Consider the following 72,089-nt stretch of genomic DNA (forward strand, 5'->3'; position numbering starts at 1 on the left):
CGTGGTGTGGAGCCATGGTGAAGGACAGCTCGATGACTTCCTAAGACACTTGAACAGCCTTCATGCCAACATAACATTTACCATGGAAGTAGAAAAGGACAAGAAACTGCCATTTCTAGATGTGCTGGTCACAAGGGACGGCGAAAACCTGGGACACAGCGTGTATCGAAAACCGACACATACGGATCGATACCTGCACAAACTGTCAAACCACCACCCGAGCCAGAAAAGAGGCATGATTAGTACGCTCGTAACGAGAGCAGGATGAATATGTGAGTTGCAACACCTCAGACGAGAAATGCAACACCTGGAAACTGTTCTGAGGAGCAATGGGTACTCCACAAATTATATTAGAAGTGTAACAGAGCCAAACACTCGGCGAAGTAAGGAACCAGAAAAGGAAATGTCGAGTACGGCCTTTCTGCCATACATTCCCAGAGTGACGGACAGAATCAGCCGTATATTGCGCAAACGTGGCGTAAAGACGATTTTCAAACCAACAGGGAAGATCAAAGAGTGTCTTAGATCGGCGTAGGAGAAAAGAGACCCACTTTCAATGTTGGGAATATACCGTATACCATTCACATGCAGAAAAGTTTATGTCGGAATGACTGGACGATCAATTAACACCAGGATCAAAGAACATAAGCGACATTGCAGGTTGGGGCAGGTGGAGAAATCGGCCGTGGCAGAGCACGCACTGAATGAGACCAACCACGTAATAAAATTCGCCGACACGGAAGTTCTGGCTGTAGAGAAGCACTATCACACGCACTTGTTCAGAGAAGCTGTAGAAATACAAAAACACGCGAACAGTTTCAACAAGAAAGAGGAAAGCCTTAAGGTAAACAGATCCTTGCTTCCCGTACTGCAGCGAACGACCGTCGCAGGTAGCAAGAGGAGAACTGCACCGGAAATGACCGCGGAGAAGCCCTCGGATGTTAGCGCACCAGGTACATATAGTCTGCGGTCGCGAGCTCGGCTCCAGTTCACCACCGGCAATGGAGGGTGAAGCTTTGACAATGCCAGCCACTCGTGCTGGCGAAACGTCAAAAAAATCATTAGATGAACGTCGGCCGAAGAACCCGAGACAGAAGCCAATAGGCAGTTTGTCAACAAGTGGCCACGAAAGCCTTAACAATTTTGCATTAAGCAAGTGTCCAATATTAACAATCAGTTAATAAGGAAATATTCTTTAACCAGTGGTGAACTAACCAGAAATGAATGAATTAGATTAAATATTCGACAGCAAATAGCACATAACCAAAAGCATTTATTTCCAATACAACAGAGCTGTCTGATAGCTAATTCCAAAGAACAGTGCAATTAGAGCTCTGGTATTAGGAGAAACATTTTTAGTTACATGGCTTGTGTTAAGTTTCTTGACTTCAATAAGTTCTAGACAATTAGTCATATTCAATAAATACTTGAATTCTTTGAATAAGAGTTATTGTCTGGAACTTATTCTAATTTCAAAGAGTCACCTCAGTTCTAATTCCACATAACTCAATAAATTATTTTGTTAGAATTATTTATCCCAAATAGTTGTGACTGATCAGTGAAATAGTTCATTAAACACTGATAGGTAAGCTCATAGCATTAAGCAGACGTGACTGATCAATTAAGCAATCAGATTTAACAGCATTAAGCAACAGGTGTTTATTAACTATCAGCTAAAAAGCAAATAATGGCCGCCATAACTGACCAGTGAAAGAAACAATCAGATTAAATATTTAAAAGCAATATAACACAGCACTAAACAAGTGATTACCACAGCTCAACAGCTAACTTACTTATGGGTACAAAGCGTGATTTACTGAGAGCCAATTGGCAGTATTAGTATATGAATGAGCCAGGATACGAATAACTGACCATAAAAAAACAATTAGATTAAATACTTAAACTTAAATAACATAGCATTAAATAAGTAACCTTTACTTTCCAGCGCCAGCTTACTAACAATACCAGGCACAACGTTACTGAAAAAACGCCCAAGAACAGTTGTCGATATGAGTCTATGAATAAACAAATATTTCTTAAAAATATTTCTTAACTGACAAGTACAAGAAACAGTTAAATCCAATCTTTACAAGGAAAAGAACATAGTATTAACCAAGCAGTACTCATTCACGGCACGCCAAACTTTCAGTCAGTTAACACACAGTGAAAGGCTCCGTTATACGCCCCCATTTTCCAATTGCCATTGCCTCCCCACAATGTACTAGGTAATTTCGGGAGCTGGACGGATACAGATGGCACAGACAGAAAAATGCAGTTAGATTCAACGTAATTTATGTCGCCCATCTGCCACAAGGTCACCTTAATGAAATACACTCTATACACAATTGCATTTAACATAGAAACCATGAGTCACATTACTGTCTTTCAAAATTTCAATACTAATTTAAGCATTGGAAAACAGAGCACACACTGGGATTCCCAATTCCCTATTCTACATAGCCCAAAGCAGACTTATGTCTTAAACACAGAACAGTGTTACACAAGTAGGAGAAAGTCAAAGAACTCCTTTATAAGGTTCGGGAATGCTCATTATAGTTCCACAGACAAGGCATAGTCTAAGCCAGATCCCAGCCTCTATCACAACTCAGCACTGAACCCGGTACCAAAGACATGATTCCTGTGCCAATAGACTTCCTTGGTCTGCTGTACATGCATCCATGGACAGTGGCCCCCCTCCTCTCACTGTCCTCCACTACCGGCATGTACACAACACTGATTCCCAAAGCTGGCTATTCACAGTTTGCCCTTGGTTCTCTACAGCCACCTCTCTCCATCCATCAGATTCTCGCTTCAGACTTTATAATCAATGCCATGGCTTGTGACTTCTGACCTGCAGCCAGACATCAATATCTTTGCCTGTCTCAATATACACCAGGCAAAACTGAAGGGCACGGGGATGGAAAGAGTGAGGGGAACAGGATAATGGACCAAGATGGAGGAGGAGGGAGAGATACATGATGCAGGTGGAAGGCATAGAGGGGTTGTTGGCAGGTGGAAATGGAAGGGTGGGGGGGGGGGGGGGGGGTGCGGAGATGGGAAGAGCAAGTGGGAGGACAATATGGTCATAGTGAGTGGGGGAGGAAGATATGGTCAGAGAGAAGGTGTAGAGGGAATGGATAAAAGGATTGTGAGGAGGAGGTGAAGAGATGGAGGGAGTGGAGTAGAAGATGAATAATAAGAGGTAGGAGGATGAGGTGGACAGAAAGAGGGAGGAACAGATGGACATAGAGTGGAGAGGAGGAAGTGTGCTCAACAAATGTGTCAAACACTATCACGGGCAAAGCCACAAGTAAAAGGCTAGTGTGTGTGTGGGGGGGGGGGGTGTATACAGGTCGCATCAAAAAATGTATACACAATTTGAACTGTCATAGACAGTTTATTTCCCGTTCTACAAGGTTAAATGTCTGTGAAAAAGTAATGTTATGTTTCTTCAACAGGTGGCACCAGTGGTAAGGAAGTAACTGCAACATGGCGGACGTGCGTTTGAGCTTTGAAGCGCGGAAGCAGATAATTAAGTGGTACTGGAAGTTTGAGAATGTAGCTGCGGTTCGAAGACAGTGGAGAAGTGAGTATGGTACAGAACCACCTTCATGGTTAACAATTACACATCTATGAGACAAATTCGAAATTCATGGAACAGTGTGTGATGTGCATAAAAGTCGATCAGGGTGACCTCGTACAGCTACAAGTGATGATTCCACAACTGCTGTCTTGGAACTGTTTCATAGGTCGCCTCAAAAATCTTCAAGGCAAGCGGCACGTGAGAGTAATGTAAAAAAGTGCTAGTAGTGTGCTACGCATTCTGAAGAAACCCAAGTTTCGTGTGTACATTCCAAGGCTGTGTAGTGGTTAATAAAAAAAATGGGAGAAGAGAGACCGTGAAAAAGGGAAAGAATGAAAGAAATGCAGATCGGACTTTGTATTACGGAAAAGCTATCGGACTTCGTTATTCGGAAAAGCTATTGTTGGGGTGGTCCTTGTGGCGTTTTTGAGCAAAAGTTAAACCAATTTTCACTACAAAAGTTATTGAAAAGAAACAGAGAATAACAGAATGTAACTGACAGGGGGAAATGGCGTAGCTTAGAGTTCATTCTTCACCAGGTTAACATGTCTTCTTTCGGGCGGCGTCCACGTCTTCAAAAATCTCTTTCATTTCAGCGTGAAAAAATCTGCTCCGAAATCTTGTAATAGTCCAGGGATCACTAATTTATACCAATTAAAATCATCTTGATACTGTATGCAATTTAATTCACTTTGCTACTTCCATCCACCGAATTTCTTAATAACTTCCACAATGTCTACATTACAATCAGATCAAGATTAGCCATTAAGTTTTTACGTCAGCATCCGATCACGCCTGCCTTAAGCTACCGCTATCAAGAGACAATTGAAACGGAAAAAAAACAAAAAAAGTTAACAATTTTAGTAGTTTCTCTGCCGTCGAGCGCTCATACCGCTGCGACGAGACATTTTTTATCTGAGGGAACGAGTGTAGCGCGGCGAAATTCAAAGCCCCGCTACAGCGCCCCCTCGACTGTCACGCTAAAACACTTAGCGTGGCATGCTAGCAAACAATAGAATAGATATACCTAAATGTCTATTATACATATTTTCCCAGGAAACGCCACGTGCATACTTAGAGGATTATCTTTGCCAATACTTGGTTTCTAAATCTATATACTACATACACTTGTTACAGTTTTGACCCTTTTTAGACAATTAATATATATATGTTTACACAGTGTGTGTTTGAGCCAGCTGCTCACCAGCGCAGTTAATGTTGTGCGCTCCCAGTTTTGGTTTCCCAATTTACCTCTGGCAGCACGTAGTCTTTGCGCATGCGCAGTAGCATCACTGAATTTCGCGTGCGGCAGTTTCAAAATAGCTGTGTTATGACAGTCTTCAACAGTATTCGCTCTCACATACTGTCCATTACAAGTTGTTATTCCAGCATAAATGGCGTGTTAAGTTCGGTGACACCATAAGATTGAGCGTGTGCGTGATCTGAAGCAACGTCCATGTCTTCTGTTACGACACAACACTCCAGGTCCTTGTGCGTTTTCATGACTATTGTTCCCGGGGCATATATGGTCGATGTAGTTTTTAGCCTCCACATCGCCGACGACAGGTGCTGAGTTTATTGTCTCCAAGCATCTGAAGGCCGGCCAGGAACAACGGCGTCGATGTTCGCAAAGGTAGGTGTTTCACCACATTGTTTACACTGCCAACAAACGTTCATTTGCAGTGTGGAAATCCTCATTATCGTCGAAGTAAATTGCAGTTTATATCGATTTACAAACAGTTATTTGGTTCATGCAACATAAGTTTCACAAACAACACAAAATTCGTCGTTTATAATGTTCACAGTTTGCAACACTTTTTGCCACATTTACATTTTAACAGTTCACTTTGTCCAAGCATTTTTACATCGTTAATTATGAAAGCTTACATTTCGTGGTCACGTTTCAAAATATGTTGACTATATGCAAAGTTTTAACACATATACAAATACATATAAATTTACAAGAATATACACGTGAAATATTTACACTAAAAAAAATTATACCAAGTCCCATTGGCTTTCTTTTATTGGGGTTTATGGTCATTTTGATTTTCTTTATTAAGGTTTTGACGTGCCAAGGGATATAAGACTTAATGTTTAAAGCACGGGCTTTCCTTCATTTATTATTTCTCTCTTTTTTTTTTTTTATTCCATATCTTGGCTAGTGGTTGACCAGGCTTGTAATGCCATACTCAGTTTTCTTAATGTATTTTTATTCATACCTGAAAGTTTACTGTCACACAATATATTCTTACATTCCATAAACAAACAATACCCAGCTGCAGGAGGTGGTAGGATAATGGAGAAAGAAAGAAAGATAGAATGGAAGAAACTATTCACTACCTAAAAACTACCTAATCCTACAGCTAATACATTAAAAAGAGTACACAATACGTTATAATGTTTGCATCACCTTCAAGGGGTGTGTGAAAGGGGGTGCTTACAATTTGCCAAATCATGGGTAAATGTAAGTGTCCTTACGTCAAGTCTGTGTAGTGTAACCTCATGACAGATTCTCTGTTTGTGTTCTGACTGTTCATATGACTAAGTGTATGATACCTTAACAAATCCTTGCATGAGTAAATCACATATCTGCTCAGTACATCCTCAATATCTCCACTTCTTGTGGATACCGTCTATACAAATGGAAAATGTATCTCAGAGATTGTCTCTCTCATAATGTGTATTATATGATAACATATCAAATTTCCTCTCAAGAGTTCAACCATGAACTTTCTTCTACTTTAATGAAGGTTAAACATTATGTATGTTGTGTGTTTATACATCATGTCTATCTATAAATCATAAATAAAGAACATATTATTATAATTGACAGTAAAATGTCTCTTTCTCACTGTCCGTTGCTCGACGTCGGTTGCACGGGTGGTCACTGCTCCTTTGCACTTACCTTGCATTACCTGAAAAGTCAAATGTTGTCTTTAACGTAGGTGTAATTTTGTCATCTGTTCGCTTAAGTGGAGGTGTTGTACGAGTCGCAAAACAGCCTTAATAACTCTCCTATCTTTTGCTTCCTCAGGGTTTTCTGTCATACGTAATTATAATAAAGGCTAATATGGCACTAAATTTCACTTTCGTATTTTTTTTTTTTTTTAACAAATGCATTCACATGAGGGCTGTGTAAAAACTATATTTCAACTTAAGTTCCTTAAAATATCATTCTCCTGTCTGAACACGAACTATAAATGTTTTCTTCCACACAATGGCGTAACAAAACTTAACGAAAGGTTACTAAGTTACACTTCTGAAATAAATTAAAGCTAATGTGTTTCCTAGTTACATTCTTATTACACTTCTTTCCACAGCTGTAATCATCGTTATGTTCACTCTGCTTTTCTTGCATTCATTCCTTTTCAAGGGCACTGAAAATAAATTCACATTTAACGTCTTGTACTCACGTGTTGTAACTCATCACAAATGTTTTCTTTCAAACTGAAATTCTTATGTAATCTTAAAGATGTAAACTGTTTACTCACTTCTCCATGTAGCACAATATTACCAAAACATTCTCTCTCATTCCTTACTCACATATTCATCATTATATATATATATATATATATATATATATATATATATATATATATATATATATCCTTATACATTAAACATATTCCTCATCAAACATTAATATATCACATACGTGGGGCCATTTGGCACTTCCATTCTCATAAAACTCCAATAATATTTTCCTCAAATAATCTCTTGTCTCCAACTACTTCACAGTAACTTACCTTCTTATATTAACTTAAATATTAACTCATTCATACTGATCATTCATTCTTACATCCTCATTCATTCTGCTACATACCTATGTCATTACTGATGTCAATAGCTATTATTTCCTCTCATTATAGTGCCTTGAAATAACTAACTAGTTGTTGATTCACCTTATAATTTACAATTAACAACCAATGTAACCTGCATAGACCTCATTCCTATATGAATATCTTTTCTCATTCAGCAAGTGTACTCACCTGGGTTTACATTCTCTTCATAATTATGTGTACAAGTGTAACTGCAGTATATAATTTCCATAAATTAATGTTTATGTTCTTAGGCTATATAACTTAATGTTCGTGTATTCAATACAAATATTTATGATCTCGTTTTCACAGCAACTTGCTCATGTTCAACTTAGTTATCATTATATTATGTTGTTTTAGTGCACAAAGGGTTTCAAATGTCTGTGGGGATGCAGCCCCCTCGGCTTGTGAGATAACGGGTATTCTAGGGAGTAACAACCTGGGTGAGGTATGCTTGCTATTCTGAAAGGACCTGAATATAATAGCTGCCATTTTCTGTTCAGTTGTGGACTTGGGATGTGAACGCAACAGAATAAGGTCATCAACCTGATAGGTTTGTTAATTCCTGTTCTGCTGTCATTTTGTCGTCGTACCTGAGGAAACAAATCGTCTCAGCCGTTGCGCTCTCACAACACCTCACGACCGAAGCACGAGCGCTTAGCTCGGTCGTCGACTGTTTTCCGTCGTCTGCTGTGTTTGGCCGGGTTCATTGACCAGCTCTACTATGTTTACATTCCGGCCGGTTGGCGCCCACGCGTCATCTGATGGCGCGCCGCAATTGTTATTGCTACTTCGTGGCGGGGAGTGCATAACTGTACTGGGGAACGGCGGCGGATTCCGTGGAGGGTTATGATTTGTCATGCGTGAATTTTGTGTGTTCCACATATTCTGTCGGTGATTGTTGGGATTGGTATTGTTTTGGTGGTAATTATGTCTGTTATATGTCATGTTCCTGTCAAAGTAGCCCGCGTTGTACCGGTTTTTCTCACGTCTCCTATTGTTGTTGTTGTTGTACTGTAATTTTATAGAACAAATTTTTAAGTATTTCGATAAAGAATACCTAAAACCATAATGGGATATGTATGTTATGAAATGAAAGGTCTATGAGTTAGATATTCTTTAACTGTTGTTTGCAGTTTCTTCCAACAAATGATCGTTACTGGGTATCTTCCTACCACAATGCTGCAGTAGTAGGAAGAGTCTGTGAAACGATCGCCTGTCAAAACGGCAGATTTCCGACGAGGCAGCGAAAAGACCTCTGAAGTCCTAAGAAAAATAAGTATATGCTATAGGGGAAGTATTGTAATAAACAACATGTGGAAGAAGCTATTAAACGTAAATTTAAAAGCGGAATGTTTGGATTGAAAGTGGGTAAGATAAAGTTACAATTCTTCTAGTCTACATGTGATCATGTACATTGAAGAAGAACGGAGAGCTACGGTGTTATTCCAGACAGCTGTTCCATCAGAACGTCAATTTTAACATCAGCCAACTCCAATTCATACGGTTTGACTGCATGTCTTTTAGATGCTTTCTGATTTTACGCAGTATCCGTCCTACTACCACATTGTAATCCTCATGTAGGAGAATTGGTTTGCAGCCTTACCATTGTCGCTCACAGAGATGAATTTGACATTTCAGAAGCGCTCTTCAGTTGACTCGTCATCCTACCAAGAATTTGAAGCCTGTTAGACACTTTAGAGCAGAACAAGCACACATGACGAATCACAGTCATGCATAACTTGAATTACATGTATTGAACAGATTGGAATTAAAGTATGTACAGATGAACCACACATGGTGTGTGTGGCAAGGAGGGAGACTAAGATGAACACGAAATATCTACATATAGGCAGGAAGATGTAGAAGGACGATGGCTAAAGTGTAAGTGAATAGTTGTCAATGCAAAGAGTGTGTGGAATGCAGTTGCTCAAAAAATTAAAGTATTCACAGGTGAAGCATGCAAGATGCCTGTGAGAGGGAGGCCATCAAGTAACTATACTTTAACTAAGACAAAACGTCTTTATGCATGTATGAGTCATTATTACTCCTGTCTTAGAGATTCTTATGTGAGATGTTATTCGTTCTGATGCCTGTCTAAAGTTTGCGACCATAGTGTGTGGAACTTAACTGCTGCAAGAATGTCAGGCGTTGGAAATTGTTTTCCTAGCTTGGAATATTAATGATGCTGCATTCCAGACTACTAGTGTAGGACGTCTACGCGTCTTAGAGGGCGCCTAGGGAAGAAGCAGGTTTTGGAATAAGAGCGTTGTAGGGAATAGTAAGTGACAGAGAAAAATTTTACAACTGACTGACTAGGGAACAAACACTGAGACATACCGATCCATAGAGTGGTACTTCCTAGCGAAGTTGTATGACGCAGCTGTCTGCTGTACTGGGCCGGGGTGGTGGCTATTAATAGTCCAACATCTGTGCGGCAGACATATTAGTGCCGTAGGCCTATTGTGATGAGACTATGCTCTGCTTGCAAGGAGTGCCCTGCTGTGGAGAGCTGTATCAGACTCCTATATAGGGGGGATGATTAGAGTTCTGTGTGCCTTAAGGCCAGTGCAGCTAACGATTGTTGATGGCGTTCCATCATCATCAGCAGCATGCTCGCACCCAGAAAACTGTTCCATAAGAAATCTGCAGCAGATGTTGGTTGTCCTAGGTACATTGCGAAACACTTATAGTTCTGTTGAGGTTCTGCTAGCTCTATGTACACGTTTCTCTAGCCGTTTGCTTGACAGTTTTTGCGTGTAGGAGAGAGACATTGTGGTAACTTAGTATTCTGTTCTATGAGTGTTCTCAACGTTACTGCAACAGACTGTAAGTTCAGAAGCGAAACTCTGCAGTCCTGTACGTGTGTATTTCTGTCAAGGAGTTCGCCTACAACTTTTGCAGAATGATAGTCATGGCACTGGAATGTGTTTACAGTGCTCATTTTGTTCGTTTTATGTTGCAGAAATATCTGACGTTTGAAGTTTTTTTTTTTTTTTAAGTGTCATGTAGAAGAAGGGAACAGTCCACCATCAGGAGGATGAATGTGTATCTCTAGATTTTCTCGACTTGCTCATTGGGAGAGAGAAAAGGAAGAGTAGAGTGGTTTGTCAAGTAGGTGTTGGAATATGAAGTTTGCATGCCTGACTTCTGGCAGGTGTTGAATATATGGTGTGCTGTGGCGTGGCAACTGTTTTTCGTGCTGAAATGAACTGTGGTCTAGCCGGCCAGAGTGGCCTTGCAGTTCTAGGCGCTACAGTCTGGAGCCGAGCGACCACTATGGTCGCAGGTTCGAAACCTGCCTCGGGCATGGATGTGTGTGATGTCCTTAGGCTAGTTAGGTTTAATTAGTTCTAACTTCTAGGCGACTGATGACCTCAGAAATTAAGTCTCATAGTGCTCACAGCCATTTGAACTGTGGTCTGTTGCCTGGCATTGGTGAATTTTTCTGTGTTGAAATGTAATCTATAAGAATGGAACAGACTATTACTATCGTAAGAAGTCGCTGTATAGCCACATATGTTTACTATCACTGACGATCATTTCATAGGGGGTGATGCGAACATTCTATAACTTCCAAATTGTAATCGGACATGAATTTCGTAAACAGTTGCTGTTATGCAGCTTAAGGAACCTAATAATGGTCTGTGTCAGACAGTAAGTTTTGTTAGTGCCCAATGTAGTAATTTCACCCTCTTAAAGTTTCTGCTACAGTGTCAGTGTATCATAGAGATTGTCTTGAACCAGTTTTGCGTCCTGCTCCAATATATCTGACGCTGCACCTAATGCATTGATTTAAGATTTGCAGTCATTCTTCCTATTTTACGAGCTTCAGAACTATGTATGGTGCCATAACACTAGATGTTATGTAGTTTTTTGACGTTTGTCTTTTTCACTCGTTTAATTTGACGAGAAAATTCAGTGACTCTCTGTATGCATGTAACCTTCCACCATTTAGAAATACTAACGAGACGTCTGATGTTAAGCATTTGATGCTAAAATTCTCCAATCTATGGGGGAAATTGATCATTTTTGTAGTACATATTAGCTTATATCGATACAAGGTTTAGTGTTGTCGGTACAATATTCGTTTCAAAAGTACTTGGAGAGGGAGGTTTACACAAATTTTGTTGCTGTCTTAATCAAAATTCAGTCTTTATACTGTATGATGGCGTATTTGTTGCTTATGTTGAACAATGTGGCGTCATGTGAAGCAAGGTCCAAACAAGAAGTCTGTAGGACCCTGTAGGGGAGAGATCCTATCTGTATGATGTAGCGCCTGGTGCTCTATATTTGGAGCTGAAAGCCAGTGAGACTGTAGCGTTAGGTGGTACACCATGTGACATGTCATTCCAGGGTTTGTCAACAGTTTGAAGACAGCCTTGAGTGTTACACAGTGCTGTGCGGTCTCTTATGGTGTTGGTAGCAGTAGTCCAGTGCTGCCTGGCACGTCAGCCAACTGATGGCAGTACAGCAATGCTAAATTTCACGATGTGTACAGAAGAAACCCTCATTCACGTGGTGTTTGTTTTAATAAAGACTCATTTGACTACTTCTACTGTTCCTAGTAAACATGATAGTGACAACCATACAGTCTGGATCAGTGGGGTAGTCAGTTTTAAAGGTAGGATTAGTGCTGTATGGTTTAACACTCGGCTGACTTCCCATCATTTTAAGCTTAAGCCAGGAGTAAGTGGGCTTTCTCAACATTTTGAGGTTATGGGAGCTACTGTAAAGGGGTGGATTGTTTAAACTGTAATGTCAGATGGGGCAGACCAGCACAAATATCTTTTGTCTCTGACAGCATAGTGCCAGTATTTTTGAACCTGAATTCTGACAAAGACGCAACTAGAGAAATCCAAACTTAGAGTTCAAACAAGATGTGACTTGGAGAAGTATGTCAAGTAGGTCAACAAGATAGTCTGTGCTGTATGACATTCAAAACGTAAACTTAAGGTTACAATCACTTATGTTATAGTAGGACTGAGACAGTACCCCAAGTCTGAGCTAGTATGTTGGAATTATACACTGTTTGAAATAGCCTGACAGAACTAGCTGTACTGTGACATCAGTATTGCTGTCGCCATCTAGTATTCCAGGTCATCCATCTTGGATTTTGACGTCACAGAGCCCAACCCAGTATTCCAAGTCAGCCAGCATGAAAATGCACTATTTTGAACTTAATGCCAATTTATACTTAGGACAATAACCATCACTCCACAGTAAACACACTAGCACAATTTGGTTATTTTCCCTTTTTTTAATTCCCCACCAAAGCTTCGAATTTCCGCCAAAATATGAGTTCGAACCATTTTATAATAGAGCAATTGGCCTTTGTTAGACAGGAGTGGGGGTGGGGAAAACCCATGACCTATTGATGATGTCTTAGGGGAGACAGCATCCTTTGTTGTGCTTCAATGCTGCTTACATACCTATTAGCAAGTGCACTGCACTTGGATGGAGGTCATATGCAAACTAATTTAGGACACTGACTACCTCCTATTCAGATTCACATAGACCCTTTCTGAATGATAACCAGCAAGTAGCATACAACGAGATAATGGGCTGCACACCGCCAAACATGGTGACCTATTTTTTCTAGACATAACCGATGACACAGGAAAAACCTTTTTAGTAAGTCTACTACTGGCCGTAGTATGACCGCAAGGACATATTGCACTTGCTCTTACCAGTTGTGGTATTGTCACTACCCTGCTGAATGCATGAGCAACAGCACATTCTGCACTATGCATACCATTAGATATATCATACCTTGATACCCCACTGTGCAAAATAAGCAAGTACAGCAGGAAAATAAGCAAGTACAGCAGCTGAGCTCTTGTGCTACATGTGCGTTCATCTGGGATGAGTGCACCTTGGCGCACAAAGATACACTCAAGGCACTCAATACAATAATGCAAGACATCCATAGTAACAATACTATTGTGGCTAGTGTAGTGGTACTAACGTGCGGACACCTTCACCAGATATTGACAGTGATCACAGGGTGTCAAATGTAGATGTGATCACCGCCTGCTTAAAATGTTTCCCATTGTGGACACATGTGCACACACTGTCATTACAGACAAACATGAGAGCAGGCCAATGAGACAATTCTGCTCACACCTTCGTACATCTGTTAGCATTGGGGATGATGTCTATCCTGTGGTTCTGAAGGAAGGGTGGCACTATCATCCAAAATATGTAATGCTGTACCAACATTTATGGAGCCATATCATGCATGTATCCCGACATATTGGCCAAACCCCAATCTCGATTGATTGTATGCAAGAGCCATTATTCCCCCCAGAAACGAAATGATATCCATGACAGATAGAGAAATCGTGGACATGGTACCTGATGATATAACCCCTATTACACGTCTGTTGGCATGATGCTCGATGGCAACAATACGGTTCAATTTCCAGTGGGGCCAGTTGTACATGGATACAGCAGAGTGAGCTAACCAAGGAATTTATTCCACATGGCACCTTGAAACAGTATGCCTAATACTGTATATTAGAGTGAACTAACACAAAATAACTGTATCCTTACACACCACCTGTTGTGTCTGCATTTCTGCTGGCTGGTGGTGTTTGTTACATGAAGGTGACTGGGGTGGAGTACCATCACACAAGGCTCAAGGTCAGATAAAAGCGGTATGGACAGAGAGAGGGAGCAGGTGGGATAGCTAGAGAGAGAGGACAAGAGGGATGGAGAGAGTGAGAGGCTGCGATGAACAGAAAGATGGAGGTCAAGGAGATGGGAGGGAGCAGTTGGACAGAGAGAGGATACATGTTGCTCAGGAATTGTATTGGTACGCCTTATCATCCTGCTTTGTGGGGCAGCCCAAATACCAGGGGCAACAAATGATTTTTCAGTTCCCAATATGTGGGCTGCCCTGAACAACGTCCATGTTGAATCAGAATAGTATTGGCCAGCTTTAGCGACATGCTTTGGCATGGCATCCTATATATCACATGCAAAAACCGGTTTTCCAGCAGCTCCAACATGTAGGCTGCCCTCCACGACAGACTCGCTGTGTGGGAGCTGTATCATAATGCTTTATCAACCTCTTTTGCAGGAGCTACATGTGCAAAACGGCATGACTGAGCAGAGAGGTGTTGGAAGGTTATGGATAGTGAGAGAGGGTGGAGCATTAGGTGGACAGAGGAAAGGGGGAGGAGATGGACAGAGGTATTAAGAGGAGGTGATGGACATTGATAGGGAGTGGATGGCATAGACAGAGAGAGAGAGGGGGGGGGGGGGAGAGGGAGGGAGGATGAGATAGACAGAAAGTGTGGGGAGCGAGAGGAGGGAGAAGGCACGTTCTGCAGATACGAAGGCCGTTCAGAAAGTAACCTCCGGTTGATTTAAAATAATACACCAAGTTAAATAAAAATATTTTAATATATACATCTTACAACTACATCTTTGCACTATTTTTCTACATAGTCTCCATAGCGATTGAGGCACTTATCGTATCTCTTCACAAGCTTTGAAATTCCTTCTGCATAAAAATCACCCGCTTGTGCCTGGAGCCAGCCTGTGACCGCATCTTTGAGCTCTTCGTCGTCATCAAACCGCTGTGACCCGAGCCATTTCTTCAAATGCATGAAGAGGTGATAATCACTTGGCGCCAGGTCTGGGCTGTAAGGTGGATGGTTGATAACGTCCCACTTGAAGGACTCAAGAAGGGCCGTTGTTCTGCGAGCAGAGTGAGGACGGGCGTTATCGTGCAAAAAAACGATACCGGAAGTCAGCATACCACGGCGTTTGTTCTGTATAGCCCATCGTAACTTTTTTATTGTTTCACAGTACACGTCTTGATTAATGGTCGTACCACGTTCCATGAATTCAACCAACAACACCCCTTTTTCTGGCAGAAAAATCTTGCGAGGCTTTTCTTGGTTTGGTAGGCGAATTTGAATGTGCCCACATCTTTGATTGTTCTTTTGTCTGAGGGTTCACGTACTTAATCCAGGTTTCGTCACCGGTCACGATTCTGTTTAACAATGGTTCTCCTTCGTCCTCATAACGTGACAGAAAGTCTAATGCAGAGGCCATTCTTTGAGTTTTGTGGTGGTCGGTAAGAATTTTGGGCACCCATCATGCACAGAACTTACGGTAACCCAATCTTGCTGTCACTATCTCGTACAAGAGAGTCTTAGAAATCTGTGGAAAACCAGTAGACAACTCCGACATTGAGAAACGTCGATTTTCACGAACTTTTGCGTCAACTGTCTGAACGAGTTCGTCAGTCACCAATGATGGTCTACCACTCCTCTCTTCATCATGAACGTTTTCTCGTCCACTTTTAAATAAACGTACCCATTCACGGACAACTCCTTCACTCATAACTCTTGGTCCGTACACGGCACAAAGCTCACGATGAATAGCTGCTGCAGAATATCCTTTGGCTATAAAAAACCTTATGACAGCACGCACTTCACATTTGGCGGGGTTTTCTATTGCAGCACACATTTCAAACTGCCACAAAAACTAAACTAGCGCAGGTACGACGTTCACTCGACCACGGCTTGATGCCGACTGACCTGTTGAGTGCGTGAACGCACAGATGGCGTCGCTACTCCCCCCACAACCCGCACTGTGACCAATCGGAGGTTACTTTCTGAACCGCCCTCGTAATATCAGCATATCTTGCAGGGGCTACACCTGTGGATTTGCAACAGAGAGGGGGAGGAGATGGCACTCAGAGATAGTGGAGAAGGAGATCTACTGTGATAGAGTGGAGGAAGAGAAGGGTTGAAAGAGGGGGAAGGATCAGATTATCTCTAAAACTATACATCAGGTAAAAATAGAGAGTAAGACAAGTTCGTAAGCTCAAAGGGGGACATACTACACATGACTTCCAGCCCCTGTCCCCTTGGGTAGGACGGGGGGCAACTTTTAAATCTTGAATGGAAACCCCCCATTTTTATTGCAGATTAGGATTCTCCATAAAAAAATAATCAAGTTTTGCCTGAAACATTTTTTGTAACCATTTACAAATGGCGCTGAAATAGAGAGAAAAGTAAAATTGGGGAAGAACTCTGACTTAGTTAGAATTATCCGAGAAAGACGCATCAAGTCGATAACAAATGTGCACCAATTCTTTCGTTACGCCAAATTAAGCTATTTTTGTACAAAATCTACTGTATCCTACTTTTCGCGTTACCCAGGAACAACGACATGGACGTAGTAGAATGATGTTCCCATGGGGTGCTTCATTAATGTGAGTCCCTTTGCCTCTCACAATTTGGGGTGCTTAATTAATGAAATTAGCCACGAATAAATTGTTCAAAATTATCCCCATTTGCTTCAATGCATAAAGTCAATCGTCTGCGAAAGTTGTCCACAGTATTGAGCAGCACATCTCGTGGTATGGCTGCACACACTCTTTGAATGCGTTTCATAAACAATATTTTTTAAATAACTCCACAAGAAAAAATCAGATTTTAGGTCTGGTGAACGTGGAGGCCACTGAATTGGTCCACTGCGTCCTACACACCGACCAGGGTACTGTAAATTTAAAGCGCTCCGCACATTTTTAGCACAATGGGGAGCTGGTCCGTCCTGTTGGAACCACATTCGTTGCTTAGTTTCTAAATCAACATATTCCATTAGCTCCAACAAATCATCATGGAGAAGTTGTAAATAAGATTCCCCAGTAACATTTCGGTTAAAAAAAAAAAATCCTATCAAGTAACCATTTAAAATTCCACACCAGACCATTAACGACCATTTGTGTTGATTTTCAATGGGTCTGTGGCAGTGTGGATTGACAGTGGACCAATAATGACAATCACGACGACTTAATTTGCCATTGTTTTTGAATGTGGCTTCATCGGTGAACATAAAATATCTAAAAAAATCATTGTCACCTCTTATCATTTCCAAGGCCCATTGGCAGAGATGCACCCATATTTGCATATCTTTCAGCGTTAATGCCCGAGTGATATGATACGCATAATATTTATCTGCCTTCAGAATTCTCAAAACAGTTTGTCTCTAAATCGCACAACTACTAATTTCGGGATCCAGTTGACCACAGGCGAGAACAGTAAGGATACGATCGTCATTTTCATTGAATTTGCGATGATGAGGTGGACGGGGCATGTCTCCATTTCGAGCTTGCTGAGTGCAATTTCGAATAATATTTTCGCTTGGATGTCATCTGTTTGGGAAACGATCCACATACAGTTGCGCAGCTGCAGCTGTTATGGCATTCACCTAAAATTAACATCATATCAACAGTCTCTGTAGGAGGATAGTGAGCCATGTTTCGCTAAAGAATAATTTACTTTTGTCAGTTTATGTTTACGATTCACAATCTGAAAGTGAAATGACGTCTGATGGCATTGCAACGACCTTTATACTGAGCCATAGTTTGCAGTTTGGCCACGGTAGCACCACAGTCGGGTGAGTAATGCAATTGTGAAGAGTTCCCTAACGAGATTTTAATACCATTCCGCTTCCCTCCATCAAAAACTGTGGCAGGTAGGAAAAAAAAATTAATTTGGCGTAATGAAAGAATTGGTGCACATTTTGTATAGATTTGTTGCGTCCTTCTCGGATCATTCTAAATAAATCGGAGCTCTTCCCCAATTTTAATTTTTCTCGATTTCAGCGCCATCTGTCAATGGTTTAAAAAAATGTTTCAGACAAAACTTGATTACTTTTTTATGGAGAATCCGAATCTGCAACAAAAAATGGGGGTTTACATTTAAGACTTAAAAGTTGCCCCCGCTCCACCCAATGGGGCGGGGGCAGGGGGTCCTGTGTGGCATGACGCTCGATGGTGACAATACGGTACAATTTCCAATGGGGCCAGCTGTACATATAGCAGAGTGAGCACACCCAAGAATTTATGCCACATGGCACCGTGAAACAGTATGCCTGATATTGTATATTAGAGTGAACTGTCACAAGAATAGTATGCTTACACATCACCTGTTGTGTCTGTATTTCATACCTATATCGATTTCTGACGTTGCTGGTGGCTGGTGGTGTTTGTTGCACGAGGGTTACTGGGGTGGAGTACCATCACACAAGGCTCAAGGTCAGACAAAGGGGTATGGACAGAGAGAGGGAGCAGGTGGGATAGCATCTCCTCCCCCTTTCCTTTGTCCACCTAATGTTCCACATTCTCTCACTATCCATAACATTCCACCACCTCTCTGCTCGGCCATGCCGTTTTGCACATGTAGCCCCTGCAAAAGGGGTTCATAAAGCATTCCGATACTAGTCCCACACAGTAAGCCTGTCATGGAGGGCAGCCTACATGTTGGATCTGCTGGAAAACCGGTTTTTGCACGTGATATATAGGATGCCATGCCAAAGCATGTCGCTAAAGATGGCCGATACTATTCCGATTCAACATGGCTGTTGTTCAGGGCAGCCTACATGTTGGAAACTGAAAAATCATAATTTGGCACACGAACTGCATACTTCTTGAGTCAGTAACATGTTAGTCAGTTAGTCAGTTCATCGGCATACTCTGCATGGCAGCCTTCTAGAGTCAATCAGAGAGGAGATATGGCAAAAACGTGTATTTTTTCAGCCCCTGCCAGATAGACTGCCCTTCATGACAGATGTGTTATGTGGGAATTGTATTGGTCTGCCTCATTGATCTACTATGTAGGGCAGCCTGAATGTCAGGCACAACAAAAAGATTTTCAGCCTACATCATGTAAACTGTCCTGCATGGCAGGTGTGTTGTGTTGGAGCAGTATCAACCTCCTTCATCGGCATACTCTGCATGGCAGCCTACATGTCATGGGTGAAAAGAGTTTACAAACCATTGACATATAGACTGTCCTGTCTGAGAGGCATGTTGTAGAAGTAGTACAGCCTGCTTTATTGGGCACTTTTGCAGGAGCTACACATTTGAATGAGTATACCTGGAGGAAGGCTGAGATGGATAGGAGAGAAGATAGAGAGCGAGGGGGGAGAGCAGGAGGGTTCGAGTACTTAGAGAGGGGGCAGGAGGGGATATACAGAGAGTGAGTGGAGGAGAATGTGAGCAGAAACAGGGGTGTTGAGGAGATTTGTCGAAAGAGGGGAGGGAAGAGGAAATGGGCTGAGTGGTAGGAGGAGCAGATGGATAGATAGCGTGGTGAGGAGAGGGGGGACGTGGAGATGTACATATTGGATGTGACATACATGTACACAAGTGAAGCTGTTGGGTAAAGGCTAGTCTACACCATATACACTCTGTGAAAAAAGACAGTGACAAGCCACAAAGGAATTATCTGAATGGAATGGAAAAGATTACAATTTCAGAAAAATAGAAATATTTATTCAAGAGAAAGAGCTTCACAAACTGAGCAAGTCAATAACATGTTGGTCCACCTTTAGCCCTTATACAAGCAGTTATTCGGCTTGGCATTGATTGACAGAGTTGTTGGATCTCCTTCTGAGGGATATCGTGCAAATTCTGTCCAACTGTCGCATTAGATCATCAAAATCCCGAGTTGGTTGATGGCCCCTCTCCATAATACTCCAAATGTTCTCAATTGGGGAGAGATATGGCGACCTGACTGGCCAAGGTAGGGTTTTGCAACCACAAAGGCAAACAGAAGAAACTCCTGCCGTGTGCAGAAAGGCATTATCTTGCTGAAACGTAAGCCCAGGATGACTTGCCATGAAGGACAAATAAATGGGGCATAGAATATCGTCGACGTACAGCTGTGGTGTAGGGGTGCTACAGATGACAAAGAGGTTCTGCTGTGAAATGAAATGGCACCCCAGAATATTACACTTGATTGTCAGGCCGTATGACAGGTGACAGTCAAGTTGATATCTCACCGACGTCTGTGGCGTATCCTGACACGTCTTCGCTGGTCAGCAGGGCCCAGTTCGAAGTGGGACTCATCACTGAAGACAATTCCACTCCTTTCGGTGAGATTCCAGTCTTTGATGACCAGCAAAGACATGTCTGGAACCGTGTGTTTTGTTGCCCTTCTTGGCAAGACACCGTGGGTTTACATTTCAGCAAGATAACGCCAGCCTGCACACAGCGAGAGTTGCTACTGCATGTCTTTGAGCTTTACAAATCCTACCTTTGATAACAAGGCCGCCAAATGTCTCCCAAGTTGAGAACATTTGGAGTACTTTGGGCAAGGGCTTCCAACCAGCTTGGGATTTTGATGATCTAATGCACCAGTTGGACAGAATCTGGATCGATATCTTTCAGCAGGACATCTAACAACTGTGCCAATCAATGTCAGCCTGAGTAACTGCTTGCATAGGGGCCAGAGGTGCGCCAGTGTGTTACTAACTTGCTCAGTTTGTGAAACTCTTTCCCTTGAATAAATCATCTGAGTTTTCTGAATTTGTAAGCATTTGTTTTCCTGTTCATGTGCATCATATCTACGGGCTGGACTGTAGAGGGCCAAATCTCACACACAAACTTCTTGCATTGAGAGGAGCAGCATAGGGGGATTTATAACACTCTAGCTCTAATATATATAGAGATACAGACTTTCATGCTTTCAATTCCCTGGTGTATACTCTGCCCTGTGTAATGGCGACCTGCTTTATCGATCTGCTTTACAAGACAGCTTACAAATTAGGGGTAAGAAAAGATTACCTGCCTCCAACATTTAGCCCCCAACAGGCCTGTTGTGTTGGAGTAGAATTGGCCAGTTCATCGTCCTGCTGGGTATGGCAGCCTACGTGTCATAGAGTTTTGAAACCCTTAACATATAAGCTTTGCTGCATGAGAGATGTCTTTAGGCAGTAGTGCCAGCCTGCTTTATCAACCTCTTCTGCAGAGACTACACATACAGATGGGTTTGTCTGCAGGGAAGGTTGAGATGGATAGAGAAGATAGAGGGAGAAATGTGGCAAGAGGGTATGGATTGGGGAAGAGGGGGCAAGAGGATTAGATTAGTACTTGTTCTATAGATCATGAATACGACACTTCGTAATGATGTGGAACGTGTCAGGTTAATAAAAAGTGTCTATATAAGATATTATATTACACAAAATATTACATGACACTCAATATTTTTAATTTTTTGTGGCGGTTGGGAAATTACCCACTTACTATATCCAAAAATTCATCTAATGAGTAGAAGGAGTTGCCATTAAGAAATGCTTTTAATTTCCTTTTAAATGCTATATGGCTATCTGTCAGACTTTTGACACTATTAGGTAAGTGACCAAAGACTTTTGTGGCAGCATAAGTTATCCCCTTCTGAGCTTAAGTTAGATTTAACCTTGAGTAGTGAAGATCAACCTTTCTCCTAGTATTGCAGCCATGTACACTGCTATTACTTTTGAATTCGTTTGGATTATTAACAACAAATTTCATGAGTGAATATATATATTGTGGGGCTACAGTGAAGCTTTCTAGCTCTTTAAATAAGTGTTTGCAGGATGATCTTGGATGAGCTCCATCAATTATTCTGATTACACACTTTGGTGCAATGAACACTCTTTTACTGAATGATGTGTTACCCCAGAATATGTTGCCACACGAAAGCAGAGTATGAAAGTAGGTGTGGTAAGCTAATTTACTCAGATGTATATCGCCAAAATTTGCAATGACCCTAATAGCATAAGTAGCTGAACTCAAACGTTTCAGCAGATCCTCAGTGTGTTTTTTCCAGTTCAACCCCTCATCAATGCATACACCTAGAAATTTTGAATACTCTGCCTCAGCTACCGATTTCTGATTGACGTCTATATTTATTAATGGGGTCATTCCATTTACTGTGTGGAACTGTATATCCTGTGTTTTGTCAAAGTTTAATGAGAGCCCATTTGCAGAGAACCACTTAATGATTTTCTGAAAAAAATAATTTACAATTTCACCAGTTAATTCTTGACTGTTGGGTGTGATAGCTATACTTGTATCATCGGCAAAAAGTACCAGCTTTGCATCTTCGTGAATATAAAATGGCAAGTCATTAATATATATTAAGAACAGCAAAGGACCCAAGACCGAACCTTGCGGCATCCCATTCTTGATTGTTCCCCAGTTTGAGAAATCACCAGTTTTTTGCATATTATGTGAACTGTTTATTTCAACTTTTTGCACTCTTCCAGTTAGGTATGATTTAAATGTACAGTGGGATGTACAGTGAGGTGGGAGGAGGAGATGGATAGAGAGAGAGGTGTGGGGGAGATGGGCAGAAAGGGGGAGATGGAGGTGGCTCGAGAGATATGTGTATTGTATGTGCACACAGATGAAGCTGTACGGAAAAGGGTAGAGAGAGAGAGAGAGAGAGAGAGAGAGAGAGAGGGGGGGGGGGGGGGCAGGATGGGCTGTACAGAGAAGGAAGGCAAAGAGGAGACTGATAGAGAAAAAGGTTGAAGAGGAGATGGACAGAAAGAGATGAGAAAGGAGGAAATGGGTTGAGAGATGGGAGGAGGAGATGGACAGATAGGCTGGTAAGGAGGTGATGGGCAGAAAGAGGGAGAGAAGATTTATCAAGAGATAAGCACATTATATGTGACATACATGTACGCAGGAGAAGCTGTTGGGACGAGTTCTTACGCAGTGTGGGGGCAAGAACCACATATCTATCAAAGGGATGGGGATGAATAAGTAGTGCAGCCCGTGTCTTGCCAATGTCCAGACTTTATTCATCCAGTGTTGAAGAATCACGGCACTTAGTGACTTGCAACAAACTTCACACATAATTTCAAACCTTTACCAAACATTTTCTACCTGCCAACTCCCCCACAAAATGGTATTAGGAAAAAAGTTTATCGCTTACTACGTTTTCGCTGTTCATGCAGAAAACTGCCACACCAGTCAGAATGTTTTAAATTTACTACATGTTTCCTACTAGCTCAATTCGGAATACATTTTGCAGACAGTACCCACATATGTCAAAGAATGTACATACACACATATGTGACACATAGTTTAGGAGATATGACGTCATAAACATTGAGCTACGTGAAAACGAGTCTGTAGGGCGATATTCACAAGTCATAAGGTGAAATATTTGTACAAATATGAGTGAAGTATGTTAAATACAGGGTGTTTCAAAAAGAATATAAGTATTTTGAATGCATATATTTATTAAACTTTAAGTCATACGAATATGAAACTTTACACACATATTTACAAACCTCTCAAATGCTAAGTCACCAGCTCCTTGACGACCAATCCAATGGTTTGGTAGAGTTTCATTTAGATTCATTCACGTACTCCAGTGAGGGGGTGCCCCATCTTGTTGAGAAATGAAGTTGTCTTCGTGCAGCCTCGGTAACAACCCGTTTTCTAACACAGCACTATGAGTTTATTTTGAAGGACTATGTTGGAAAGCAGTTTGACTTCGTGCAACATTTTCTTCAGGAACACGAGGGCGGCCAGGACTCTTTCCTTTACATACAATTCTTGTATCTAGAAACTGTCGATACCATCTTCGAATGTTCCACCCATTCAAAGGATCAATTTGGTACCTTAACCTGGAACGTCTTTGCACCGTAATCACGGAACTGCACTTCACAAACTCGAGAAAACAAAATGACTTCCACACACAGGGTGAGTCACATAACGTTACCGCTGGATATATTTCGTAAACCACATCAAATATTGACGAACTGATTCCACAGACCGAACATGAGGAGAGGGCTAGTGTAATTGTTTAGTACAAACCATATAAAAATGCACGGAAGTATGTTTTTTAACACAAACCTACGTTTTTTTTTAATGGAACCACGTTAGTTTTGTTAGCACATCTGAACATATAAACAAATACGTAACCAGTGCCGTCTGTTGCATTGTAAAATGTTAATTACATCCGGAGATATTGTAACCTAAAGTTGACGCTTGAAACCTCCGACGTCCAGTTGCGTGTTATAACAAACACGGGCCACGGTCGGCGAGCAGCATCTGCAGGGACATGTTTACGATGACGACCGTGTTTACGAGCGTGGCTGTAGTGCACTGTTGTGGTTTGTCTAGCTGTCGCAGTGTCCGCATGTAGCGCTTGCTGCTATTGTTATTCTGCATTCGTCTCCGTACGCAGACCAACTGTAGTACACCGTGTTACCAGACGTCTGTGATAGTGTAGTGTTGTAGGAACTGTGACCATGGTCTATTCGAACTCTGAAAAGGCGGAGATGATACTCATCTATGACGAGTGTCGACGAAATGCAGCTCAAGCCTGCAGGGTGTATGCAGAACGGTACCCGGACAGAGAGCATCCAACGTGCCGCACATTGCAAAACATCTACCGCCAACTGTATGCAACAGGTATGGTCGAAGCACGCAAACGGGTCCGTAACAGGCCCGTCACAGGAGAAGCGGGTGCAGTTGGTGTGTTAGCTGCTGTTGCCATGAACCCACACATGAGTACACGGGACATTGCGAGAGCCGGTGGACTGAGTCCAAGTAGTGTCATGCGCATACTGTATCATCACTGCTTTCACCCGTTTCATGTGTCGCTACATCACCAATTACATGGTGATGACTTTAATCATCGAGTGCAATTCTGTCAATGGGCATTAACAGAGAATGCGTTGCAGTTCTACCTGTTTACCGATGAAGTGGGTTTCACAAACCATGGGGCAGAGAATCTACGGAACATGCATTACTGGTCCGTGGACAATCCTCGCTGGCTCAGACAGGTAGAGCGACAGCGACCGTCGACTGTAAATGTATGGTGTGGAATCATTGGCGACCACCTCATTGGTCCTCACTTCATTGCAGGGGCCCAAACAGCTGCAACATACATTGCGTTTCTACAGAATGATCTGCCAACGTTGCTCGAAAATGTCCCACTGGAAACGCGTCGACGTATGTGGTATCAGCATGATGGTGCACCTGCACATTCTGCAATTAAAACTAGGCTGACCCTTGACAGGATGTTCGATGGGCGTTTCATAGGACATGGAGGACGCATAAATTGGCCAGCCCGTTCTCCTGATCTTACACCTCTGGACTTCCTTCTGTGGGGTACGTTAAAGGAGAATGTGTACCGTGATGTGCCTACAACCCCAGAGGATATGAAACAACGTATTGTGGCAGCCTGCGGCGATATTACACCAGATGTACTGCGGCGTGTACGACATTCATTACGTCAGAGATTGCAGTTGTGTGCAGCAAATGATGGCCACTGCATTGAACATCTATTGGCCTGACATGTCGGGACACACTCTATTCCACTCCGTAATTGAAAACGGAAACCACGTGTGTACGTGTACCTCACCCCTCATGGTAATGTACATGTGCGTCAGTGAAAAAGACCAATAAAAAGGTGTTAGCATGTGGACGTAATGTGCTGTTCCAGTCTCTTCTGTACCTAAGGTCCATCACCGTTCCCTTTGGATCCAAACGTAATTCGGTGCTCTTCGATACACATGATCGAACAGCGGAGGAGTGGTACTCAAGCGTCAACTTTAGGTTACAATATCTCCGGATGTAATTAACATTTTACAATGCAACAAACGGCACTGATTACGTATTTGTTTATATGTTCAGATGTGCTAACAATGGCTGACATCGAAATAAGTGTCCAAGGAATAGAAAAGCAACTGGAATCACTCAATAGAGGAAAGTCCACTGGACCTGACGGGATACCAATTCGATTCTACACAGAGTACGCGAAAGAACTTGCCCCCCTTCTAACAGCCGTGTACCGCAAGTCTCTAGAGGAACGGAGGGTTCCAAATGATTGGAAAAGAGCACAGATAGTCCCAGTCTTCAAGAAGGGTCGTCGAGCAGATGCGCAAAACTATAGACCTATATCTCTTACGTCGATCTCTTGTAGAATTTTAGAACATGTTTTTTGCTCGCGTATCATGTCATTTCTGGAAACCCAGAATCTACTATGTAGGAATCAACATGGATTCCGGAAACAGCGATCGTGTGAGACCCAACTCGCCTTATTTGTTCATGAGACCCAGAAAATATTAGATACAGGCTCCCAGGTAGATGCTATTTTTCTTGACTTCCGGAAGGTGTTCGATACAGTTCCGCACTGTCGCCTGATAAACAAAGTAAGAGCCTACGGAATATCAGACCAGCTGTGTGGCTGGATTGAAGAGTTTTTAGCAAACAGAACACAGCATGTTGTTATCAATGGAGAGACGTCTACAGACGTTAAAGTAACCTCTGGCGTGCCACAGGGGAGTGTTATGGGACCATTGCTTTTCACAATATATATAAATGACTTAGTAGATAGTGTCGGAAGTTCCATGCGGCTTTTCGCCGATGATGCTGTAGTATACAGAGAAGTTGCTGCATTAGAAAATTGTAGCGAAATACAGGAAGATCTGCAGCGGATAGGCACTTGGTGCAGGGAGTGGCAACTGACCCTTAACATAGACAAATGTAATGTATTGCGAATACATAGAAAGAAGGATCCTTTATTGTATGATTATATGATAGCAGAACAAACACTGGTAGCAGTTACTTCTGTAAAATATCTGGGAGTATGCGTACGGAACGATTTGCAGTGGAATGATCATATAAAACTAATTGTTGGTAAGGCGGGTACCAGGTTGAGATTCATTGGGAGAGTGCTTAGAAAATGTAGTCCATCAACAAAGGAGGTGGCTTACAAAACACTCGTTCGACCTATACTTGAGTATTGCTCATCAGTGTGGGATCCGTACCAGGTCGGGTTGACGGAGGAGATAGAGAAGATCCAAAGAAGAGCGGCGCGTTTCGTCACTGGGTTATTTGGTAACCGTGATAGCGTTACGGAGATGTTTAATAAACTCAAGTGGCAGACTCTGCAAGAGAGGCGCTCTGCATCGCGGTGTAGCTTGCTCGCCAGGTTTCGAGAGGGTGCGTTTCTGGATGAGGTATCGAATATATTGCTTCCCCCTACTTATACTTCCCGAGGAGATCACGTATGTAAAATTAGAGAGATTAGAGCGCGCACGGAGGCTTTCAGACAGTCGTTCTTCCCGCGAACCATACGCGACTGGAACAGGAAAGGGAGGTAATGACAGTGGCACGTAAAGTGCCCTCTGCCACACACCGTTGGGTGGCTTGCGGAGTATCAATGTAGATGTAGATGTAGATGTAACGGGGTTCCATTTAAAAAAACGTAGGTTTGTGTAAAAAACATACTTCCGTGCATTTTTTTATGGTTTGTATTAACTAGTTACACTAGCTCCTCTCCTCACGTTCGGTATGTGGAATCGATTCGTCAGTATTTGATGTGGTTTACGAAATATATCCAGCGGTAACGTTAGGTGACTCACCCTGTATATATATATATAACTTACCAAACGAAAGTGTTGGTACGTTGATAGAGACAATAACAAACACAAACACACACACACACACACACACACACACACACACACACACACACACACACACAGCCATCCGCACATATACAGACACAAGCAGACCTCCTTCTGACAGTTTTTTCCTGTCCTTCCATCTGTAGTTTTTCTCCTTCCCCTCTCTCTGTCCATATCCTCCTTCCCCTTCTCTCTGCACAACTATTGCTCACCCTCTCTATGTCTATCTCCACCTTCCTTCCGTCCCTGTTCAGCTCTTCCTCCCTTTCACAATTTGTTGATCCTCACCTTCACATCTCCCTGACCATTGCCTGCTCCCCACTCTCCCTCTGTCCATCTCCTCTGCTTGTGACTGTATATGTGTGGATGGATATGTGTGTGTGTGCACGAGGGTATACCTGTCCCTCCCCCCCCCCCCCCCCCAAGGTAAATCTTTCCGCTTCCGGGATTGGAATGACTCCTTACCCTCTCCCTTAAAACCCACATCCTTCCATCTTCCCCTCTCCTTCCCTCTTTCCTGATGAAGCAACCATGGGTTATGAAAGCTTGAGATTTGTGTGTGTGTTTGTGATTGTCTCTATCAATGTACCAACGCTTTTGTTTGGCAAGTTACAGAATCTTTGTTTTTAGATATATTTTTCCCATGTGGAATGTTTCCCTCTATTATATATATACTATCCTCTTACTGCGGCTTCACTCACATACATGTTTGATACGCACACTACACACATCTCTTACTGCCCTCTCTAAGTCTCCGTTTCTCCTACCCACTGTCTCTGTCTCTTAAGCTCCTCCTCTCTTAGTCTCTTCACTTCCTCCTCTCTCCTTTCTTGGTCACCTCCTTCTGACAGTTTCTTCCTGCCCCTCCATCTGTAGTTTTTCTCCTTCCCCTCTCTCTGTCCATATCCTCCTACCCCTTCTCTCTGCACAACTATTCCTCACCCTCTCTATGTCTATCTCCACCTTCCTTCCCTCCCTGTTCAGCTCTTCCTCCCTTTCACAATTTGTTGATCCTCACCTTCACATCTCTCTGACCATTGCCTGCTCCCCACTTTCCCTCTGTCCATCTCCTCTTGCCCCCATCTCTCTCTCCATCTCATCCTGTCTCCTCTCTCTCAGTAAATCTCCTCCTGCCCCCTCTCACTGTCCATCTCCTTCTCCCCTTCTCTGTATCCCTTTTCTCCTTATCCTCTCTTTCTGTCCATCCCCTCATGTCCCTGTCTATGTCCATTCCCTCCTACAATGCTCCTTTCTTATCCATCCTCTTACATACACACTAGACTTTTAGCTGCAGCCTTACTTGCATACATATTTTACATATATAGCACACGTCTCCTCCTCTCCCCTCTCTGTAGCCATCTCTACCTTCCCCAGTCTCTAAGTCCACCTAAAGTTTCCAATTTTATCTTCTGTCTCCTCCTCCCTACACTCTCCATCTCCTCCTCCCCCCTCTCTTTGTCCATCACCTCTTCCCCTTTTCTCTGACCTTATCTCCCTCCCCATCCCTCTTTCCAGATTCTCCTCCATCTCCTCCTCCCCCCTCTCTTTGTCCATCACCTCTTCCCCTTTTCTCTGACCTTATCTCCCTCCCCATCCCTCTTTCCAAATTCTCCTCCATCTCCTCCTCCCCCCTCTCTTTGTCCATCACCTCTTCCCCTTTTCTCTGACTTTATCTCCCTCCCCATCCCTCTTTCCAAATTCTCCTCCATCTCCTCCTCCCCCCTCTCTTTGTCCATCACCTCTTCCCCTTTTCTCTGACCTTATCTCCCTCCCCATCCCTCTTTCCAAATTCTCCTTCATCTCTCTAAGAACATTTCCTCCTCCTCCCTCTTTCTTTTTTGCATGTCCATTACCCCTGTAAAAAAAAGCTACCTGCTGCTTGCATCTCCCCCTCATCCTCACCCTCTCTGTCCATCTCCTTCTCCTTTTCTCTCTGTCTATCTCCTCTGCTCTCTCTATGTGCACCTCCTCCTCTTCTCTTTCTCTGTCCATCTCCCCCCCCCCCCCCTATGTACAACTCCTCATTGTCCCTGTCTCTGTCCATCTCCTCCACCCCTCTCTCTATATCCAACTCCTTCTTCTTCAGATTCCCATTGTCCAACACTTCCTGCCCACTTCCTAACCATCTTCTCTGTCCCTCCCCCCCCCCCCCCCCCAACTCACTGTCCTTCTTCTCATCCACTTCTTCCTTTTTCACCTGCCCACTCCCCCTTGACGCCATCCACCTGTCTCCTGTATCACCCTGACTTCCTCCATTCTTTCTTTGTCCACTAGATTCTTCCCCCTCTCTCACTATCTATGTTCACCCTACTCTTTTTACTCAAATGCGCTGGCATATAGAAAAAATCGCCCTCCCCACCATACTCCTTGGATAACTTTGTGTGGCCACCTATGTTGACAACTGTTGGTTTCTACCAATGTTTATATTAATAATTTTTTACATGTGTTTATTTTTGTTTGGTGATGATTTCAACAGGTAATCGTTTTGCAATTGAATATGTTCTTGAATTTTTTTTAAATTAGTGAAGTATTTGTTAATGTCTTTATTGCAGTATTGCCAAATTTAATTTTGGTGAGCGAGAAAGTACCTGCACTATACCTTTAAAGACTGAGTTTGAGCCACTGATCAATATGCTTTTTTCTTCTGCTGGTATTATAGTTTTCTGAAAAGCTTTCCTTTAAAATTATTGGAAAGTCACCTGTTTAGGTCCACAAGGGGTAGTGGTGTTTCATGGCTATAAGTGACAAGAGGAGTGGACGCAATGGACCTAGTGAACTGTATGGTACAGCAGATTTCATGTTCTTTCATTCTGAAAGCAGTATTATCCTTGTTATGCAGGTTGTCAGAAGGCTATTACCCCATATTTTCTGTTGAGCAGGAGGTACGCCATTAAGTTGCAACGTTTTAGTCTGATGCATTGATGTTAGCAAATGAACTGGCCCAGCAGTCTAGACAGCTGATTCGTTTTTATTCTGGACGGGAGATGATTATATTTTCTTTCAGTGATCGTTATTAAAGTTTTCCTAAGTTACTGTGTGTGATAACAACAGCGACGTTTTCTTACAATATAATCTTCGTGATTTTGTTGTATTGTTCTGCATATCTGGTGTAAATCTTCTGAATTATGCAGTGCATGTGTGACTGGTTTCTAAGTAGAAAAATAACTAACTTTTTAAATGTAAAGGTACCGTAAAGCTATGCAAAAGGAATGGGCATTGTTGATTTGATATCTGAATACTGTAGACCTACTCCAATTATATAACAACCATGAAATTCAGTTACATGTTTTATTGCTAATTGTTCAGGTGACTGGATAGGGCTGCCATAATATCTGTCAGACAAACTGGGCATTTCTCTTAAATGGACTAAAAATGGGCTTCATTTGGGAAACAGAAACCGGGACAGTTTAGGACATTTGTCTTAAGCTTAAAGAAATGACTTAATTAATGAAAATATTTTCTCAGCCTTGTGATTACTGACTTTCTGCTGCTTGATAATCATTACAAAATTTGGAGCTTAGATTTCAAAGACATAGTGGAGTTTAACAGTATAATAGCACATTGCTAAGTTCGCAGCTGTTACTAATTACTTTGGCCTGTTTAAGTAAATTTGAAACAAAATTACCATCCATTTTTACATGCTTGTAGAGTATTCTTTTGATTTATGCTTTGCACTATCTAAGTGATCCTTAATATCTGCTCTTTCTCCACGCATTATGGCAACATAATACAAGTTATACACTCTACTCCATAGTCATTTCCCCCTCGTTTTCTGAAGAACTATTTTGATTATTTTTCTTGATACAAACACTTTCCCTTTAACATTTCAATTGAAACAATCAAACGCTTGAATAACAAATTAACCGCGATACCACTCAGGCAGAGGAACAGAGAACCGTGTTGGTGCAAAGTTTAAACTGAACTAAGATAAGCAACAATAATGGTACGGTAACTCACCAGCGTTGCCACGTAATAATACTTCTTAAGAAATTCAGTCAGCTGCGATAATAATAACTTGCATAATTAGCTTAACAGCTGGAGTTGAAATATAGATTCACAGAAGAATTAGGAGAAAAAGTAGAAAGTGTGACAATATTTCTCTGAAATCTGAAATCCGGGACAAACTGCCCTCCCGAAAATATCTTTTGGGACACCAATTTATTTGATCTGAACCCGGGACTGTCCTTGGAAACTTGCACATCTGGCAACTCTTTATATGGAATCCTTAGCAGTTTGTCGCAGAACACATAACACGATTTGCTGCTCGTTCAGACATGTCTTGCAAAGTTCTAAATGCGTAAAAAAAAACAGTAATAAAACTTATAAGTCGCACTCTGTTTTGGGAGGTGGGGTCCGGATATTTATGCATGTAAGCACCGCATTTCCCGTAATTCCTTTCATCTTTTGGCTTGTAAATTATTGCACAACAAGAAAACTGATCGTTTTGGTGGACACTATTGAGAAAATTTAGAGACCCGGCATTTGAAGCTGATTGCGAATGATTCTACTGCCGCCAATATACATTGCGCGTAAGGACCACGAAGATAAGATACGAGAAATTAGGCTTATACGGGGGCATTCAGAAGGATGTAGGTTGAAGTAGGTACTTGGAGATGAATAAGCTTGCACAGGGTCGAGTAGTATGGAGAGCTGCATCGAACCAGTCTCTGGACTGACGACCACAACAACAATAACGGAGGTTATAGATAGTAGTTTTTTCCTACAGTATTTGCTAGTGGAACAGGAAAGGAAATGACAAGTAGTGGTACAGGGTACCTTCCGCCACGCTTCGTGCCGTGGCTTACCGTGTATCTACGTAGATGTAAATATGTCAGCATAGAAAAAATTTTTTATTTGCATTCTAACCATGAATGAAATTCAAAGTTAACGAAATCTATATGGTACCAGTCACGCGTCGGTTTTCGTGTTACACTGGAAAAAAAAAATAATAATCTTCTCCTATAGGTGGTAAGGTTTCAGTTGGCCCAACCAGAGGGTGAAGAAAGAAAACACACGTTATTTTCTTCATAAACTAAAGAACAAGAGGATTTGTATTTTGCTTTATGTCTTTAAAACAATCGCTCAGATGTTTTATCCTTCAATTGGGAGGAATATGGTACGATATCTATTTAAATAACCGAAATATGTAATCTATGGGTTTTCTAGTTCTTGTGTTGGCAACGATATACGGATGTGATGTAGTAATAAACGCAGACCGCTAGTGTTCTTTCCGGTGGAGGTGGTGAGTGTGAGTGGTGTAGTGCCCAGTGGACTTACAGAAAGTCTTCTCTCATCTTTCAAAATGAGGATTTACAAGGATATTTTCACAGGTGTATTATTTTATTATATTTTTCGTACGGCGTAGTTTGGTCTCGCTTTGTTGTTTCTATGCTTTTGTAGTCATTATTAAATGACAGTATGTGTGTCGTCTTACTTCAATCACATGTGCCTGTGGCAGGCAGTTTGTTTGGTCGTGGAATGTTTGTGAGTAACTACATGTACTGTTTTTTTTAGGTGATGAAATGTTTTCGGACACCTACAAAGTAAAACTCGTGGACGAGGTGCTGTACGAAGTGTATGGGAAGGTAAAGTTGTATTAGTATCTGTAATAAGTTGCATACTCTAATAGCCAGCATTTCGATGTGAAGTTCTGGTAGCAATGTATGCAATAAAAATAGCCAATCTGGTAGGCAGTTAGGTTAATACTTTTTATTGAATGATATAACCTAGCCACCTATATTAGGGCTTACATCTGTTTATCAGTGCATGATTAAATTAATTATTAGGTTTCTATTGTATTTCGTTGACTCAGAGGAAAAGGTATCTTGAATGTGGAGTCAGTGTATTGATACATTCCACCCATTGTACTTCTATTCAAAAATGGTCGGTTCCTTTTTAGTTTTAGCTATCATTTTCTGTGATTACATCAAGTGAGATTTCCTTTAATTTTTTTTATTTTTTTATTTTTAGCACGTTACAAGGAAACAGGGGGATGTCCAGATTGAAGGCTTCAACCCATCTGCTGAAGAAGCTGGAGAGGGAACAGACGAAGCTGTTGAGTCTGGTGTAGACATAGTGCTCAACCATAGGCTGGCAGAAACATATGCATTTTCTGATAAGAAGAGTTACACATCCTATTTGAAGGACTACATGAAAAAGTAAGTTATAGGAACCTGTATATTGTAAAACTGTTGTATCCCAGTTATTGCTATGTCTGAAGTACTTAACTGTTTAATGGCTCAGTGAAGATGTTGTTTAACTTGGTCATGAAATATAAGTAAAAGGATAATTAGTGAATCCAGTGTATTGCTCTGTCATAACAGATGGTCATAGTTAGTGGAAAAGTCCATATTTAGTTATGTAGAGATTTAAATGGTCATCTGTTTGAAAAAGGGGACACCAGGTGTTAAGTATGTTTACTTTATCAATAGGAAGTTAAGGCACATTTACTAAAGCTGTTTTAGTGACAATAGTAAAATGACTTTGGGTTACTGTGTAGTTTAGTCACAAGTGATCAGCTTAATTATAGCTGCACTCGTTAAAATTGCAAGAATAATTTTAATATATAAGGCTAGTAGGTTTGTAAGAATTTTCTATCTTCGGGTCGACAGAAGCGTCCGATCCCACGCGTCGGCTTTGACCCGTGACGTAAGGGTGTTGTCGTGTGTGACGTCATGATGGCGCGGAGTTTGGTTTTAGTGTGGCTGTCTCCAGTTCTGTTTTGTCTTATTTTATTTACTTTTCTGATGTGTTCGTTCTATCTCGTGAGATTTTTTAAAAATCTGAAAACATTTATTACTTATTTTAATTATCTGTTTCCTCGAATTTCTGTTTTAGTTTATTATATTTATCTTTCTGATCTGTTCGTCCTATCCCGTGAGATTTTTTTTTAAAAAGACAAAAAACACTAATCAGCTACTGAAGCATCTTTATCTTCTATGGGTTGCAGGGGTTACGACCCCTGGGGAGGTGGGTGGGTATTCATGCATGGCTGTCTTCACTTACACGTTGTAGCTACGCAAGGCGTCTAAATTTGTTTATATTTAGTTTGCCCCCCACCCAAAACACCCCATTTCCCGTGCTTGGCCCATTAGTGTCATTAGGCTTCTTGTGGAAAGTGTGTGTGTGTGTGTGTGTGTGTGTGTGTGTGTGTGTGTGTGTGTGTGTGTGTGTGTTTGTTTGTTTCCGCCATATTTGTGACGTCGTGGGTCAAAGCAGACGGGTGGGATCGGACGCTTCTGTATTTCCCTATCTTCTATAGAAATAACTCTTGGGATCCCAATAGTCATATAGGCCTTGTTTGTAGGAGCAGTCTGAATATATTGTAAATACTTTTTTTTTTAAGAGTGTTGCTGGGATGATTCATAACCTTGGTTTCGCATGAATTTACATAATCATGCTGATGATATCCTTGGCAGACTGAGCAACACTAGATGTCTTCAGATAAATTTTTTGATTAAGATCTTGTACTGCAGAAAGGTTTGTAATCTTTGAATTATTATAGGTGCAACTTTGGAGTAAACATTGTGCAGGGTAAGAAGTGAGGGCAAAGAAAATCACATTGGTAGTCAAATGACACTAGAGTTCATTTCTGCAGAGATGATCAGTGACATGAGGTTTTAAAGTAGTGATATAATGTATATTAAAAGTGGGTATTGTTGGCCATTGCTTATCTCTTGCAGTTCTAGTAATTAGTACTGTTAGTAGACATGCCCAAAACACAGAACTATCCTAGGCTCCCTGGACATTTTAATTCCTTTATCAGAATGTAAGATAGCTTGGCTTATACTTGGTCTTGTTTCAGGTGATGTCCCTATTTTCTTGGGTCTTGGCAAACTGCCCTACTTTTATAAGCATTACTACATATTGTACCTTCTGAACATACTGATTAGCAGTTATGTTTTGTCATATGAAGTTGTCAGCCCCTGATCGTATGTCATAAGATTACCTAAAAATGAAATGTTGGGCCCTTTCCGGAGTCATGGAAACCATCAGAAGCACTTATGACTTTGCTTAGTTTTCTTTTTAGTGGTTGGTTCCTGCAGCCCCCTCAAGCAGTTTGAGACTTTTGTGTAGTCATTTGGCTCTTCAAATTTAATGCTGTTGCACACATGCCTATGAACTACTTAAACTGCACCTATGGTGTTTAAAGATTGGTTCCATAACATAGCAGAGATGGAAAGAGAATGTTAGAAATGTGCAGATCAGTGGCTGGTAGTCACCTAATCTGGCTGCCTCGTTGGTAGTTATCTAGTTGTTGAGTCTATATGTTGAGAAGTCTTCAGATACTGGTAGCACACAATTATTATCTACAAAAATACCAGTTTACAGTTTAAGTGTAAATACCAAAAACTAAAACATGTTCAAATATTTTTTGCTGTCATTGATCTATTGAATATCTCCATTGTCTGGAATAACTGATTAACTTGTTTTGATTGTCATGCTATGAGAAATATTTTCAATGATGTTGATGACATTGTAGACACACTTTCTGACATCAAAACTTCAGTGACTGTTGCAATGCCAGGCAAATTATTTGATATACAAGACTTGCTGCAGCAGCAACAGTTATGATGGGTGCGTGTAATGAAGGCAATTATATTTTCCTAAAGCTAGTCTTTAATCTACATCTGATGTGGGAAGAGACAGAATTTTATGTAAATATACCATCACAAGAAGCTTCATAAATACCTTGAAGCATACATTCTAATGTAGTGGGTTATTTGGAGAACTAAAAGTGATATACCAGCAGCTTATTTTGAGAGAGTAGTGAAGTGCTTAGAATTTTCTTTGGATTGCAAGAAAAGTAAATGTCTCAGGATGTTGCTGTCTCAAATTATAAATGTAATCAGATAATTGTTTGTGGAGACAGATGAGGTGCACCACCTAATGCATGCACACAAGCATCAAATGTAGGGCTGTTACCAACATGTTGGTACCTTCTTGATGCTGACCAACTTGATAAAACATTTTGAGAGCATCTGACATACACAGGTGCAGAAGTGTAATGCATTGTAGTCTTTAGCTATGACTTAAAAATTCTTCTTGTTTGTGATTGTACCTGTAAATTTGACCACTTTTGATTGCACTTTCTTTTCTGTAGGCCCAAGAAAAACTGTAGAGATACGAAAAGCCTTTCTCATTTTGATATAACTGCAATAGTAACTAATCCAGGTTGTGTTATAATTGTAACAAAATATTGAGAAACAGAATTTCCTTTTGTTATGCTGAAATAGGTGCAAATTTTGTTGCTTATGAGGTACAGTAATATACTTGTGAATCTGTTTCAGGTTAGTGCAAAAACTTGAAGAAAAAGACCCAGAACAAGTTAATGTGTTCAAGAATAACACAAACAAAGTAATGAAAGATATCCTTGGAAGGTTCAAAGACCTGCAGTTTTTCACAGGTAAAGTTACACTACGTTCCAAGTTCACTATAATCTTTTAAAGAAATTGAAGAGATTGATGGAGAAAGTGTGATCTAAGAGATTAGTATTTTTGAATTGCTGCATGCTCTGCTGGCTATATTAAGGCAAGAACAGAACCAAAAATATACTAGACACTTTCTTCTAATGATAAAAATGGAACTAGTTATCAGTGTGGTGTATCTGAAAGTATAGCAAAAATCTTGACTGACAAATCCTTGCTAAATTGTAGGTTACTGTTTGTATTGAACCCTTAATTGTTAGCGGGCATATATCTTAAGCTATTTCATAATTGCAAGAGGGAATGCTACTGGTGTGAGCATAACACTTTTTACTGCTTTTAATAATAATTATTGTATATTATGGGTTGTTGTAGTAAGCCTTGTGCTAGAGCACAAAAAATGAAGAGTTATAGGCACATAGAGCTGCACTTAAGAGTTACTTGGATCCCGTGTGAGGTCCCATGTAACTAATTTTAACTGGACAAAAGTATAAAGTTTTGCAGTTTCATGAAGTTGTTTACCACAGAACAAAGACCTGACTTATTATGTAAAAGATTCTAATCCTTACAGTGCCTAGAATAATGAGTTAGTAGAATGGCTTGAGTCCTAAATTGAATAAAATAGTAGGAAGTGATAACACACTCCATTGTTATTTGTTGCTGTGTCAACATGTTAACGAAGATTGTTGTATATGAACCTAAATAATGATGCTGTAAACAGTCGCCGAACACTTAATGTGTGTAGCGCATTTCAACACTTCTCACTGGGATGTGTGAGAACCCTATTTGAACAAAAAAAAAAAGGAAAAGTGTCTCGGCTTAACCTGGAGGCAAAATTCTGCTGCCAGTGTAGTTTTGTTGAAACCTCCCTGACATTAACCCTATTGCTGCTACAGACATTTTTTTCCTCCTACTTTTTGCCAAATGCTTATCTGTGGTGAACAGTGGTGTCCCAGCTGCTATGAAATAATCAGTTATACCACAGTTACTGTGCTAAATCAAATTAAGTAAAATATTGCCTGAAATTTTATTCTGCAGAGATAGTAATGTGGATGGCAGGCCTTGCTTTGCCAAAGGAGACAGGAAATAGGCCATTTGCACGAAAATTCTAAATTGTCATTGTGAGGTAATTGGCTAAGTTAATGCTTTAGAACCTAAAATATATTGTAATCTGGAACACACACACACTACTTTATCAACCAGACCAGTTTGTATTCAAAATAATTAGATCATGAACATTGCTTGTATTTAGTCCATTCACTGAAACATTGTGTAGCAGAATGGGGCCAACAATGTGGCTTAACACCTTGCAGTATCAGTTCCATCCGGTGGTGATAATCTACAGCATATTGACATTCTTGAGATGCTAAGTGGGTTATATTAACTCTTCACTTGGGTACCATTAGTGGTGTTACTTGAACTTCTCACAGGCATATGGATTAAGTGCATGAAAATTTTCCTTTATTCTGTGGGGACACTGCCTTGTGTTAGGAACATCATACTTAAAACTGGCAGATGCCCTCCACAACAAAATTGAACATGAAAGAGAACTACAAAAGATCAAATTATGAATCAACACAAAAGACTGCAGCCAGAATCTGGAGGCAGTCAGAAGATGATCAACCTACAGGGATTCAGATTCAGTAAACACTGTTAGTGTATCCACATGGTGGAATCCTGCACAGTTGCAGATGCATGGGAACAAGTGTGGGCAAATCAGTAGAAAGTGCTATGCTCGTCCACAGGTGCCTCATTGTTAAAGCATTTCATGCATACACTTCTTTGCTTAAGAGTTTGTTGCTTTTATTGAGATGAGACAGCAGAAAATGAAAACCTGAAGGGAACTGTAACACGGTATCTATATAATGTGTATCTATGTATGTGGGGAATATAAAGTGACAGCTTTCTTGCAAATTGTAGAATGTTGCAGTGATATTGCTTTTTTGCTTGGGAAACTGAGTCTGGAGTATTGGGTGTAATTGAATTTCTGCAGTGGTGAGGTTAGCAAAACCATTTTATCTGGGATCTGGTGACACATTATTTCAAAACAAATCAGTGGTTCTTGAAATTGCAAAATATTTAAGAAGTTTGTAGTTATGCAGAGATTAGTTTTCATGACATGTCTGTTTTTGTAAAAAGTTTATGCAACTTCAAAATTATTATAGATTAACATTCTCATACTACAAATTTTGAGTATCTTAGCCTCAGGCCCCACAACAGAGGTCATGTTTTCTAAACTTGTTTTTCCATTTTCAGTGTCCCTAATTTCAGTTTCTAGCAGCTTGCAGAGGTGCTCCACATGCAAAATTTTGCAGTTTCGGTTTCACGCTCCTCAATTGTCATGCTTAAGTCACCAGAGTGAATATTTGTCCAGTTCACATGTACACTCTTCTGCTCTTTACCCACTTCTCTTTGCAGTAATGTGCTGGAGACTATTTTTTTTTACTTTTAACGAAGTAAGCCCATACTTGTTGCTCAGGGCGTCACATCAGATCTAAAATTTTTGTTCAAATAATCGTTAGAAGTGGAGTTTCGTATTACTTTGTGATCATTTATGAATTTAAGATAGTTGTTTGATGTCAGAGATTGCACATAAATTGCCATATACATAATGCAGGACTTAACACCTGAGGATATTTGCTGTCTAATAAACAGTGCAAAAAATCCCCACTAAATGTAGGAAGCAATACTAAGAAGTGTGGTCTCCATTTTAAACATGTTACCTATGTGCAAATTTGCTTGCATGGTTAAAAATATAGAGGAAAAGTGAAAAATTGAACAAGAAAAGCGTTGATGGACATTTATAGTAAAAATATACTTTTTAAAGCATTATGGTTGTTGAATAAGTGCAGTTGATTTGAGCAATATATTAAATTGTCTTGTCATTACAGGATATTGATACCTCTGATCAGTGTACTGTTAATACTACGTGCATACAGAGACCAAAAATATGTTCATTTGTACCAATGATAGACCTTTGCTCATAGCTATCTTGTAATTAGTTACTGCTTTTGTTCTTGGTTATTCAGTGCAGTGAGCAGCGATTCTATCATTTAGTGATGATTTAGTTTGCTCAATTTAGATTCAGAAATAAAATGAACATGTGTAACTGTTGAGTAAAGCTTCATTCCAATTTATTTCTTGCCCAATATAAATCTTATTTTTGATGTTTCTGGTATTAATTTCTTTACCTTCTCAGGCCTTTCTCTCCTAGTTTCTGAGAAACCATTAATAATAAAATGTTATGAACTGATTACATTTTCAGTAGTATGGAAGGAATCTCATTTTCACATTTTGCTTTATAATGTGGACATCGGTACCTTAAATTTTCTTATCCTTAAGGGCAGATTGTACTGTTTGGGATAAATCCAGGGGTAGCTAACAGAGGAATAGGCTAAACACAACTAGGAGTGTGCATTGTATGCTGCCATTTTATTCCATGGTTAGCTATTCCTGGAATAGTGCTTTCATCTGGTTACATTGGCAACAAACTAAGAGCTTACTGGGAAGTTACACTTAGGTCATTTCATGCTTATTTAGTCGTTTGCAGAAATAACATGTCAGACATGAGCGATAAATGTTCAGTTGCAAAACTATTCACTTGAGGCTGGTCTGTGCTGTGTGTTGGAGCCTAGAAGACAATGTGGAAACTGATGCTGTCTCGTGCAGTGAAGAGAGCACAAAACATTTAACTAAACTTCAAAGTTACTTGTGTGTACAGCATAATGTTCTGTCTTGAAATTAAAGGGGCAAGTATTTGTTGTTTGACCAGTAAGAGAGCTTTCTAAATTTCTGGCTAGTGTGGGGAAAATGGTGCACAACTATATAGGTTAACAGAGTAGCTACAACAAATGTAAGATTTAAAGAAAGGTAAATAAAATGCCCACAAAAGGTAAGAGGCTCCACATTGATGATTCAGAGGCATGAAATATTAGTTATTTACAAAAATATACGTTATTTCATAGAGTTGTCAACAAGATTGCATAAATCAGTTAAATTCAGATGCAACATTTCTAGACTAGATGACAGTCCAAAGATAGCCGTATGGTAGATGAATTGTAAGTAGGCTACTTCATATAGTAGCAAATGTGAAATGCTGTCTGCTTTATGAAATAGTTGGTCTTTCCAGAATTTCCAACAAACTGACACACATGGAGATCTGATGGACACTTCTGGAAAGTGTTATCTACAAGGGTAATCGCAAAAGTGAGGTCTCATATTTTTTTATAAGTACATAGACCTGTTTATTTCTACAACGGTTTAAATCAGTTTACAACTTGAACATTTAGCTATTTTTTGGCATTATTACCATTTCTGTCGATGCATTTTTGTAGACACTGTGGCAGTTTTTGTATGCCCATGTCATACCAGCTTGCCGCTATGCTGTTCAGAAAGTTATGAACCTCTTCTTGCAGCTCGTCATTGGAGCTGACTTGCTGGGACCACAATTAATGATGACAGGTACTGAGAGACTGAAAAAACTGAAAGCGGGTAATTTAGAACTGGAGAAGAGGAATGTGGAGCAAGGGCATACACATTCTCCACAGCAATGATCGCCCACACATCGCTCGCAAACCGTTGCTCTCCTGCAACAGTTTTAGTGGAACATAATCACCCACCCACCCTATAGTCCTGACTTGGCTTCCAGTGACTATCACCTGTTCCCTAGGTTAAAATAACATTTAGCCGGAAAGCGATTCAGCTCAGACGACGAGGTGAAAGAAGAGGTTCATAACTTTCTGAACAGCATGGTGGCAAGCTACCTTACGTTTGGGATTACCCTCGTAGCTTGCGGTTATATTTACAACTTAAAATGATTAATTCTTTACAGTGGCAATGGATGTTCTACAGAAAATGCCATTGCTGAATTATGGAACATTATTTGTGCATGAACTTCTCAGTTTTTGGTGTATATACAGTAAATCCTGTTTCTATGCTGTAGTTGTTATTCATATTGGGGCACATATGAAGAATAAGATGCCAACAATTACAATGAACAAGCATAATCTTTTTTATATTGCTTGGGTAGAAATGTTCTTATGGCGTATATTCAAATTAAAGGTTATTGCAACTAATCCTGAATATTTGAGGAACAGTAACTATTTAATACATAATTTTTGCTTGTGCAATCATCTGGAACAACTACATGTAATCTAGGAGGGAGGGGGAAGTAACTAGAGATTTATTAACACCTTTACTGTATTCCTTCTTTTCTAATGATCTCAGCTTAACAATTTTGTTTCTGGAATAAAAATGCCTTTTCTCAAATGCGAAAGAATTAGCAGAGTTGCTAATGTTGCTGCTTCAAAAGTAGCATGACAAGAACCAGAGAAGGTGAAAGAACTGTATCAGTTAAAAAAGGAGCACAAAACTCAAAATTTGGATAGAAATTAAAATTAAAACAAATGGTTTGACAATAAAAATGTTAACATTTTCATTTAATCACATCAGAGAACTGAAATAATTAACAACTGTGTGTGTGTGTGTGTGTGTGTGTGTGTGTGTGTCACTTTTAGTAAGGCAATGGTTGTCCCCTTGTCAATACCAGTGATGTCTCCAATGGAAAGAATGAATTAACCAGAGGGAAAGTATCTTGAGTGAGTGTCAATAGTAGCTGGTTCATTGGTGGAACAGCCATTTCTTAAAGAAGGAAAAGAATGACAAGAGGGAATTTTTACAGAGAAATTTAGACATAGCTTGCCACCCTCTCCTTCCACTAATTAGATTGCATAGGTTCAATAACAAGTCTTGTTAGCTGAATGATGAGTAACTGTGCCTTTATTATACAGATATCTATCATGATAAATTTTGATTTGCTTGTGTAGGTAATACTGAGAGATACAGAAGCTATATTGTGCAGCTTTTTTTTAAAAAAAGCAAAAAGTACCTGCTGACTTTACTGTTAATGTTACTGTGTTAAAGTTGGTTTGAGTAAACCCAATTAATTTACATGTTAATGGGAATAATGCTAGATGTGAGACAAATTTGTTGCTCAGTAGTATTAAGACTTGTGGTACCAATATTTCCACTAAAAGGTGGAAAGTAGTTGTCCCAAAAGGAGGCAAGTTAAAAATACTTTGTGCCCTAGATGTGGCTCGGGGAACTCTGGACATTATTGTACCACCAAACTTTTCATTACATTAGAAATCATAATGTTGTCTAATACAAAAAGGGTGTTAATGTAATTACTGCCAAAGATTTTTATGCATTTTGATTTTATTAGTTCTAATATTGCAGCAGTTGTAACACGCACCAAATAAATGAGACTATTTTAGCAAGAATTATCATTGTTTTGCACCTAGTTTATATAAAAAATGCAATATCATTCATGAGGTACAGATATCAAATATTATTACAGATAAACAATATATGCTTGTGAACAGTATATGCCGTCAGTCATTTGCTACAGTTTCTCACATAAGAGATCGAAAAGACGAATTCAGTTTTTGTTCAACAAACAAAATAAAGATGCAAATTTGGAATTGTCATTTTCTTCAAAGTAGTTGGAGTGATCTCACTTCCTTTTTGTTCCTCATTCTAACCAATAATTCTGCCCAAGTATTGTCTCTGGCTGATTCTATCACTATTCCTGCCATTGTCAAAACTTTCTCCAGTTAAACACACTAACCTGGTTCTTAATTGCTGGTTAATTATCTTGCAATTTTAGTCAGTTTAGTTGGTATTGTGGGTTGGTAAACAGCATTTCCTGTGCTATTCCAAGAACAGAGCTTAACTGACTGCTGGTGAGTTTGTACAATTGGCAGTCACTGAACTAAGGATTGTGTATGTGACAGGGTGTTGAGTGTATGTTAAAATTTCACTTCCCCTTAATTTTACAATAACAGTTAATACATATTTTGCTGGTCTGTGTCTCTTAGAGTTTTTAAGCTGATGTTTTTCTGTTAAAGGTGAATCAATGGATATTGATGGTATGGTAGCATTATTGGAATACAGGGATATAGATGGAGAAAGTGTCCCAGTTATGATGTTTTTTAAACACGGTTTGGATGAAGAAAAGTTTTAAATATTAATCAAAAAGGTAAGTCTCTTGTAGATACTCTCATTAAGCTTTTATATATGTTAAGTATGAAAATGTGGCAATACCTTCCAGGTGCTTTGTGGGGATTTTAGCAAATGTGGAAACAGTTTTTTGAGTCATTCTCATTGGTAGCAGCATTGAAATCAAGTGCTTCCACCATTTACACACAAATTTCGTATAGTATACCTTGACCAATGCAAAACATTCCTGCAAATATGAAATACTGAAGAGGACTGATCATACAAAACATAAATGGCTTCACTATCTTCACAATTTGTGACAAGTTCATTATAAGAGGAAGGTTTCTCTCTTTAACAGGAAAATTCTCTGTAGAATATAGAGAACTGGATAAGCTGGTGTACTGTTGATCTGTGAGAAAGATTACTAGTGGCTTAACTCCCCACATAATAGTTCTTTATTCACTACAGACAATATGTGCTACATATTTTCCTCTGTATGTTTACCGTATTTACTCGAATCTAAGCCACACTTTTTTCCGGTTTTTGTAGTCCAAAAAACCGCCTGCGGCTTAAAATCGAGTGCAAAATAAGTGGAAATTCTGAAAAATGTTGGTAGGTGTCGCCACAACGAACTTCTGCTGTCATATATACGTCGCGCTACACAGGTATGCTTAGCAGGCACAAAGATAAGTACTGGTGCCAAAATCTCTGCGTCAGTAAATAAATTTAAAGGTAGAGAATGAAGAAGAATGTAAACATTATGCCATGCATTATTTCGTGTTTGCTGCTATTTCATTTAAATCCTGTCTGCCTAATAAACTACGAAACTAGAACAGCAAACACGGAAAAATACATATAATGTCATGTTTATATTCGTGATAGTGATACAGTCAGAAACTAAGCACTGCAACTGACTAGATTTTTAAATCTAAGATGACCCTAATTTCTGTGCAGAATGTCGTCTGCAAAGATTTTCAAACGGAGAAAGTTTCGCTAAACCCTCGTTCAGAAAATCTTCTATCATTTGGTTCTTGTTGATCATTATCAAAGAAAGCAGCAGTGTAAGTAAGAACAAATAGCAGACTCTCGCCATTGTTTCACTTATGAGACAATTCCTCTTTTTTTTTTTAATTGTAAGCTGCGGTAGCGCGCACAAAAGCAAGCCTTGCCGCGCGCGGCGACAGGTCGTAAACACGCATTATCAGAATGTGACAAACAATGCATGACACAGTACAATAATGCATTTTCATCTTAGTGACATAAACACATATAACAAAGAGAACGGCACTTACCAGATCAAAGCAAAATAAGCAATCGATTCAAACCAGATGAAGCACACGAAAAAGGAAGGGTACCCGTATAAATACGGATGGAGAACCTGACACATAGCAATGGCTACCTGGTAACTGTTAAGCTTAAGATTCGAACCAAACTACTGTAGCTGTATCTTCATCCATTCGACCTCAATTGTGTTTCATGTTACAATGGACCAACTGTTTTTTGATTTGGAGGGGGGGTCTAAAACTTTTCTCACCTTGAATTTAGTCTCAAATTTCAGGAGCGGCTTAGATTCGGGAAATTTTTCTTCCTTGATTTAGTCTCATTTTTCGGGCGCATATAAAAAAAATAGATTATTCTTTCCGTGCTTTGAAGTGACAGTCTCATTTGGCATCACCTGTGTAGAGATCTGCACAGTTGTATCCACAGTACTACAATCCGTGAGACAAATGATGGATATTGACAGTTAAAATGGCCAGGTGGCAATGTTGTTAGATGGGGCTTACAGCACCTCAAATCCAGTTGCTACTACTAGAATTCTGTAGTGTCAAAAACAAAAAGCTTGGCAACATGTAGGTTCCATTTGCATGCATGAATTTATTTACTTTTAGTAGTTTATATATAAACTCAAAAAATTAAAAACTATTTAGTATCTAGTATGCTGAAATAGGGTGTCATAATCCACAATATTATGAGAAGGGAAGTTGCTACTCACCATATAGTGGAGATGCTGAGTCGCAGATAGGCACAACAAGACTCGTACAATTAAGGTTTTTGGCTCTGTGGTTTCAGTTGGTTGCTATATGGTAAGTAGCAACTTTCCTTTTCATAATATTGTTATATTCCAGCCTGGATTTTCCATTGTTTGATTTGTTATAATTCACAATAGAAATGTAAGATTTATGTAATATTTGAATTAACTAGTTAGAACTGAGACCTGGCAACAGTTGTCACGAATTTATTGGAAGCACTTTTTATGTATTTGTTAAACAGAAGATGGTGAAATTAAAAACATAAAATTTTTAGAGTTTGCAAATAAAAATTTTCAGGGGTGATAATGACAAGATGTGTGTTGGTAACATACAAGTAACCATTAGAAAGTGAAAAATGCAAAGTACTTTACTGGTTGTTTCCTTAACTAGCCTTATTAGGCAGATATCACTTATACGTGGATTATAAATTTTAAGACAAGTTGTGACTCTTTTATTTCTGGTGGTACATAAGAAAGTAGTTGTAATGGTAGAGGAAAGCCGAACAGCCTTGTTACTTCATTTTGGTTTTCTTCATGGCCAGTGTTCTTACACCTGATACTAGTTTTTTCACCTAAACATCGGAAACTTGGGTTGGAATATCAACAGTTTTAGGGAAAGTATAGATTTGTACTCGTGGAAAATGACATGTTGTGTTGCAGACAGGAACAATGAAAAAACTGTTACACATCATAGCTTTCATCCAAAGCCTTCTTCAGCAAGGAAAACATTTGCCCAAGCAACCACACCTCATGCACAGATGACTATCACCACTGTCAGCTCTAACTGGAAATGTATGGTCAGAGCTGCTAGTGGCAGTAGTAATCTGTGCATGAGGTGTGCTTGCTGTTTGTTTGTGTGAATGTGTTTTCTTTGCTGAAAGTTTTGGCTGAAAGCTGTAATGTGAAACAGTCTTTTTGGTGTGCCTGTTCCTAACTCAATGTCATCTTTATGATGATTAGCAGTCTGTCCTTTTCCTAAGATTATTTTTCATCTGTCATTCCTGGCAAATGGGTGACTGTAGGTGAGTGATGTGAGGGCAACAGCCTTTATCTTTTAGGAGTCTTCAGAATGTTGTTCCTCTCGATGACTTAACAAATGATACAGTTCTTAGTTTGAAATCAGGGTACTGCAGGACAGTCTTCCTTGGAGCGTTATTATTAATTCAATCTTGTACTGAATACAGATATTTGCAGTTCCTAAATCTGTGAAGTACAAGAATAGTTTTTACAGTTAACTTTCTAGTTCTCTTGCAGATCCTGTAAACTCAAGTTTGTGGTAATTGATGGAAAGTCATCAAATAAAACAGAAGTGACTTCTGGTGTTCCTTAGCTATATAAGTGATTTGGGAGACAATCTGGGCAGCTGTCTTCAGTTGTTTGCAGATGAGGCTGTCGTTTATCGACTAAGTCATCAGAATATCAAAACTAGTTGCGAAAGATTTAGAAATGATATCTGAATGGTGTGAAAATTGGCAGTTGACCCTAAATAACGAAAAGCGTGAGATCATCCACATGAGTACTAAAAGGAGTGAGTGTCCACGAGTGCTAAAAGGAATTCATTAAATTTTGGTTACACAATAAATCATTTAAATCTAAAGGCCATAAATTCAACTAAATATCTAGGAATTACAATTATGAACAACTTCAATTGGAAGGAACACACAAATGTTGTGGGGCAGGCTAACCAAAGACTTTTATTGGAAGGACACTTACAAAATTTAACAGATCTACTAAGGAGACTGCCTACACTACACTTGTCCATCCTCTTTTAGAATACTTCTGCACAGTGTGGGATCCCCATCAGATAGGACTGATGTTACATCGAAAAAGTTCAAAGAAGGGCAAGATGTTTCGTATTATTGTGTAATATGGGAGTGTCACTGAAATGATACAGGAATTGGGCTGGACATCATTAAAAGAAAGGCGTTTTTCATTTCGACGGAATGTTCTCACAAAATTCCCATCACTAACTTTCTCCTCCGAATGCGAAAATATTTTGTTGTTACCAACCTACTTGGGGAAAAGGTCACCACGATAAAATAAGGGAAATTGGAGCTTGTACGGAACGATAAAGGTGTTAGTTTTTTCCGTGTGCAATATGAGATTGGAATAAGAGAATTCTGAAGGTGGTTCAATGAATCCCCTGTCAGGCCCTTAAATGTAATTTGCGGAGTATTGATGTAGATTTAGATTTTTGTTGTAGCAACCAGTTACAGCTGGACAAGGAACCTAACTGTATCTGGAACTTTCCTTCCATCTTTCACATTGATCCATAGGCTGCTACCCAGGCTTGGTCAATGCAGTTATGGCTGGCTTTTGGTCATAACATTTTTGCTGTAGAAATGAGTCTTCTTACTCTCTGCTCAAGATAAATTTCCTTGATTTTCAAGAATCTTCAGAGATGAACTTCTCTGGGTATTCACAATTTCACCATTGTTCCAGAAAATGATTGAGATTACAAATAAGAATGATGCCATTTAGTAAGTTACAAATTTATTAAAAATTAGCAAAGATAATCACCACAGGCATCTAGGAACCAATGCTCAAAATTGTGGCACTAAATCGCAGTGTCCATTGCAGTGGACATTTTTACTTTGTAACCATAATCAAAGAAACTTGCAGTACTGCCACATCTTAAGACACAGCAAAGCCTTTAACCCGACCTGGTGCAGATCCCAGACGCACTCGAACAGTACCCAAGCATAGGCTGCACTAGTGTCCTGTATGCTGTCTCCTTTACCTATGAACCACACTTCCCCAAAACACTCTGCATGAAGTTTTGAAAAATACGCAGTGGTGTACTCACCTGATATGGTAATAAGTATTAACAAAGCTGCCAAATGATTGTTGAAATTTTCATGTATGCAAAGGTAAATCACCAAATCTTTGGTGACAAATATTGAAAATTGCATTGTTTGAGCTCAGGTAGCTGTATCTACCTCCTTAAGTTATATAGAGAGAGCCACTATGACGATTGGTCAATGACATGGTACCATGCTAAATTCATGACTATTTTGCAGTTACACTAATCGAAAAATACCACTTGCATAAACTGATTTCTTACATTTTTGTCTATGCTGCTCTCTCCCGAGTGTATAATTATTTTTTCTGTGCAGCCTTCACTTCCATTTAGGCTGCTTCTATTGAGTCAGTGTTCATGACAATTTTTGAGCCGGTTTAACTACTTGACAGATTCTACAAGGACATTCTCATCTTCAAAGATAATGAATATTGTGGTTGCAGCAATGTAATATGCACCCATTCCTCATCGAAATTACACTAGTATGGAAGGAACCAAATGAGTACATGCCTATTCTTGAGCAGTCTGGTAGATTGTTTGCTGGAAATTGTGGTTTTTTCCCCAGTCTCAAGTGATTCAGCTTGCTTCAAATCTTGTTTTCTCAACAACTGAATGTTTTTCTTGTTGCCAAAGTTTGTCATGAACTGACTGATACAGGGCATAATCAATAACAACCATTGAGGGTCTTGTCAGATTTGTCACTAGTGATGTCTTCAACCACTTCTGAAAAACTACACTACTTATCTTTTTGTGATAATCATATGTCTTCTTCTGACTGAAATATAACAGGCACTTTGGCATAAAACTGTCTGATGTGCATATGTGTAAAATAATACACCATCCTTTTCCAACAGGCACTGACATTGTCGCATAGAGCCTTTCATCACTCCAGCCTGTGTGTAATGAAGGGCTGGTATTAACACAGGTTTCATCTAGCCACATTGTACTTCACTGTACCTGTGATCCTGTGCAGAATTCTGCACTGCCATGCAACAGCTGTCTTGTTAAATTTTAAATGCTAAACGGAGTTGCTGAAGCCTGTCTTTGAGTACTGTAAGCAATAAAAATTTGCTGCTAACTGACACAAGTAATTTAGTGTGGGATGTTACCTTCTGTTGTAATACAACTGGCTTTTTGAAAATTGTCCAAATTTGTCACTTGGTTCTTTCTCAGCCACTTTTTTCATGGTTCCTGCAGCCTTGTGCCACTCGTGTTTTATAGTTCTTTCTCTATTGTTACAATAATGTTATGTTTACTTTCAAAACTGTTGCCAGTCCTCTTAAAAATGTAACTAACAGGAACTGGCTCATCTTTTTAGTTTTTTCTTAAAGTTGTCCCTCACTGAACATATGAATTTGCTGGTGTTGCTACGTAGCATGCTATTCTTCCACTGTTTAACTTCACAATAAGTTTTTACCATTCTTCCCACTGGATATGGTTTTAAATAAGATGAAAATAATCATAAACTTCTTGTTACACAAAAGCTGAAACGACAGTACCAGTTACATGACACACTGGTACGTTTCAGACAGGTGCGCATTGATTCTGCAGTGCAGCAGTGTTCCGTGCTAACTCCTCAAGCAGTCTCATTGGCTAGCTTCCTTTGGCAGCTTAACAGAAAGATGATGCTACTGAGCTGTCACTGTCACACACTCATTTTGGACTAGTCATTATGTGGTTAAAAGTCTGAGCTGATGCAATATGCACAGCTTACTATACATTAAAAGAACAGTGTCAAAATTTAAAGGTTGCCATTGATTTGCATTATATGCTTACAGAAATGTGATATAAAATTGGCGAATCAGTCCTCTCAAATGTTTAGTATTATATATTGCTACCTAAGAGCAGGACATTAATTACCTGTGATACAGTGGGTGATTTTCAGATTTTTCCATGAATATTCACAGAACATTTTTGTTGATTAGAACAGTTATAAGGATGCAATTATAGGAATATAACAAGAGAACCAAAATCTTAACTTCAGATTTGATTTTTAATTGACATAAAATTTAAATGACGTAGTAAATGTGGAAAATCAAAATGTTATAAAAGTAGACTAAACTTGTCAATAAATTTTCCGAGTGTTGTATATCTTAAAGCAAAATCCCATACACAAGCCTGGGAGTGTGGTTACAAAATTGCTGCCGTGAAAATGTATGTACGAGTGGGATAGAAGGTGTAAAAGAACAGAGCAGAAATTGTCCTATATCATGGTGGGCCCCACAAAATTAACTTAAGAGCTGAATGCATACATCTGTGTCACCTGTGGCTGGAAGGTTAATTTATGGTGAATTAACACATTTATAAAGTATATAGTAAACAGAGTGTAAGACACTAGAAACATACTCTTATGACTTTGTAATATGAAGGAAATGTTCAGAGAAATTTATTACTTACAGAATGTCACTGTAACAAGCTAATTTGTGTAGACATGATTCTTTAGTTTATGGAATGTAAATTACATGAACCAGAAGAAAATTTAGACCAATTGCAAACCTATTTGCCAGAGCTCAAGTGACTTATGGGTTAACATGTGAACTGTGCTGCTAGGGAAGGAAAATGTTAAAATGTAAGATTTTTAGGAAGTTGTCAGAATCCTAACTGCTTTGTGCTGCAGATTTAAAAAATGAATAACTCTGTTCAACTAATGCAAATTAGTCCACAGTAACAATTTGTGGATGTCACATAATCTGCCTTTTTGTGCTTTAAACTTTGTGTATATTAAAGATTTGCTGTGAGATTTAAAAATTGGCTAAACATGTTTATTAGTCCACTTTACTGCCATCTTAAGTTTAGATTTTGTTGACTAGTATCTGTTAACTGATATTCAGGGACCTTCAGCAATGACACTTCAGTTATGGGCAGATTGGCTGTTCTAATGTTGTGTAGATTTATGTCAGCTAATTGGAGAATATTGCTATATTTTATTATGCTGGTAAAACTTGTTTGATCAATAAATGTTTAAATTTAAAAGTGCAATTTGTGATTTCTGTTTCAGGTGAAGACTGGTGAATGTGATCTTCATACATTATGGATCCTGATATTCAGATTTGTTAAAACCCTAATTTTTTAAAAATGTGATGTTCCCTTCATTTGTGTTCCAAAACTTACTGTACATACTCAAGGGCCTACCCTGTGCTTTTTGTATTTAATGTATGTTGGAAGATGAGAGAAGTATTTCCATGTTGTTTGTAATATTGTTTTGAAACAGTGCTTAATACACAGCTGCATTTCAGAGAAAAGTTGTCAGTAAAAATTTAAAACTCTTATTACATGAAAAATAATTTTAATCATGTGTGTTAGTTCAGTGAAATACAAGAACCTTTCGTGTGTGTGTGTGTGTGTGTGTGTGTGTGTGTGTGTGTGTGTGTGTAACTTACAGAATACACTAGCTTTGTCTGTTATTGGGAAGATGAAATTATTAAAAAGTAGATATTTGCCAAACTTTAATGTTAGATTTAACTGTTTCGGTCAAGTGAAGTATACAATTTCATATTGGAGCAGAATGTACCATTTTGTTGGAGAACTGGAATTTATTCCAGCTGCCAAGGTAATTTTCTATTAGCACTTTGAGAAAGTTTTTAATTTAGCATTTTATATATCATGTTGCCATCACTTTATAAGTGATTTAAATAAATGTAAGTACATACAGAGTACACAATAACATGATCAAAGATGTAAAATACGATTTCTAGAAAGACCTGTGATGGAGATAGTGTGTACTGGAATAAGTTGGAAAAAGGTTTGTCTGGCATAATCTCAACAAGACAGTGGTTTTATTGATATACTAGAGTGCATTTCCTTGTATGATCTGAAGTTGTCTAGTAATGTTAGAGATTGGTAATTCTTGATGGCGAGAAAGAAACCATTTAAAAAAAGTTTTAAAGATTACCTCGTTTAATCAAAGTAAAACTGCACACTGGTTTCAGAGTGACACTGTCAGATCTTCTGATCAGATGATTTCCATAAGGAAATGACATTTAACACTTCACGTGGAAGTAGGGGAAGGAATGTTTCTTACTCAAGTACTTAAAAAGCAATTCTTCTTGGAAAACTCTGGAGAAGTGTTAAACTTATTAACATATATATGATATGCAACATACTGCTCGTGTAACTCCTTAGGACTGACTAGTAAATTTCCTAGGTGCCCAATATATGCAGGTGGCACAAAAGTCTGGTCCATTCAATATGTGGCTTCAATTAATCACATTCTGTGTTGATTACTGGAATATTTACCCAAATGTGTATTTAAAGCGGTTTTGGCTGTTAAGGTAAGTGACATCCTAGAGAAACTGAATACAACATTGTAATAGTTGCATATTTATGGGAAAACTTCCAGTATTGGGGAAGGTAAGAGTGATTGTTCTTTTTTGTTTGATTAGTTTGTAGCTGTGAGAGCAGTGAATTTGTGAAAGCTAGAACAGTTTTCCTTCCAAAATTAAGGGGGCTCAGTTGGGATGGATAAACTTAAATTTTGCTGTCTTCAAGATACAGAATCTTGTAGCACAATTTTGCCTGTTGTGACTTGTGCAATTTGGATCTGGTGAGCATTTACTAGTGTAAGGTCTACCTACACATTCATTTTAAGGTTTGTTTGGGTGCTTTTGGAATACCTGCAGCAAAGCAAATTGATAAAATAGAGGGACTCTGCGTCAAGTCAGGGTAGCTGTTGGAAACCTGTGAAGCATAAAGGATGCCATTAAAATGTTTGAGTTCATTTATTCTCATTGGTTTTAAGCCTTCACCCTTCAGCGCCAGCTTCGGCCATAGCTATCAACTGTTGGAGGTGACGTCCACCGTCAGCTCCGTGGTTGTGAGCCCAGGTGAGGTTTAGCGATTCCGATCCCAGTGCTGCTTCGGTTGCAGTGCTTGCCCATCCTGAAGTGTGGTCACAGGCTGGCTGCTGTAGTGTACTTGGTCCCACTCAGAATTGTATGATGACACATCAACAATATACATGGTGTCTGTAATCGTGTTATCAGTTAATCTCCTTCCTACCACTGGTAATTTTCAGCACCCAGAGACATGAGGGTGTTACAAAGGAATGTGGACCTCAAATAGGCCCTGTTGCTGGCTTCTGTATTGAAATACATGCTGTTGGCACCCTGCGATGTTTTAAGGACAGTCAGTTTCTCCATTAGTAGGCCACATCTTGAGTATGTCTTTGGCTAGTTTGTAGACTGTGATAGAGCATCTAGGACATAGTCACTACAGTATCGTAATCAGTGATTTGATTGCTATTACTGTGCATGCCATCAAGCCTGGTAATAAGCTCGTGACAAGAGCTGGGGTGTTTTAACACTAGGACCAGCATTAGCAAACTACCTAGGACTGGTACTGGTCATTTTGACAAATGAAGTTTCTCTTGTTTGTTTTCTGTTTAACTTAATTCCATACGGTGTCTTTATGGGTTTTGAGTTACTAGTGCATTATGCTTGTCATACAAATGCATTATGCGTAAAAATTTCTACAGAAAGTATATTTAGCTAAATAAGGATAAGACTACTTTGTAAATACAAAATCAATTGAAACTATTTAAACTTAAAAATGCAAATAAACATACAGTTTTGCAATAAAATTTTATCTGTATGTGTATTCAAAGCCCCAAACAAATCACATATATTTAGTATGAAAAATAAAGATAAATGGACACAAATTGCTGTAACAATAAGAAAATATTTTTTCTGGCCTTTTCAAAGCCCCCCGTAGTTGTCAAAAACACTTTGCACACATGTACGGAACACTTCAGTACGTGGAACAGATAAGATATTTTTGCACTATATGTCAGGACTTGTGTACTGGTACCTTACTTATTTCTGTGGTCGTTTATATGAACAAGTCCATTCCTTGCTCATAGAGCCACAGAAGGATTCTGCTAATTTAAAAGGAAACATTTGCCAGCTAACTTTTCGTCCGAACTTCTGCTGAAGCTGGGTGTATACACAGAGAAGGAAAAAAAAAAGTTCCCAGGTGAAAGTATGCTTTTCCATGTTAAGTGAAAGTATACTTTCCCTCGGGATCATAAACTTACCAGTGCTTTGAATGGTTAAAGTTTTATACATCAGCATAGAACCTCCTCCCCCCCTTTAGGAAATGAACTGCAGAAAAAATGGGTTTTGGAAAGATCTTTGATTTGCAGCAATGTGTACGCTGCGTATTGTCGTATTACGAAAATATGTAGTCGAATTCCAACAAACACAGAACTTTAGTTTCCAAAGCATTGAAATTGGGATAGCAGTGCGCTCTTGTAAGCCAATCATAGTTCGTCATGTGATCTTGCCAGTAGATAAGATATTAATCGCATTTACATGAGGCTCCCAAAACAGGATTTCGTAAACTGATTTCCCAATTCCACAATCTATTTTCGCTCCCATGTGAACGCAGCTGGTATTCAAACATGCCTGGACTGTCCGCTTTCGTCTTGTTTTTAAAAATTTTGGCTAATATTGGAGTGGCTTTTAATACAGTGAAGAATAAGTAGAAATATTAGACTGAAGCTGTTTACTCCTCGTCTAATTGAAGAGCAATAGTGATTGTGCCGTCTAACTCACACTGTATCTGCTGTTTTCCAGGTGCCATAGTTAACTGGGATAGCAAATTGCTTCAGACGTCAACATGTGAACATGACAGTGAAAAACGGTTCTCAAAATTTGGTTGTCATCTTTCGGAAGATGTCGCGTGTGAACGTAGTAATTCAGAGCATAGGACACATGACGTAGTCAGCCTATGGCAACATCACCGTTAAGTAATGCAAAAACACAAAATTGAGGAGAAAATTTTTGATTGGAGTAAGAATTGGACGCAGGTGACGTAAAATTTTCCATAATAAGCTGTTTCGTTTGATGCAGCAAGGGTAGGGTGGCTATGCAACTTGCTTTGATGGTTATGCTTGGTAGCGCCTCTCTTGTTGTAGATAGAAACCTTCTCATGAATCCCTTCCTTGAATTTTATTCATGAGAAATTTACAGGAATTTTTCACTGTGATACATATTGTCAGAAAATCATAAAGAATTGCAGTACAATAGTTTGCACATCATAATCGATGTAAAACAGGCTTTGACATTACATAAATTACATTTATCAAGTATAATAATTAGTGTATGAAATTTTAACATTTTTGTGAAAATTTTATCTCTTGCATATTCATATAATATGGCCAAAATATATATATTTCCATTGTTGAGTCAGCCAGGATGGTGTAGAATTGCGTGATTGAGCAACTGAAGCTAAGGCCTACTGCAGAAAGTTTAAGTAGATCAGAAATGAGTGTCGCAGGTGTGACAAATGATAGTGATGCTCCACAGCAGAATAACCTTGACGACAATGTTTATAACTGACAAGACAATATCATGCATCTCTGAGCAACATACCACGCATGAATGAAACATTGGAGAGTGATTCAAATATGAATTTTGACAACATGTTACAAACACTTGGTCACAACACAAAGATTGACTTAGAAAATACAGCTGACGGAAATCATAGTACAACTGAAGCACTACTATGGCAGTTATTATCCAACATAAATGTGAAATTTGATAATATAAACATGAAATTTGATGATATGAAACTCAATATGAACACCAACACACAAGATATGAACATAAGTTACCAAAGATCTAAATACAATGAAGCAAGGAAAAAAGCAAGTATTTAAAAGGTTCTCCAAGACAGTCTCTCAAAAATTCAAAGACTTAGCCAAAAAATTTTGCACTGAAATTGATGGAAAAATTGAATATGAAAAAACAGGTAAAGCATGAAGTACTTTCTGAAGTTAACAGTAACATTAGAGTTAAAACAGAAGGTAGATTCTTTTAACAACCATCATCTAGCAAAGCAAGAGTTAAATCACAGATGCAAACACAAACATTTAGGTCACGCAAAACCAGTTTTTAACAAAGTAAGTAGACTACGAAGGTGTACCTCTAACTGTAGAAGAGCTTACTTTAGGGGTGGCAACATTACAAGTTGACTCAGCATGTGCTAAGGAGAGTGATATTATTAATCAAGCTGAAGCAAGCAAAGAAGTTAGCAACCGATTGAAAGTTATACACAGATGTAGTAGAAAAGACTATACAGAAAAAGAAAACGAAATAGTGAGCAAGGTAAACATTGATCTACAATTTTTTAGAAATTATTACTGGATCTCAAAATATGCATATAAATAGTACACAGGTGACAGTGAACAAACCACAGCCTGTTGGCATTTATCCACAAATTGTAGAGAGTTCCACAGCAGGTACCAGTAATAGTTGGAGTGCTAAATGTAAACATACCCACGACTTCATTACCTGAACAATTACCAACCGGAATTACGGGTAACTTCAATAACATAAATACAGGTGAAAATGCCATGTCTCGACTATTTTTGCAGAAAAGGTTTGCTGAGACATTGACAGTTTCCTACATTCACTACCAAAGGTAAAAGAATGAATCCTGTAGTATTTATCAGTGCTCTTTGTCATGTATCTCCACGCAACTGGATGGAAGCACAGAAAATAAGATTTGTTGTGGGATATATGCAAGGTGACCTTTTATGAGCAAATGAAGTCGCCAAATGTTGCAGCACTTATATCCAATTTGAACGAGCTTTCAACAAATACTGGTCTGAGGTGGTGCAGGAAATACTCGTACAAAAGGTTTTCAACCACACTCCTTTCAATGTCAAATGCGGTAGCCTCTGTGTATACTTTGAAAAATACCTGAACAAGACATGCTACCGGATGAACCCAATAGCACAGGTAGATGTGTTAAAAATTTTGAAAAGCCATTACAGAAAAATTAGTCATAATGCCAGAGCATGACACTGAATATTTTCTATCTGTGCTTGATTCTGTCAACTTAATCTATGAGGAAAGACCTGTACCCAATAGAGCAACAGAAAATCAGGCACAATGACAACATAGTTATGCAAATCAGTCAGTAAAACATGATCTAAAAACACAGCAAAGTTACATACCCAGAGGTAATGAGTATGGTAACAGGAATGGAAAAAACGAATGATTTACAAGAAATTTTCAAAACAGGGTTCAATGCACAAGCAAATTACAGTTCACCATCACAAGGCTCTATGCCGAACATGAATAGAAACAGTCAGCTGCAGCAGTGACCGATGCACGGCAACAATGCCATGCTTTAAGCTGTACTGCGGCCGACCTTTCGGCAGAAAAATAACTGCACAGCAGCTGACGATACAAATTGGCGAAGTACACACACACACACACACACACACACACACACACACACACACACACACAGTGCAACTAACTGAAATTACTCATAAAGTAATGAATTAAGTCACACTACGTCATTGGAAAACTGGTCATAGTTAAGCCTCCAGGCTTTTGACCTCTCAGGGAGTGGGGGCAAAGCAAAACTACAAGCATGTTTGATAAGGTTTGACAAACAAGGTGACATCAAGGATGAATTTGTAACAGCCAGTTTTAAAAAAAGTCTAGTTTTGGAAAGGAGCAAGTCAAATTTTCAGGACATGTTGTCAGAACGAGGTGTATTACCTGATCTGAAAAAACTTGATGCCATACTCAAGTTGTTCAGCACCAAGGAATAAAAAACGACTAAAAGCTTTTTTTAGGACTAGCATCCTTTTTTCGTAAATTAGTACCACAGCAACTGATGGACAGTGATGCATTGCTGAACTTGTTAAGAAAAAAATGGGCTTTGGTTATGGGAGGATAAGTGTCAAGAGGACTTTAATAACATGAAGCAGGCATTAGTCGATGCAAGCATTCTTAGCCACCCTGACATGTCCAAGGATTATTGTCTATGCACAGATGCCTCATCTCAAGTGCTGGGGGCATGCCTATTCCAGATGTGACAGGGAGAAGGTAAGGAAGTATCCAAGGTCATCAGTTTTGCTAGTCACATGTTATCTGAAGCAGAAAGATCTTACTCTGCATCAGAATTGGAAAGTTTAGCCGTAATATGGCATTTACAAAGTTTGAATATTTTTTGTGGGGCAAGAATACCGAAGTTTACTGTGACCATCAGTCACTGTCATTTCTTTTAACATGTAAACCACTGAACCACAGATTAGCTAGGAGGTGCCTATATTTACAAGAATTCAGTTTCAAAGTCATTTATATTAAAGGAAGTCAAAATGTTATTGCAGATGCCTGCTCTAGGTTACCACAAGGTTTAGAGGAATTTGGTGAAGTAACGGAGCAAGATGCAGAAATAATGACATTATTAAAGCAAGGTACAACACAACATCTGATCACCATAAGTTTTGTAAGCAAATGAAAATTATTCAACAGCAAGATCACAGATTGAGGAAAGTCATGCAAAATCTTAAGCAGGATGATGGTGGAAAGGTAAGTAAATGGCATCAGGAGTACAAGGGCATTTTGTTTCATAGGAAACATGAAAAATCTGATCAATGATTTGTGTGTATTCCTAAAGATTATATTGATGAATTTATAAGACACACATGAAGTACGGGGACATTATGGAGTAGGCAAATGTACTGAAAAAAATTGCAACATTTTGTTATTTTCCAAATTTTGGGAAGATGAGTCCTACAGGTAGTAAGGAAGTGTGCAATATGTCCACTGTGCCAAAATATACTGAGTTACACCCAATACTCAATAAAATCCTTCTAGATATAGTATCTCTGGACATAGCTGGTCCATATCCAAGAAGTAAAGGAGGAGTAAGATACGTAGTAGCACTATACAACACTTTCTCAAAACATATCAAAATGTATGCCATTAAAAATGCAACAGCCATAAATAAATATCAGAAAAAGAATTGAGGGGGGACTATTTGAGAAGAGTATGTAAACCACAGGGAGTTCTAACTGATAATGCTTCATATTTCGTTGGGCAAAAGTGGAAGGGCATAAAGCCTATATTAGTAAGCCTTTTTCACTCAGAAGCAAGCTCAGTAGAATGAGTCTTTAAAGAATTTAACCAGTTTATTGAGACATACAACCCTTCACAAACACACCCGATGGGTAGAGTACGTAACTCCCTTCACCCGAAAACAGGGCCGAGTATAGAAAGAAAATTTATAATAAGAAATTGAAACGTGTTACACAGTTTTTTGAAGGGCAATGAGTCCACTCATGGATGCATCCTAAATTGGCAAACTGAATAAGAATTGGCAATTACTCTATTCAGGACTGTATGTAATTTCCAAAATACCATACCCTGGTGTGTACAGGTTAGTTTATGAGAAAACAGGAAGCAACAAGGGTTTTCACCCCCACAAAGACATAAAAGCTTTTATAGAATGAGGAAGCTAGGTAGCATTTTTTCTTTCTATCACAAGATAATTGTTCATAGTGTACATAACTCTAAGTCTAATTTTTCTTCTGGAGAGTATTTTAAGATAAGTAATGTGTATAGGTATAAGTAATTCTTCTGATTTGTACACATAAGCATAAAATTAACAGCAATGAGAAGTGACACACCACTTCATGCAAAGCGAAAGTATAAACGAAATTAGCTTATGGTTCAGCTGTCCGTGCTCAACAATACACACTGACGTCAGCAGTAGGAGAGAACGCATTGACCTGTGCGCATGCGCGACAGGCTGACAGAAGGCTCAACCAAATAGGAATGCGATATATGCAAGTACTTAACTTAAATTTAAAGTAAACGGAAATATTATGCAAGTACATCTACTGTCTAAGAACTAAGGAATCTGTTGATATGTTTACACAGAGATTTAACTAAATACTAAGCTATATACAACGTATTCACAGGTGAAAAGAAGTATTATGAAAAACTAAGTGAGACTTGTAAGCTAAGGACTAATGACAAAATACTGTGAGAAATGTCAAATAATTTTCTTTGCAGAGTAAATGATCATAATGGGTAACAGAATAAACGAATGTCTATGAATTTAAACAAAGTATGGAAATATCTGCGGACATATGCAATGACTAAATGTATCAGTGGCCACCGAACTACGAAATGCAATTAGTTTTAAGTTTTTTCTTTCACCAAGCAGTGCTTCGTCCTGGTGCAGAAGAAGAGAATTATGTCAAGTAGCAGGTACCAAATGAAGAAACGGGCCGCACTTCGAGTAAACAATTTAGATTTGATGATAATTATGCAAAAGTCATAAGGCACATGAAAAATGAAGTATGCATCATTGCAGTGTATCTCCATGACAATTATCAGTATCAATTCCCTGCAGAGTACACACAAACATTTAAGCATGTGATTTTATAAAAACCAATTAATTTTATTGTGTCACATGAAAGCTTGAATAATATTTCCAGGTATTCGAGAAAAATAAGTCTACAACTGTAAAAACAACATATTTCACATTAAGCTGCACATGAACTGAAGCAAACAGCACTAACACATGGAAGAAACAACATGATACTACATGAATCATTACACATTAGTTCAATGAAACAAAAGTTCCTTGGCAACTAGTCCATCATTGTATGAGTAACATTTCCTCACAAATCCTTGAACCAGGTGAGTATTTCCTTTCTTCCCTCCCAAACAAGGAGGCAGCGCCTAGTGTAGTTAGGCCAGCAACGCGCAATCTTTTAGTCCTATTTTCGGTGTTTTTCTCTCTCCTCTACATAAGTAAGAAATGAGCTTCCATAAATGATAAAAACCTATCTATTAAATGAAGCATAAATGTATCATATGCTTGTATTGTGTCATAATAATGTGATATGTAATTAATTTGTACATGTGATGTGAAGGAAGAGAAGTTGAAACTAACAAACAAACTGTAGTAACAGAACCCAGTTAATGAAAATTTATCGACGTTTTTTAAAACTTAAGAAATCTATGTTCATACTATAAGCGATGGATGGAATGTCAGCCATAGGTATAAGCTATTATTATGTTATGTATATTGTTGTAACTCAATACTTGTATGAATTTTCATTGGAAACCAAACTCCATATGAAGAAATGAACTTTAAGGACAAGCAATTTATACTATATTTTGGATGGCTATATGTATCTTTCAACAAGTGGTTGGTCAAGTGTGGTGACATGAACATGCGTGTGCAATGAAATAATTTCTGAGTATCGTGGCACACAACGCTTGAGACTTTAACAAGTGAACTATGGTTTTCGGAGCAGGTACTTATCTCATCAACGGATGCTGTTGGTCGGAGTTCTCTCCACTGAAAATGGGAGTACAATGGGTAATAATGACACCCAGGCCGTAAAAATGGAGATCTTCTGCCACAGCATCGGATTTTGAACGATAAACACATACTCACTGCACGCAGAATGAAGACAAATGCCACGACAATTCTTTGATATGTGACACTCAGGTGAAAATGTGACACTCAATGTGAAATGAACACTAAGAAAGTGAGTGCATGCGTGTGTGATGGTAGCATCTAGCATGTCGACTGTTAGCGCCTAGCTCTTAGCCACAAAATCGGCCAGAGCATCAGCATGAAACCCGGCAGTGAGAATGAAGCAAACTCAACATTATTGTTAGCACACTAAATTCAAATATGGAATGGACTATCATATTATGTATATAATCTTTTAATTTCTTGTAGGTGCAGTGTTGGGGCAGAATGTCCGACACGTGTACAGAAAACCGACACATACCGATTTATATCTAAACACGCATAGTTTTCACCACCCAGAGCTATGCGGAATACCTTGGTACACAGAGCAAGGACTATTTCGGACAAGGATCATCTCGGCTCCGAGATTAACCATCTGACTATGGTATACAGAAAAAATGGATATTCTGATTGTGATATCAGATCTACTCTGGCGAAAAAACCTAGGAAGGACATTGTTCGAACAGATCGAGAGGACCAACACACCGCGCAGCTACCATTCTGTGGTGCAACAACCAGCAAGATTGGCAGAGTTCTGAGCCAGCAGGGAATCAGACCAGTCTTCTGGCCACCGAGGAAAATTAAGGAAATGCTGTGACCCGTGAAAGATAATCTCAGCCTGAGAGTACCAGGAATTTACAGCATTCCTTGCGAGTGTGGCAAAAATTATATGGGTCGGTCTATAACAACTGTTGCTGATTGCTGTGTGGAACATCAGCGTCACCTAAAATACAGGTACCTAGAAAAATCAGCAGTGGCTGAGCACAGTTTGTTAGATAAACATAAGATTTTATTCGATGAAACAAGACTACTTGCTCACACTTCAAACTATTGGGACTCTGTAGTCAGAGGAGCAGTTGAAATTTGACTCTGTGAAAATAATTTCAACAGAGACTCCGGTTATGCACTCAGCAATGCATGGAAGCGCACAATTGATAAAGAAAGAGCGCAGAGGGAGACTTCTTACATTCCTCGCAGTTATCCGTCTGTTGCGATGGATGGTGCTGTAAGCAACGCTGGATAAAGCGCGCAAACAAAATCTATGGACATAGAGGCCGCCACCTCCGTACGCGCCATTTTCACCATGACGTCATCCAGCCAATGAGAAGCTGTCCACTGCTCATAAAAGCAGAAGCCTCACTGGTCCACGATAATCAGTTTTACCCCTGACGAAGATGACAGAGGTAGTCATCAAAAGCTTGGGATTTTATCCAAATTTGATGCGGCAAGTAAAATGGGAACTTTTTATGCAAGGAGTCCGTCATGAAAGACTTTGTAGCCAGTTGTGGGTTTTGTTTAGAAAACTGGCGGATGCCAGGTTGAGATTCTTTGGGAGAGTCCTTAGAAAATGTAGTCCATTAACAAAGGAGGTGGCTTACAAAACACTCGTTTGACCTATACTTGAGTATTGCTCATCAGTGTGGGATCTGTACCAGGTCGGGTTGACAGAGGAGATAGAGAAGATCCAAAGAAGAGCGGCGCGTTTCGTCACAGGGTTATTTGGTAAGCGTGATAGCATTACGGAGATGTTTAGCAAACTCAAGTGGCAGACTCTGCAAGAGAGGCGCTCTGCATCATGGTGTAGCTTGCTGTCCAGGTTTCGAGAGGGTGTGTTTCTGGATGAGGTATCGAATATATTGCTTCCACCTACTTATACCTCCCGAGGACATCACAAATGTAAAATTAGAGAGAATCGAGCGCGCACGGAGGCTTTCCGGCAGTAGTTCTTTCCGCGAACCATACGCAACTGGAACAGGAAAGGGAGGTAATGACAGTGGTAAGTAAAGTGTCCTCCGCCACACACCGTTGGGTGGCTTGTGGAGTATAAATGTAGATGTAGACGTAGAAATTGTCCCGTAGATATAGAGACCAGGAACAGTCATAAGGTCAAAGGCCTTGAACAGAGGTCTGCACGATTGTTTTTTTTTTCTGCACCTGCCACGGCTCTAATGATTTTTTTCTGTAGCCTAAAGACTCTCTGTAAGTTTTGTTTTCTCTGATCCCCCAAAAAATTATATCATATCCAATCAGAGATACAAAATATGCATGATATACAACTTTTTTGACTGCAAATATTAGACTACTTAGGTGGTGACACATGGCATCTACATGGTTTGGCCATGATAAATTCTTGTTCAGTATTACACCTAGAAATTTTGTACAGTTTGTGGTGGCAAGGTGATTGTCCTCATATGGTATTTCTAGTATATTCTGTACAACTTGTTTTGTGAAAGTGAATGATTTGTGTCTTTGTTAGATTTAATTTCAGACCATTATTTCTCACCCAGGCCTCAATTTCAGCTAGAGACTGCTGAAGATGACTGATTAAATTTTCACTTTTCTTACAACAGACTATTGCTGTAGAGTCATCTGCATAAAGAAGAGTGTCTGAATTTATGTTAGTCGGCAGGTCATTTATATAATACAAGAACAATATTGGCCCAAGAATAGATCCTTGTGGCACACCTTATTCTGCATTTTTCCAACTTGAGAAGAATCTCTTACCATTTTCTTCAATTACTATTCTTTGTTTCCTCTTTAATAGGTAAGATGACATGCATCTCAGCGGATTTTCACTAAAGCCATGTGCTTGTTGCTTGCGAAGTTGCAATTTGTGATTTACTGTGTCAAAGGCTTTACTTAGGTCACAAAAGATGCCTGATACATTCATATTTTTATCTAGACTACTACTAATTTTTGTAATAAGCCCATTAAAGACTTGCACAGTGCAGTGTCCTCTTTGGAAACCATGCCGATTGTTCTGGATAGTATTATGCAGATTATTATAGTTAACTATCTGGTTACGTGCAGTTCTTTCAAGTATTTTGGAAAATATTGATAACAATGAGATTGGTCGATAATTACTCACTTCATTGTGCCTACCTTTTTTGCAAAAGGGTCCTATATCAGCATACTTCAATCTATTGGAAAACATCCTTCCTCAAAAGATTAATGGACAGAGGATGTGCAATACTATGAATGACCGCCTTTATTATTTTTGTAGGAATTTCATCCCAGTCTACAGAATTTAGATTCTTCAGGGACTTTATGATATTAGCTACTTCAGAATAGGATATATGGGTGAATTTAAATGTAGTCAGGTTAGATAAACTGGAAATAGGGTACATGTTTGGTGGTGAAAATTCATCAGTTTTACATGGATGTACGAAGTGGCTGATAAACACTTAACAGATTTGTGTAGGATCCCAAACAGTCTCACCTTCATCCACCAGTTCAAGTTTCTGTTGTCTGCCTTTTTTGATACCTATTTCATTCTTTGCAATGGTCCATATTGCTTTAGGCTTATTTTTAGCATTTGAAATGTAGTTATTATTTGCCATTTTCTTGGCTTATCTGACAACTTTATCAAAGTTTTTCTTACATTGCCTTACATAATTTGAGAATTCTGGGTCTTGATTGACTTTTGTCTCCATATGAAGTCCTCTTTTCCTCATGCTTGAAATCTGAATACCCCTTGTTATCCATGAACACTTCTTAGGTGTGTCAGTTTTTATAGTTCTAAAAGGAAAGAATTCATTGAACACTATCAAGAATTTTCATTTACTGAGGACTTTGCAGTAAATGACCATGAGGTGAGGCTGATTTTATTGATGAACATTTCTATACTTTCTTGTTTAAAATTTCTGATTTTCTTATTTGTGTGCTTTGGGCTATCACAGGGTAATGGCACTAATAGAGCACTTTGGTCTGAGATCCCTAAGTATACATTTTTCTGTTACTCTGTAGTTTAAGCTGCTAGCAATGTTATCTATGCAGGATGCCAACAAAGCAGTTCTCCTTGTCATTTCCACAAAATTTAGAATAAAACCATATGTTTACATCAGCTCCTTCATCTTAAAGGCAAATTTGTCATTTTTCTGACATCTATATTAAAATCAGCACAAGCAAAAATTTTTTTACATAACTTTTCAGATCTGAGTTGGTGGTGTAAATTTTCAAGTTTGACCAGAAAACTTCAGGAATTGAGTAACCAGTGGTACAATATATGCTGAATATCAGCATGTTATAGTCCTTAAGCTCTATGGAGCAACTCTCAAATGTGCATTCTTCATTTAAATTATTGATATTTTGCTTAATTTGGTATTTTACTGATGAATGAACCAGAATACGTGAACCACCATACCCATTGTCTCTACAGAAGCTAGTTGCTACTTCATAATCTCTAAGTTTGTTCAATAAATTTATATTTTCATATCTAAGCCAATGTTCACTTAAGCAAATAACCATTAAAGACCATTTTGTTCTCTCTAGAATATTTCTAAGTCATGAAGCTTACTGACCAGTTTACTTTATAAACCTTCAATATTCAAAGTATAATAAGATTATTATTTGCTATTCTAGATGTGATGTCATCAAAATTATCTACTCTAAACTGGCCAGTTACAACTTTTTGTAGATTACTTATCTTAATGTTTTTTTCCTCCCATCCTTAAGATGGTATGGTGGTGAAGTTTTCCTCTTGTTGTGAGTGGCTCCTATTGATTCTTCTACTGTTATTTCTTCAGTTGATGTTGTTGGTTCCTCTGTTGTTGCTTCTTCCCTTGTTGCTTGTTCATGTGATGATGATAGTCCTGATTATGGCAATGCTGATGCTGCCACCACTTGTGATAATGGCTCTGTTGTTGTCTCTGATGATGGTGGTGAATACACTTGTAAATCTGGTAGGGAAATTTATAATTGGGAGCAGGTTGTATGTTGCACAAATAGCCATAAGATCATCTCTACCTTCTGAAACTTTGTTAAGGTCAATGTTAAAGTCTCCACATATCAACTGTTTTGTTTAGGTCTCTGATACTGTCAAGACTACCTTCAAGTTGGTTAAAGGATATTTTTATGTTTGAGCTTGGACTTCTGTACGAGCAAATGATGATTGTTTTTATTGAGGTTAGTTCCACGGCAGAAATTTCAAAATCACCTCATTTTCCTAACTTTTTGAGAGATTTTAGGCAGCAATAACTGATACTGTCTTACAAATATACATGTTCCTCCATATGTAGAAATTTTTCTACAGAAATGAGATGTCATAACATAATCCTGTATACTTGTGATTGCTAACATTTTATCAGTTAGCCAATAGTCACTAAAACACATTACAGATACTTCTTTTAATTGATCCAACACTAATACTTATAGCTCGTTAATTTTGTTTTGCAATGACTGCACATTTTGATGGACAATTATAAACTCGGGGCTTCTGCTTGGCATATCTGATTCATCACTTTCATCTGTGGCCAGTAGAAATCCTCACTTCTTGATGATGGTTGTCTTACTCTGGCAGGTTGTGTCCTTGTGGACATTTTTACTGTTGTATCTGATGATGTAGTTGTTTCTGTAGCTGAATATGTTGTCACTGTTGCTGTTTCTTTGTTCTCTGGTCCTGACTCCATTGTTTTACCTGCTACCACTGTTCTTGTAACTTCTTTCTCAACACTTCGCACCATAATCGATTCCTTTTGTTCTAGTACTGCTGTAGCAGGATTTCAATTCAATTCAATTCAATTTTTATTATCACATAACATGCCTTATACAACCAAAGATTGTGACATAGGTGACATGTCAGTTTTACACTATATATAATAATACTAAAAATAGACAATAAACTAATAATATATATGGTGTAACATCTTCAAAGAGGTATTTTAATTACAATTATAATGCATTGTTGCCATTCATGAATTCTTCTACACTATAGTAACATTTATCTTTCAGATATTTTTCCAGGTCTCTTTTGGTATTATTTGTATGGAAGATATTTTGCACATCTCCCTTATAGTTGGCAGTGCATTTTTGTCACATTTCTGACTGTCATAAAAAACACTTTTCACTCAGACTTTGATTTTCTGGCTGAATTGTGATTTGCCCCATTTATTTAGATGCATTCCATGTGTTGTGAAATGCTTTCTTTCTAAATCATCAACAGGGAGGAAAAAAAGCATTTGAAGTGATCTTTCTGTAAGTTCTGTTTGCTTTCTGAATCTCTTTATTTACACAAGAAGATTCTATAAGGTCATGCCTGTGAGGTATACCAATCACAATAAATTTTTGAATGCCCCTCTTAAGATTCTGCATAGTGCATCTCTTAAGATTCTGTTTGCTATTTTTAGTTCGTTTTTATACACGTCATTTGAGCCACCTAAAATCACAATGCATTGATTCTGTGACATACAACTATTGATTTTATAGTCTTTTAGAAATTCTTGCAAACCTGCTCCAGGTTTCACTACGCACTTAACATTTAAATCTTGCTGATAAAATGCTGAGCATTCTGGTATATAAGGATTAAATTGCTATGTTTTACTCTAAAAAGCATCCCTATCACTTTTGTGATTGATAATTTTGCTTAAGTCATCTTTCTCTGTGATAATTTTGCTTATTTTCTCACATAAAAGTTTCTTCCGTTCGAAATTTAGATGCAGGCATTTGTCCATTTTACCTATATCCCTATTCTACATTTTCCAAATGAAGCACACATCTGTTTGATTTTATAATAAAGAGATAACCAAAAGATTTGAAGGTGGAGAACTGAACAATGAAAAGAGACTTAAGTTTTTTGCAGGCATTGTAAAAGGAGGAATCCGTTTCTGAGTGCTGTGCCATTTGCAAATGTACAACTGAACATTGACAGCTAGGTTATGGCAGACACTGTAAGGGGCATTAAGATGTAGTACTTATTTAATAACTTTTAAGTTTGGAAGTGATAGGGTTTTTAGGCTTTGCTTGTTTATTTTAGTGATATTTTATATATGATCTTCTGTACATTATTCACTTTACTTAAGTAATTAAATAATCAATTAATCTACTATCAACAAGATTGCTTAATGTAAAACAGTATGCCTCATAAGTGGCAACTACATTTTTATCTTGAGAGGTTTTACAGACTATCTATCACATGATACAGTAAAAGGCACATGTGACAATAACATATACTAATATTTATTAGACTGAATGGATTTTAGTTTTGCATATTGCGGTATTTACCATTTTTTCCCCTAAATCATATGTGTATGTCTAAATTGAAAACATTAACAAGATTTAATTGTGATGATGTTTTGCAAGAGTGAGAGCTTAAAAGTGTGTAGATAACTAGCAGGTTAATGAGATGACAAGAGGAGGTTAGCAGTTATAGGTTGGTTGTTTGCTGGTGACCAGATATGGATGCTGAATTTGTAACTGCAGGCATATGGACTATTTTTTGGTGTGTAGTGGAATGTGGAAATAAAGATCAAAGTTTCTTTAAATGTGCTTCTCCTGGATTAATTATCGATACAATATTATAAATGTGCAACACTGGACTACGGCATAGACAAGTCTATTAAAGGGAGTGTTTTCAAGGCACAGCACTGGCTTTCAGGTTAAAATTCTGATGTGCACTTATTGTGAACCAATTTAGCATGGAGCTGTATGAAAGTGGTGACAGTAGAAAGATGGGATTACCAAGTGAACTAACCAGGACCAGTTTAAGGCTACCGAAGAACCAGTCATGTGTGGGGGGAGGGGGGCAGAGACAGCTTGAGGGGGCCTCCGAAATGATCCCAATCAAAATTTATCCTTACTCAATGAACTCTCTGGTTTCCTGCTAAAAGGAAAAAAAATATCTTCTAATTTATAATGCTAATAGACTGCATTCACACTAGTCCTGCTGTTGAGAGCACCTTCATTCTCGACTCTACTTTTCCTTAAACTGGGCAGCTTTGATGAATACTAGGACAGTCATTCTCCTTGTGAACCAACAACAATACACATTTCCTTTTCTCTCCCAGTCAGCTGCTGACCTGTGTGGAAACGCCAGATGTTGCCAACCAGCACGGTAAGCCTTTTTGCCTACTATGCTAGACAAAGTGTGGCATGTAGGCCAAAATGGACAGGTAGCCCATGGTGACAGCCCTCAATGCTTGCGACTGGTATTGGGTTTGGAATTTCCACTGCTAATCCATGGGCTGCACATGTTCAAGTAAAGGGGCCTAATGTTTTCAGTATCTTGGTTCAACAAATTAGTCAGGTGTGAAATGTGAACACAATCGGTGTGTCTATGTCTGTTTCTTTTAAAACCTGTTATTTGTTTTATGCAAGAGTATTGGATGGATTGTAAGTACTTGTTGGGTGTCAAAAAAGAAAATGTAGGTTTGACATCCTAAAAGAGAACCGTATTAATAGGTTTCATTAAATAAATTTTTAAATTGAACTTAACTGAATGTGAAAGAATGTCTGCTTGTGTCTGGGTATGTGCGGATGGATATGTGTGTGTGTGCGAGCGTATACCTGTCCTTTTTTCCCCATAAGGTAAGTCTTTCCGCTCCCCGGATTGGAATGACTCCTTACCCTCTCCCTTAAAACCCACATCCTTTCGTCTTTCCCTCTCCTTCCCTCTTTCCTGATGAAGCAACTGTTGGTTGTGAAAGCTTGAATTTTGTGTGTATGTTTGTGTTTGTTTGCGTGTCTATCGACCTGCCAGCACTTTCGTTTGGTAAGTCACATCATCTCTGTTTTTAGATATATTTTTCCCACGTGGAATGTTTCCCTCTATTATATTCATATCATAAATTTGTAAATATATAGATATAATGTATATAGTAGCATAACTTCAGTAAATATCTCATAGTTTAGGAGCCCTTTCTGTGTATATAATCTCTTAGCTTATCTTTCTTTCTATGTATTATGTAGATAGTCATAATTGTAGTATAGACTCTCCCTTAACTTTCTATGTCCCTTTTTATGCAAAAGGCTTTACTAATGCTAGTACAGGCTGTAGCTCATAGTGTTACATGTTTCAGCTTTCTGTCATAAATTTCTCTCCTATATTTAGCCCAGGTTTCAAGGTTGATTGCTGCTTGTCATATTTTATCATCCAGTAACAATTCCAGTATTGGTATCTTGGACAAAGGTTTTTCCCATTCGTCTACCTGTTTGCAATTGAGCATCAGCTCATTTGGTGTAAATCCAGTTGATGTGTGGGGAAGGTTGTTAACAACTTATATGAAGGGAGTGACATATTCAATCCACTTGGTATGTTTATGAGGTATATAGGTCCTCACAAACATGTTGAATTCCTTAAACACTCTTTCTATGGGGGATGCTTCGGGATGAAATTTTGATACTATAACGAGATTGATTTGGTTGCAATCTACAAACTCTTTCCATTTACATCCAACAAAATGTGAGACATTATCTGTTTACATGGCTTCTGGTTTCCCTACTCTTGCAAAATAATCCTCTTTAATTCGTCTTATAATTGAACTGGCTGTAACTTTCTGTACAGCATACAGTTTTACGTAGTTTGTGAAAATACCAAACAGGCCTACTGTATATTTTACTCCCCCCTTTCCTCTGGGATAGGGTCCAGCCAGATGAAATTTTGATACTATAACGAGATTGATTTGGTTGCAATCTACAAACTCTTTCCATTTACATCCAACAAAATGTGAGACATTATCTGTTTACATGGCTTCTGGTTTCCCTACTCTTGCAAAATAATCCTCTTTAATTTGTCTTATAATTGAACTGGCTGTAACTTTCTGTACAGCATACAGTTTTACGTAGTTTGTGAAAATACCAAACAGGCCTACTGTATATTTTACTCCCCCCTTTTCTCTGGGATAGGGTCCAGCCAGATGAAATTTTGATACTATAACGAGATTGATTTGGTTGCAATCTACAAACTCTTTCCATTTGCATCCAACAAAATGTGAGACATTATCTGTTTACATGGCTTCTGGTTTCCCTACTCTTGCAAAATAATCCTCTTTAATTCGTCTTATAATTGAACTGGCTGTAACTTTCTGTACAGCATACAGTTTTACGTAGTTTGTGAAAATACCAAACAGGCCTACTGTATATTTTACTCCCCCCTTTCCTCTGGGATAGGGTCCAGCCAGACCTAACGATACCA

General features: G+C 39.0%; 1 protein-coding gene across 2 annotated transcripts; it reads left to right on the top strand.

Annotated features, from left to right (window-relative positions):
• The first annotated feature begins 32,801 nt into the window (after nt 1-32,801).
• On the top strand, nt 32,802-52,152 carry LOC124594962 (translationally-controlled tumor protein homolog). 2 transcript variants are annotated; one of them, XM_047133477.1, is made up of 6 exons: nt 32,802-32,960; nt 33,145-33,215; nt 33,601-33,788; nt 36,921-37,036; nt 43,964-44,094; nt 51,882-52,152. In XM_047133477.1, the coding sequence occupies exons 1-5, from the start codon at nt 32,933-32,935 to the stop codon at nt 44,077-44,079; spliced, it is 519 nt and encodes a 172-aa protein (XP_046989433.1). In that variant the 5' UTR covers nt 32,802-32,932; the 3' UTR covers nt 44,080-44,094; nt 51,882-52,152. The 2 variants fall into 2 exon arrangements, with proteins under 2 accessions (XP_046989433.1, XP_046989434.1); XM_047133478.1 differs by having other exon boundaries at nt 43,964-44,091; nt 51,880-52,152.
• The last annotated feature ends 19,937 nt before the right edge of the window (nt 52,153-72,089 follow it).

This window comes from Schistocerca americana, chromosome 2 (assembly GCF_021461395.2).
Source record: "Schistocerca americana isolate TAMUIC-IGC-003095 chromosome 2, iqSchAmer2.1, whole genome shotgun sequence".
Classification (NCBI taxonomy): domain Eukaryota; kingdom Metazoa; phylum Arthropoda; class Insecta; order Orthoptera; family Acrididae; genus Schistocerca; species Schistocerca americana.

What these genes read in the sequence shown, in the direction of transcription:
- LOC124594962 (XM_047133477.1), top strand. Translation starts at nt 32,933, where the DNA reads ATGAGGATTTACAAGGATATTTTCACAG. An exon ending in TTACAAGGATATTTTCACAG is followed by an intron (nt 32,961 to 33,144) that starts GTGTATTATTTT and finishes TGTTTTTTTTAG; the next exon opens with GTGATGAAATGTTTTCGGAC. An exon ending in TGTACGAAGTGTATGGGAAG is followed by an intron (nt 33,216 to 33,600) that starts GTAAAGTTGTAT and finishes TTTTATTTTTAG; the next exon opens with CACGTTACAAGGAAACAGGG.